At 35.9% G+C, this 72089-nt stretch overlaps 2 pseudogenes; both read left to right on the forward strand.

The window, feature by feature from the left end:
• Window positions 1–19869: 19869 nt before the first annotated feature.
• Window positions 19870–23105, forward strand: LOC112665015 (mortality factor 4-like protein 1; annotated as a pseudogene).
• A 21753-nt stretch (window positions 23106–44858) lies between these two features.
• Window positions 44859–45988, forward strand: LOC112665104 (glutamate dehydrogenase 1, mitochondrial-like; annotated as a pseudogene).
• Window positions 45989–72089: the final 26101 nt, after the last annotated feature.

Genomic DNA, 72089 nt, shown 5'->3' on the forward strand with positions numbered 1-72089 from the left:
TCCAAAATAAAACCCAGAAAATGAGGTCAAAAAGCAAATATAACTACAAATGCAGTTTGGATTGCATACTATACTGATAATGTAAGGCTTTTTATTCTATCTTATATCATTTTGTATCTTCCATTTGACCCGCATTATGTGCTTATAGAAAAATTCCACAATATATTAAATTGAATAAAATTGGTGAGAGGGGGATTTTACTCTATATCTGGCCTTTGCTTTGTCACTGAACCCTTACATTCCACATTTTCTCATTTAATTTTTCAGCAAAAAAGGTATTGAACAAATACTCATATAAAGGACTGCTATATGGTTTTGGGGGAAAAGGGAATATGAACAAGGCATGGGGTCTACTCTCTTACATTTCACCTTCTCGGGGCCTAGCTATGATTTATAAAGTCTAAGAATTCCCCTTTCTTTTCTAATTGCCTTAAAGTCAATTTATAAATATGTTTTGAACATTGAATAGTTCAAAATAAAAATAAAAACTCCAAGCATCACAGTCTATCAAAGCTGAATGTTGTCGTGTTTTGTTTTATTTTGTTTTGTTATTACCAGTTCCCATTTCTTGTTCTCACCCATAATTTTATCTCACAAAAGAAGGATACCCATAGAAAGGTGGAATCTTCTGAGATTTATAAAGAATGAGTAGAAAAAAAAAGGATATCTAAGGAATTCTACCTAACAAGGTTGGATGTCAAGTTGAGAAGATTTATATAATACACAAATATTATATATATTGTTCTTTGGCTAAGCAAAAATCTCAAATTCACATTATGTAAAAGTGATGTTTTATTAAGGAAAAAGGCAAGACATGGAGTCATATATAACAGAATATAAATCTCAGCTGGACTCCTAATTAGCTCTATATTTGGACAAGTTTTAAAACTTTTATGGTCTTATTTTCTTTACTAAGTCATTGAGCATAATAGTACTATATGTGCAACCAGCTTTTGAGTTCTAAATGAAAAATGTGATTTGATGCAAATATTAAATACTCAAAGAATATGAGGTTCCACCAACTAGGGACTTCTAAAAATGATACAGTGATACAGAAATATTTTCAGTACATTATTCATTATTTAATGTTAAGACATTGCTGCTCAAGCAAAGTGGACTACTGGCAAGTCTCTCAAGGATTTACAGCTTCAGATTTTGCCAATTATATTTCTACATGGCTCCTCAAAATTATTACCTCTTCTTTTATCACGGCAAAAAAATAATCCCTTATTTGAGGAGTTGTAAGAACTCTTTTCATTCCATAGTTTCTAAAAATACTAATGAGAATTCATTCATTCAGTTATTCATTTGTTCAAGAGATACTGATATAGTGCTTACTGTTTGCCAATTACTGGACCACATACAGAAGAGAGAATGTTAAAAAAGACAAATTCTCTGCCCTCATGGTATAATGTTAATAACTGTAGTTTAAACAAGTCCCAAATGTTTTCACATACCCTATTCACCTGAATTCTGATAATGACCATGTAAGGTAAGTATTAGGAGTATTGAGACAATTTCACTGATTGGAACACTAATGATTGAAGGTACAAAAAGAGTTTCTTGACTTGCCTCATAATACCAAATCTGGAATCCTCTTAACAGAAGATTTCAACTATCACTGCACAGTGCACCCAATTTGTGGATCTCCATGACAAAACTGTCAGCAAACATTGACTCTTTATTGTTTATAGGGCTCACATCAGAATATGCATTGTCCATTACCAAATTATATGTAATTTTTTTATGGATGTCATTTCAAATAGCCCGCATCATGCTTCCTCTTCCATCAGTGCATGTAATTGAGAGCTGGCTTGGAGTTAGAGAAAGCTTATAGTGAGCAATTTCCTCAATCTGAAAGAGTTTCTTTCACTATTATAATTTTCTGCTTATTGTTTGAGCTAGAGAATAATAAATGCTTGATTACTTGTTCTTTTATAGCTGCATGTATTGTCTGTTTCTAGAAAACAGGGCTGTTTGTATATTACATTTTACAAAAGATTAGATCTATCACCTCATTACCTGGGGAGTATGCCTCCATACATAATGTTTATCCCACAGTCTTTCTTCCATCCTACCTAGTTCAATTATCTTTCTCTCCTTCTTATTGCTTGGCATGCATTGCCTGAATTACTAGGCCATGAAATGTTCTTTTTCCTATAACTCAGTCTCTGACATTTCCAAATCTTCCTTGCGAGAGATATCAAAAAGAAGCACTTCATTTCTTTACAGAATTAATAAGATGAATGGTCTTAATTGCAACCTTTTAAGCTAATTAAAATGAAAGTAGAATGCATATGGTAGAGGTAAATGTCTCACTTTACTTCTGGAAATATTCATGACTTTTACATTTTATACTTTTAAAATTGTACTACTATTTGTTTATTCAAATATATACAAATATATTGAATCTTGTTGCACAAAACAATGAGAGTGGAAAAAATAATTTTATTGTTCATTGCTGTTTATGGCACTCTACCATAGTGATTTTAATTTGTGATTATTATTCATGAGGAACAAGAAAGATTTCTGATTTTTTTCTAAATTTGTTTTCATTTCATTTTACTTGAACAAAGGAAACTGCACCCTTAAAGCAGTAGCTCATGATTTCTGAGCATTAAAAACTAAGCTCAAATGCATAGGAACATCATACGAAGATATTTATCTATTTTTATTTTTATTTTTTATGTATTTATTTTTTTTTAATTTATCTATTTTTAAACAGCAACTTAAACTCTGTCTATATACAAAAATCAACTATGCATATTAAAAAGCATTTAGTTCAAAATAAGACTTAAATTACACATAATGTGAATTAATCCTGAATGTTTTCTTAGTATTACAAAGTTTGGAAATGTGAATATCTCTCATGGATACTCTCTACTATGCAATCATTCTTTCTGCTAATATTGACAGTTATGTTTATAAGCTTTTCTCCAAAATGTGTTTGAATGGTTATAAACAAGTATATAAACTCTATGAAACAACAGTATGCATTGCATAGGCAGATACCTGGTCTATCTACTCTCATTAGGCTTTCAAATTTCTGAAATTTTACTATCATCCTCACAGGTACTTTTTAGTGAATCTACTCTTTCCTTTTCTTCTTTTTCAAATGTAACAATGCGGGTGTTAGAACTTGAGAAAAGAAGAGCATGCCTTTTCAGGCAAAGGTGAGTACCCTATCTGCAAATATGTGCATTTAAGAAATATTTTCTTAGGAAGGAAACTAAGTCGGGAAAAATTAGAGAGGAAGACAAGCCATAAGACACTCCTAACTGGGAAACAAACAAAGGGTTGCAGAATGGGAGGGGTGGAGGAATGGGGTAGCTGTGTGACAGGCACTAAGGAAGGCACATGATGGGATGAGTACTGGGTGTTGTTATACTATATGTTGGCAAACTGAGTTTAAATATATTTTTTAAAAAGGGAAAATATTTTTTAAAGGCTAAGCATAGGAGTTAGTTCCAAATATATTCTAGAATTGAGACAAATTAAAGGACTATATTGAGATAGAATATCTTAATCACTCAATAAAACATAAGAATTGGAACCTAAATTAGATACATTTAACTAAGAGGGAAAAGTAAGAAAATGACCCCTAAATGATCCTGTATTTACGGATACTGAAAAGTCCTTTATACTAAATCATTATTAATTTATTCTATATATTTTAATAAACCTTATTATATGTTCAACTCATGGTGGACTCATGGATCAAAAATTGAAAGAAAAAATATGTTTGCTTCCAAAGGGCTCCCTAGTACATATTCTTATTAAGGGTGAAACAAACAAACAAGTACTATTCAACACAGAATCAACAAAAAAACAAGGTATTGTACTTATCACATTTTGAGTGAAGAGAAAAGTAACATGTTCTTCAAATAATATGTGTTAAAGCAACAGTGCGCGTAGCAATGATTTATGTTTAAATCTAGACAGATGCTTTTATGGCATGTGTTTGTATCATTTCCTGAAATAAGGTAGAAGTAAGTAAAACAATTTTTTCCCTTTACTATAGGAAAGAATAAAGAAGAAAAATTAGTTGGGTGCTTGGATAGCTCTGTTGATTAAGCATCCAATTCTTGGGTTCTGCTCTAGTCATGATCTCATGGGTCATGAGATAGAGCCCTGCATAGAGACCCAAGTCCAGATTCAGGTTCAGTAGAGAGTCTTCTTAAGATTTCCTTCCCTCTGCCTGCTCCTTCATGTGTGTGTGCACATGCAAACACACTCACTCACCCAAATAAATAAATCTTTTTTTTTTTTTTTTTTTTTTTTTTTAAAGAAGCAAGGTTAGAAATGTGGCTTTCAAAACTGTCCCTAACTTCCAGTTTCAGCCCTAGAGTGTAAAGTCAGCATTGGAAGTCAGCATTCCCATACCTACAACTAGAAAAATCTAGACAAACAGAAAATCAACACGTTTTCTGAATCATAAAACTGAGGAAACAGATGAAATCACAACCAAAACATGGTGTAGCTCAGCATACTTAAAGGAGAATCTGATCAATGAAATGGTAGACATACTTTAAATGCTAATTTTGGTGATTTGGTGGAGGCTCTATGTGGATTACCTTGAAAGTAAAATTCCTGGGCACCTGAGTGGCTCAGTCAGTTAAGCATCTGCCTTAGGCTCAGTTCATGATCCCTGAGTTCTGGGATCGAGCCTAAGGTCAGGCTCCACACTCTGTGGGGAGTCTGCTTCTCCCTTTCCCTGCTTCTCTCTCTCCCTCTGCCTCCCCCCACTGATGTCCTATTGAGCTTGTTCTCTCTCTCTCTCTGTCTCAAATAAATAAATAAAATCTTCAAAAAAAAAATAAGAAATTCTTGGGAACAGCAGCCTTAGGTCCTCAAACTTTTGAAGGTTATACCACCAGGAAACCCACCATATTCTCACTGTGAAGATTTGAAGAAGATTCACTGGTGGGTCTGGCAGGAAGAGAGGCAGCATAATCTTTGTGAAATACATCTGCAGCCTTCTGCATAATAAATGCCTTCTCTCCAAGAGAACAGGCTTCCCCAGAGCCTTCTTATCCCAGTTTTAGAAAAGAGATGTTTCTCTCACTCCAGGCTGCTCTGCTATTACTGTCTCATCCCAGGTGGAAATAACAGGGGTTGAAAGAGGGAATAGGGATACAGGGAGAAAAAACAATACCACTGGAGAAAGACTGTGAAGGTCAGAGCCCTAAAGTACAGTGCCACTAAAACACTGATATTTAATCAAACAAGTATAGAACACTCTCAATTCCCCACTCCTTACCACCACACCAACAAAGATCCAATGTAACAACAATGGATTACATCTGAAGGATGTGAAAGATACTGATTCTCTCCAAGGAAGAATACTTAGGGAAGCCCAAAATCAAGAAAGGAGATAAAAACAGAGACCATAGAGGAATTGGAAGCCTCTAGATACAATAACCATTAGCTATGACAACCTAGAGCTGTAACAAACATTAAATAGAATCTAATTCATAGCCAAATTAACATAATTCCCTACACTGAAGTCCTACTTAATTCAGTTCTTATGACTTGCTATAAAATATCTGATTTTTTAGGGTAAAAAGGGCATACTAGAAGTCATATCAAAAAGTGAAAGCGTACAGATTATGACAAGAAAAGGCAATAATCAGAATTGGACTGTGATGTGTAGAAATTAACTGAGCACGAATTTAAAATAACTATGATTAATACATTAAGGGCTTTAATCAAAAGAGCAGACAACATGCAAGAGTAGATGGGCAATATAAACAGAAGGATGGAAGTTCCATAAGAAGGAAATGCTAGAATCAAAACCATTGCAACAGAAATGAGTAATGCCTTTAATGGGCTCATACAACATAGCTAAGAAAAAAAAAAATCAATGGGCTTGATAATGAAGTGATATAAACATCATAAAATAAAATGAAAAGAGATAAACTAAAAAAAAAAAAAAGACAAAACAGAACATCTAAGAACTGTGGGGCAATTTCCAAAGATGCAGCATAGGTATAATTGGAATGTCAAAATGAAGCAGAAGAAATAATTGTGGAAATAATAGGTGAATTTTCCAAAATGGATGTTATGTAACAAGCCACAGTTCTAAGGTGCCCAGGAAACATCAGATAGAATAATCACCAAAACAACGAAACAAAAAATCCTGAGTAAAGCATATTCAACTTGCAGAATACCAAAGAGAAAGTCTTGAAACCCAAGGGGTTAGATTTGGGGAACATCTTACCTATAGTGGAACAAGAAGCAATCACAAGGGGATCCCTGGGTGGCTCAGCAGTTTAGCGCCTGCCTTTGGCCCGGGGCGCGATCCTGGAGTCCCGAGATTGAGTCCCGCGTCGGACTCCCGGCATGGAGCCTGCTTCTCCCTCTGCCTGTGTCTCTGCCTCTCTCTCTCTCTCTCTCTCTCTATGTCTATCATGAATAAATAAATAAAATCTTTAAAAAATAAAAAAGGAAGCAATTACAAAAAACTTCTCAGAAACCATACAAGTAATAAGGGAGTGTAGGTAAATAATTAAAATGTTGAAAGAAAAAGAAAAACAATCTAGAATTCTATACACAGCAAATTATTACTCTTCAAAAGTGAAGAAAAAGTAAATATTTTCCCAATTATCAAAAGCTGTGGTAATTCACTGCAACTAAATCTACCCTGCAGGAAAAAAGAAGTTTTTCAGACAGATGGGAAAATATACAGGTCAAACATTTAGATCTGCACAAAGAACAGAAGAGTATCTAAGAATAAATTAATGTAACATCAAATTTTTTTTTAAATTAACTGATCTAAAACTTATTTTAAATGATTACATTAAAAATGTATTGGGCATTTATAGCATTTATAGTGATGACAGCAATATCACAAGGGGTTGTAGGTAGAAATTGGAAAGAGTTATAATTTCCTACTACACGTGAAATGGTATAGTATTTGAAAGTAAACTTACATAAGATAAAAATGCATATTACAAATTCTAGGGCAAGCACTATTTCTTTAATATAATGGATATTCTAATACAAGAGATAACATCAAATTATCTAAAATGCTTAACTAAAACCAGAAAAGGTAAAAAAAAAAAAATAGTGATAAAAAACTAAAAAAAATCAATAAATATTAAATACTGACTAAAATTAGGAAACTGATCTCAATCCAGCCATATCAATAATCATTTTAAATGTGAATGTCCTGAATATACCAAATAAAAGAGAGATTGTCAGAAAGTATGAAAAATCAGGAATAAACTATCTGTTGTCTAAACAAAGCCCACTTTACATATAAAGACACTTTTAGGTTAAATGTAATGAAAAAAAAAAAAACTCAAAAACAAGAAAAACAGACCCTTAAAGACAGAAAACAAAGTGGTGGTTGCCAGAGGAAGGTGGGTGGAGTATGGGTGAAATAGATGGATTAAAAAGTATAAACTTCCAGCTATAGAAAAAATGAGTCACAAAGATGAAAAGCACAGCATAGGGAATACTGTCAACAATACTATAATAATATTGTATGGTGACTACACTTCTATGATGAGCACTGAGTAAGGAATGGAATTGTTGAATCAATATGTCCTATAACTGAAACTAATATAACATTGTATGTTAATTATACTTCAATAAAATAAATATCTTTAGGGAAAAAATTACTTCATCTCTAAGTCCCCATCCAACTCAAACATCATAGAACCTATTCTAAACTCTTACTTGGCAAAGGAGTCTTATTTTCTAAGACTATCTGGTAGCCACCCTGAGACCCAGGCCCAAACTTACAAATTAGCTTAAATCCCATTTTTAAAAAGATTTATTTATTTATTTGAAAAGGAGATGGGGGACAAGGGGGGCATGAGCTGGAGGTAGAGACAAAGGGATAAGGAGAGAGATCTCAAGCAGACTCTCTGCTAAGGGCAGAGCCTGACACCAGGCTTGATTCCAGGACCCTGAGATCATGACCTGAACTGAAATCAAGAGTCAGCCAGTTAATTGACTGAGTCACCCAGATGCTTCCCTATTTTTTTAAAACCTCTTTTGAAACATTAAAGCCCATATATATGTTTAAATAATCTTGTTATATTTGCTTTCCTTGCAGGGAGCTTTTTATTGTTTTCATTAAAATAAAAATCCCTCTGGTTCACTTTCTAAATGCGTTTTCACTAGGCCTCCAAAAAAATAAAGAAGAATGAAGAAAGATATACCATGCTAACACTTAACAGAGAAAAGCTGGAATAACTCTATTATCTTCAGAAGAAGCGTTTTTTTCAAAAAAATGATAATGGAAAGGGATAAAGAGGTGCAGTACATAATGATAAAGGTACCAATTCTCAAAGAAAATGCAACATTCTTATACATGGATGTAGGTAACAACCAGAAGGTCAAATAAAATATATCAGACAAAAACTGAGAACATCAAAGATAGATAACTCCACTATTCTTGTCAGAGACTTCAACAACCTCCATTAGTAATCCAGCAGGCAGAAAGTCAGTAAAGACAGAGCTGACTTGATTAACACTGTCAATCAACTTCATTGAACTGACATTTTTGGAACATGCCATGGAACAGCAGTAGAATATACATTCAGTTCAAGCTCACATGGACATTCAAGAGAGGCCATAGAACAAAGTTTAAAAACATGAAGAATAGAAATTATATAAAGTATGATTTCAGATCAAATGGAATTAAAATAGAATTCAATAACAGAAAAATAGCAGAAAAATCCCTAAGTACTTGTAAATTAAACATCACACACCCAAATTATAATAGGTCAATAAAGTTTTTTTAAAAAGTTAAAATGTTTTCAACTAAAATCCAGAATATATAAAGAACTTCCAAAATTCAACACCCCCAAAATAAATAATATAATTAAAAATGGGTAGAGACATTAATAGACATTTTCCCAGACATACAGATGGCCAACAGACACATGAAAAGATGCTCAATATAATTTGTCATCAGGGAAATGCAGATCAAAACTTCAATTGGATATCACCTTGGACCTGTCGGCAAGGCTAAAGTCAACAACACAAGAAACAATAGGTGTTGGTGGATGTGGAGAAAGGGGAACTCTTAGACTGTTCACAGGAATGCAAACTAATACAGCCATTGTGGAAAAACAGTATGGATGTTCCTCAAAAAGTTAAAACTAGAACGACCCTATGATCCAGCAATTGCATTACTAGGTATTTACTCAAAAAATGCAAAAATAGTAACTCAAAGGAATACAAGCAACCCAATATTGATAGTATTATCAGTAATAGCCAAATTTTGAAAACAGCCCAAGTGTCCAATGATAGATGAATGGATAAATTAGATGTGGTATACATATACAATGGAATATTATTTAGACATAAACAAGAATGAAATCTTGCCATTTGCAAGGACATGGATAGAGCTAGAGAATATTATTTTAAGGGAAATAAGTCAGAGAAAGACAAATAGCATGATTTCACTCATATGTAGAATTTAAGAAATAAACAAAGGAACAAAAAGAGAGACGAAGGCAAGAAACAGACTTTTTTTTTTAAGATTATTCATTTATTTATTCATGAGAGAGGCAGAGACATAGGCAGAGAGAGAAGCAGGCTCTCTATAGGAAGCCCAATGAGGGACTTGATCCTGGACCCTGGGATCATGATCTGAGCCCAAGGCAGAAGTTTAACCACTGAGCCACCCAGGCATCCCAAGAAACATACTTTTAACTATAGAGAACAAACCAATGATTACCAGAAGGGTGGCGGGTGGGGGGATGGGTGAAATGTGATAAGGAAGAAGGAGGGCTCTTGTGATGAGCACCACATGAGGTATAGAAGTGCTGAACCACTAAATTGTACATCGGAAACTAATATTACAGTGTATGTTAACTAACTGGAATTTAAATAAAAAGTTGAAAAATTTTTTTCAACTAAAAAAATTAAAACACAAAAATCAAAATCTATGGCATTCAGCAGAAGTAGAGCTTAGGATAAGAATTTAACTCATATGTTAGAAAAAATATCTAAAAGTTAAACACGTTTCCCCTTTAGTAAACTAAAGGGAAAAAAAGAAATTTGGGGGGCATTTGGTTGGCTCAGTGGTTGAGCGTCTGCCTTTGGCTTAGGTCATGATCCTGGGGTCCTGGGATTGAGTCCCCCATCACATTCCCCACAGGGAGCCTGCTTCTCTCTCTGCCTATATCTCTGCTTCTCTCTGTGTGTCTCTCATGAATAAATAGAATCTTAAAAGAGAGAGAGAGAAATTTAAGCTAAAAAACAAACAAACAAACAACAGTGGAAGAACTTTTAAAATAAATACAACTTAGAAAAGATACCAGTGAAATTGAAGACATAAAAATCATACAAGAGAATCAACAAAACCCAAAGTAGGTTATTTGAAAAGATTAATAAAATTGATAAAACTATACCCAGTCTCAACAAGAAAAAAAAAAAAGACAGAAGACACAAATTACCAATATTAGTTATGCAAGAGAGGTTATCTTGACTTATGGATATTAAGTGGATATTAAAAGGGTAGTAATGGATACTATGAACAATTTCATGCTTATCCATTTGATTACTCAAAAACACTCATTCCTTGAAAGACATAAACTACAAAGCTCTATATTAAACAAACTGAATCAATAATAAATAAGGAAAGGAGGAAGAAAGTAGATGGAAGGAACGACAGATGAAGGAAAGAAGGAAGAAAGGAAGGATTCAATTGCGAAGAATTCTCATTCATTTTTGAGAGGAATGCAAAATCATATAGCAATTTTGGAAAAGAGTTTGGCAGTTTCTTATAAAGTTAAACATAGTCTTATATGATCTAGCAATGAATTCTTAGATATTTGCCCAATTGTTTTGAGTAGTTAAGGCCACTCAAAAATCTGGAATTCGTGTTTATTACAACTTTATTAATAATCACCAAAACTAGAGCAACCAAAATGTTCTCAATAGATGAATAGCTAAACACACTGTAGCACAACTATAAACTGCAATCATATTCATTGATAAAAAGGAATAAGGAATGTGCTGCTAATCCATGCAAAGTCACAGTGAGACTTAAAAGAACATTACTGAGTGATATTAGCCAGTAAATCGGCTCCATGCTATATGACCTCATTTATTTGACAATCTGGAAAGGGAAACTATAGCAACATTAAACATACCAGTGGTTGTCATGAGTTTAGATTTGGGGGAATTAATCCCTGGGTGGCGCAGCGGTTTGGCGCCTGCCTTTGGCCCAGGGCGCGATCCTGGAGACCCGGGATTGAATCCCACGTCGGGCTCCCGGTGCATGGAGCCTGCTTCCCCCTCTGCCTGTGTCTCTGCCTCTCTGTCTCTCTCTCTCTGTGACTATCATAAATAAATAAAAATTAAAAGAAAAAAAAGTTTTAGATTTGGGGGAATTAGGGCATCTGAGTGGCTCAGTAGTTTAGCATCTACCTTTGGCTCAATTTGTGATTCCAGAATCCTGGGATCCAGTCAATATTGGGCTCCCTGCAGGGAGCCTGCTTATCCCTCTACTTCTCTCTCTCTCTCTCTCTCTCTCTCTGTGTGTGTGTGTGTGTGTGTCTCATGAATAAATAAATAAAAACTTAATAAAAGGTTTTGGGGAATTGAACAGGTGGAGCATAAGGGATGGTTAAGGCAGTGAAACTTTCTTTAGGATACTGTAATGGTTGCCACATGACACTAAATTTGACAAATCTCATAGAACTTTACAGTATAAAGGGTGAAAACTAATATATGAAAATTAAATATAGACACAGAAATATACTTTATGTGATGTTTGGGGAATTCCTGAATGGGATGTGAGAAAAGAAACTGATTGAATTCAAAAATATGAATCAACCTCACTTAAGGGAGTGGGGGAAAGAGATGCTCACTTGTGAACTGCTGGAACGCAATGGAGTCTGTATAACTAAAGGTCAAAGAAAGAGTACATCAGCACTGTACTCTCATAGTGTGCCAGTGTGCACTGGGTCAGGCTAACAATTTCGAAACCACTACACATGTATACCAGAATTAAACAATTAAGAGCTGAGCGGTGGAAGATATGTTTCTCAGTCTTGGATTAGGAGACTACAAATAATTGAAGAGTTGAATGAGCCCTGGGGTAATGATGGTACTTGGTTAAAGTTCAAGACATCAGTAAGATGATGTGAAGTGAAAATATTTAAAACGTTGAAAGAAAAAAATTAAAATTCTGTATTCAACAACAACCCTGTAAATTAGGTACTGTTATCATCCACATTTTACAGATGAAGAAATTGAGGCATGATGAGAGTAAGTAACTTTTCCTAAAGTTACATAATTCGTGATAGAACTGGAGTCTGAACCCAGGCCTATGTCTGGAGTCCGTATTCTTCTCCATTATGCTACACTGGTTACCTTTCCACTTATTTTTTATCACAACATCTTTATATTTTTACAGCACCTGGTTGTTTCTGTGGCTGTCTTGATGACTAGGAGTTGAGCAAAAGATCAGATAATCTTTATTAATTAATGAAAGAATGGATGAATACAGATACAATTTTGACATAATGATAGCTGTCCTTGGTTGCTTGGGAGCTGAAGTTACCACATGAGTTGTTAGAAACTAATTCAAATCCGCCTAAAAAAATGATAGGATGATTTTTATGTCATCTAGCCTGTAGTTACTTAACAGTATACTAAAGGATTTTTTCAATCAAACCAGTAAGGTTTTGCTGAGCATTTGTTATGTAGCTCACATTGTACTCGGCACAGAGGGAAACATTTGATGATGACTCCATTGTAGTCCAACCATGAAGCTGTAGAAACAAGCTCTACTACTGGGAATCTGTGAGGTAAGAGGACAAGATAAAATTTGCTCTAAGTTGTACATCACTGACTGTAAATATGTGAAAAGGCAGGGAAACATTTACACATGATGAGTTTGTCTGGGGGAAATTCTCATACAGTATTCTTTGAGGGACAGACTTTCACCTATGATATATTCATCAGCTAGCCTACCCTTTCTAGGAGAACACATATGTCATTGTTGATTGATTTCATAAATGAGTGGAGTTGTTTTATGATTGAAAGTATTTCGGTCTGAAAAGCATTTCAGCAAATGGAAATGAGGAGGTCTTACCCTGGCCAGGAATTTAGGAGGTGATGGAAAAACAGAGATGAGCAAAGGTGGATTCCTTAGATTCAGAATGCTGATGGCCAACCCATGAATACAGACCCAAAGAAGGAAAAGAGAGTGTTCAAATTATTTACCATACTGTATTAGAGATGGGTAGGAGGTGTGGATTGAAAAGCAGATTTCCCTTGAAGGCTAAGCTTGAGGGTCTCTCATTTGAAAGTGTCACTTCTAAAGTTCAGCAGATTCTCCTCTAGGAACATGGGATAAAGCACTGCATTGTCCACTCACTAATAGCTTAGGGCTCCCTGAGCCCAGTTTTTACACTCTAGGCCAGTTGTTCTCAACTAAGCAAAGCCTGGAGACAGTTTTTAATAGAGTGACTGGGGCCAGAGGGTGGTCCTGGCATCTGGTGGTAGAGGCCAGTGATCCGCCACAAGATCCACAATACAAAGGACAGCCTCCTGGCCCAGGGCACAATCCTGGAGACCCGGGATCGAATCCCATGTCGGGCTCCCGGTGCATGGAGCCTGCTTCTCCCTCTGCCTGTGTCTCTGCCTTTCTCTCTCTCTGTGTGACTATCATAAATAAGTAAAAAAATTAAAAAAAAAAAAAAGGACAGCCTCCTGCAACAAAGAATTGTTGGATTCACAATGTCAGTAGTGCTCTGGTACAGGGATTGTGGGTGAGGGCAGCAGGCTGTCAACATACCCTCATTACCCAGAACCTAACTTTGATCCTGATAATAAGAATGTGAACAAACTCTGCTCAGCTCCTCAGAGGGGGAGAAGAAGGTAGGGTAATTTAGCAACTGTCAATGAAGAGAACCTGGCCACAGACCAGCTACTTGATGCAGCTGTCCTACCCCACCCCAAAAGAATGTGAGTCTATATTTATTTTCTACCCAACTTTTTCCTTAATTCGATCTCTCTGATTTCACCTGTCCCTATTTACTTGATCCTCCATTCAATTCCACTACTCTATACCCTTCCTTCATTCCTTGTATTGACTCTGATATTCCAAATCCAATAAAATATATTCCAAAAATTTACATTGTTTTAGAAAAGGTAATTATTTTAGAGAAGGTAATTAATTTCTAGATAAATTCTCCTAATTCTCATTTGAAACATTCATCACTTTTACATATTTATTCGATTTAATAATCCATTTCATTGAAAATACAATTTTGTTAAACCAGAAATTCCTCTCTTGCTTTGGGTTAATGTCAAAGTATCAACCAACATTTGAACCTCCAAAGCAGATGAAAGCTATCTGTTGTTGAATAATTACTACTGCTTCAGCTGTATTAGCAAACCTTTCTTTTTATTTCTATGTTCACTTTTGAAACGTATTAGGTGTTTGAATTTTTAAAGAATTGAGTAGGCCTATAACCCAAGATTTTATGAGGATTTATAACTCTACATTTCATTAAATATATGTCTGGAACTAGTGCTTTAATAGGAAAAAATAGTCTTTAGAATTGTGAAAGGTAGCAATACATTTGATGGTCAAAATAAAGTACGAAAGAAAAATGAATGAAAATTCTATTAACATATCAAAAATGTTTTTGAAAGCATAAAATAATAGAAGTACATTTTTTTTTAGCACCAAGGAATTGCTGTGTTAGTTTCATCTCCTTGAGAAATTTATCTTTAGGAGATAAATTACATCACTTCTAATAAGAAGAAGGACATATAACATGAATGAAATTGAAAAAAGAGGGAGAAGGTAAAAGAAGTAGTGATGAAAATGAGAAATGGGACAAATTAAGAGGGTTGAGAAGGTGGGGGAGGTGCAGGAGCAGCAGAGTGACCCCTGGGAACCCAACTGGCCTGCTGTTTTCAAAATCGACCAAAGCAGGCTTAGCGTACTATCTGAGATTTGTTAAATCTTGTTGAGAATAAGTTTTGTCTCTTCCTACTGAGTTAAGGCCTTCAAACCTATAATATAGTACAGATTAAGAATTAATGTTAGACATTTTCTTGTCTAGGAGCATTATTACACTTAATAGCTCTCATTAAGAAGCCAGAGCTGAGTCATTTGAGTACAGATCAGAATAACATTTATGCTTTTGCATCTAGACCTATTTCAGATTAAGTACTACTGACCAGCCCTCTAGGATATCATTTGGGCCTCATTTTTTTTTTTCCTCAAGATGTACATTTATTTAGAGAGAAATTTTCCCATTGACATGTGAGAGTTGTATGTTTTTGTCTGTCTGTACTTACATTCTTTTTTTTTTTTAAGATTTATTTATTTATGAGAGACAGAGAGTTGAGGGAGAGGCAGAGAAAGGAGGAGACAAAGAGTCAGAAGCTTTAACCAACTGAGCTACTCAGGCACTGTTGTGCTTATATTCTTATTGGAAACCTTTCTATTGTCATGGTAAAGAGTTTTGAAATCTATAAACCCATATTGTCAAAACATTACTTTGAAGTTATTAATAAACTCAATGTAATTCTTAGAAATGATTGCCCTCAAAAGTTATCTTCCATATTAAGTATTTTCTTTGGAAAAATATTGTAAAATTCAATTTATTTTGAAATATAGACCACTATGTTAAAATAACTGTTTATCAAATAATCATCAAATAACTAACCAAAAAACAAACTAACAAACAAAACCCCAAATATGAGACTTTTAAAGTAAGCATTATCTCAGGAAAACCTTCCCAGATTAAATTTGCTGTTGCTGTTGCTTTTTTGGTTTTAAGTAATTCTCATAGGTTTAATTAAATATTTACTGCATGTTTATTTAACTAATGTCTGTATGCCCCTACCAGATAATACTTCCAGAAGGCAAAGTATGTGTCACTTTTATGTCTAGTGATTGACGTATCACAATGGCCTGATATATTTGTGAATATATTGTGAATGACAGGCAGGTCTAGCATGAACTCTGAGAAGGTGGACAGCTTGTGTTGTGTCACACAGCCTGCTATCCTGGCCATGGTGACCCAAGTATTAAATTCTGTACTGAAACATCTTCAAAGTTCTCACTCTCTATTTCACTTGATGATACCACAATAAATTTAGGACAGACATATTTATCACCCATATCCTCAGTCTCTCTCTTTCTACTAATGAGGAAGCATTACATGTAAATATAAAGTGATGATGTGTTTACAGTCAAACCTCCTTTGATTAAAATTAATAAAGAGAGAAGGCTGGCTATGAGGTAGGATTCTCACTAGCTTTTGTATTCCTTTTCTAAATGTATCTCCCCAGTGTTCAGCAGGCTTTATCTTGCTAAATGTTAGAAGATTATGCTAATTAATAAACAAGTGAAGACAGCAGAAGGGATGAACAGAACATTAATTTATCCTGCTTAAGGCTTTAAATAAAATCTTCTCAGACCATGAGGGGAAAAAATAACTTGGACAGCTTTTTAATAACACACAGCTATTAATTAATATTTTCTTATGAATTATCTTTCCCCAACTCCATGAGAAGAGCCATTTGAAATTTAATATTTTTCCAAAAAAGCCACAAGAAATTGCCATGCCCAGTTCTCCAGAACAAGAGCATTTTATGTTTTATTTTATTTCATCTTGTTTTAAGCTCGGTGGGTTAGAATTTGTTAGCTCATTGGATTGTAAAATATACCTCTGTAGCAAACTATTATTGAAGTGCTTTGTCATTGAAGCATAGAAGTTGGCATCCTGTAGGATTATCCTGCTAGTGATTTCATATGCAGGGCCCACTGGAGCTGTGTCTATTTGTTCTGCTGACAAGCCACAGAGTCTAAACTTTTAAAAGAATTGAGTTATGTTTAACAACATCCCTGCATTTTTCCTAAAAAGAAATGAAATATTTAGAGAAGGTCGACAGTTTTAGGAAGAAGAAAAGAACTGTCACTGGCGGCCACTGTTTTCCCAGCATGAGGTGCCCAGCTGAAGTGATACACTGTTTATCTAAGGGACTGTCAGCAGACATGTTGTGGATTCGATAAAATTTATAAAATCTATAGTGTTGACTTGCCAGAGAAAGAAGTCCTTTTACTTCCTTACAGAAACCTGCACAAGAATACAGATTGTTGCACAGCTGATTGCTATCTGTGCCACAGATGAACAAAAAGGATAGGGCCGACCGTGGGGAGCTTCTGGATACTCAGACACCCTGACAACAAGGTGGTTATGGGGGTCTGAGCCAGAGGCCACAGAGGAAAAACCAAGTGTTGAAAAGTCAGGGAATTATCCCCATTGAGAGAAAGAGAGAAAAACAGAATTCATTATAGCTTGAAAGAAAGAAGGTAGAATGGACACCTCATCTTCAAGGAGAAGCAATATTGCTTAGGGAAAAATGAGCAGTGGCCTTTTCTGTCAACTGAGAACGTTAGAGGTTTACCAAGAAGGATTTAGGTTAAGCCTTGAAAGGCCACTTATGCTGCCCAGTAGGAACTCGTGTCATCAAATACAACTTCAGATTTTCCTTGTCAAGATATTTATTATTCTGAAATATGTGCATTCATGAGCTCTACCCAAAACTACAAATTTGTTTTCAAGTGACTTTCAAGTCTTGAACTCTGTGTCCTAGATTCCCCGAGGAGAGGGCTTATGAATGGGGTCAAGCCAACAGCCTGTAATTTTCTATGCTTCCAAACACTTGCCTAAATTACAACTTCATGGAGTCAAAAATCCCAATAAAAAGTCATGACATTGGAGTCACTTGATGGGTGATACCCAGAGTTCTCAGAATAAAATAGGCACCTATGTATTTTAATACTTTCAGGACAAATCTCAAATTAATTTAATTACATTCAGTGTCTGTTTATAAAGAGCTCATTTCAAATTCTTGGTAAAGCTTTCCTTCAACAGTATACCACTAGTGGCTAAGTTTTGAAGGAGTCAAAAATTATCTGTGGACTTTCAACTGCGCAGGGCACCCCTCACCCTTGCATTGTTTGAAGGTCAACTGTACTCAAAATACCCAAAGATGTGTTTTTTGAAATGCTTAATCAAATAGAAAAATCAGACTATGAATTCAAAATAAGAGAATTCATAACTTAATAATACTTCAATAGAAACAAGAGATTTCCAAGTGTAGTGATTTTAAAAATAAAGAAAAATGTGATCAATTGAAACTCACACTTAAATAACTTATATACTTAACATATCCAGTTGACTACACTGACACCTTCCCTGGTAATAACCAAAAAATAAAACCAACTAATACACATATTTCTTTCATCCGTGCATGACATAGTAGGGAAAGAAACAATTACTCTGGAAAGAAAACTAGCAATAACTGTATCATCGCCTTGATGCGAGAAATCCTTTCAGACACTTTGGCCCTGAGCAGTGAAGAAAAACAGAAGTTGATTTTCTTCTGGGATTTTTGCAACCACGCCCCAGCCCTGAAGGAAGTTTATAGCTCAACAGAAACTACTTCAACCCAAAGAGCTGCAAGACACTAGTTTAAAATTCTAAGTCATGGTTCTATTGTGATTGTGGAAACCTCTTGAAGAAGCAAAAAGAAACTTTTTTTAGGAGGAGTTTTTACCTGAGGTCAAATAATTCAAGTAATTTCCATATATAAATGCCCACAAAAATGCACATTTCACATTAAAATAGAAAATACACAAAGTGATGCTATCATTAGTAATTACAAAAGTTAATGCGGGGGGCACCTTGGTGGCTCAGTGGGTTCAGGGCTCAACTCTTGATTTTGGTGCAGGTCATGATCTCAGAGTCCTGACATGGAGCCCCACATAGGACTCCCTACTCAGCAGCCGGAGGGGGGGGGGCGGTCAGCTTCTCTCCTCCCTCTGCCCCTCCCCCTGGCTCAGGAGCTCATGCTCACTCTCTCTCTCTCTCAAATAAATAAATCTTTAAAAATTAATACAAGAATAAGCCTCAAAATCATTAAATTATGGTATGATAAAAATAGCACTTCAGATATTTTAATAGGTTCCTAGAAATACAGCAAAGGCATACAAATTTGAACAAGGAAAATTTCAAATTCTTTCAAATAGAAAAAGGCTGGGGCGGGGGGGGGGGGCGAGTGTTTCTGTGTGCCACTACTGGCTCCTTGTTTGGGGAAAGAAAAGGGACAGAGAAATGGGGACTGATGAATTGCTGTGATGGTTAATTTTATGTGTTCACTTGGCCAGTCCACGGTACCCACATATTTGATCAAATACCAGTCTAGATGTTGCTGTGAAGGTATTTTTACATGAGATTCACATGTAATCTGATTATCCTCCATATGTGCCTGGACCTCGTCCAACCATTTGAAGTCTATAGAGAAAAAGACTGAGGGACCCCAAGGAAGAGCCGGTCATGTCTCCACAGGACTTCTGACCTCCAGCTGTGGCATCAACTCTTCCCTGAGTTTCTGGCCTGTCTGACCCGTAAGTTTGGACTTGCCAATCCCCAAAATCATAAAAACCAATTTCTTAATATAAATCTCTCCCTCCTCCCTGGCTCCACATCTCCTTGTCCACTCCCGTCTCTCCCCCTGCATGCCTACAGAGTGACCACCCTGACAGCTCAAACGCTACCTCTAATACGACTGTTTATGTAAGGGACTGTCCTATTCACCTTACCCTGAAAAACTAAGAATTCAGAGAAGCTCAGCTTATCAGCCTACTTTCTACTCATTTAGAAAACATCAAAAGTTAAAGGTAAATCAGCATCTTAAAGGCGGAAAGGACCCAACAAAAATTGACTCCCTGAACTTAACTTGAAGAAAACAGGAGAGCAGGCAAGATCATAAAACAAATAATAACCATACAACTGTAACAATGATGACAACACAACTGTCTGGTATAACTGTACACTTAGAACCCAGGTGATGTTGTAAAGAGACATGACGGTTCCTAAAGAGAAGTGCTGCTACGTAAATGACTTAATGAGGATTGGCTGAATGAATGGCTCTGTGTGCAAGGGGGTTGTGTGTGTGGGGGGTGTATGACTGTGTATGGGGGGTTGTGTGTGTGTGTGTGTGACTGTGGGGCATGTGCCTGGTTGTGTGTGGGTGTGGGTGTGTGGCTGTGGGGGGTGTGGCGATGTGTTGGAGTGTGAAGGGGGGCATGGGTGTGAAAGACAGACACACAGAGAAAAATAGGGCAGAGAAAGAGACAGTGAACGTGAGACAGAGACAGGGGAGATGTGCTGACAAATCACATGGAAGATCCTGAAAGCACTGATACCCTGGAGCATCAGCTGAATTAATGATTATGCCACAACCCAAAGTAAAAAGGAAATGAGGTAAGGATTTTAGTAAAATACTAATACTTTGAGAAACCTTAACTAGTGATTTGACGTTGCAACTGCTTCACAGCTAAAATTCTTACTGAATTTGAAATGTTCTTTGTTATTGTTGTCCTGATTCCAGTGTGATTCAGGGACTAGAGCAGGATTAAATGGCTTTACTCTGCCATCACTTGATTAGAAATTACGGACTGAAGATTCCATTCCCCTAATATATTAACATTATACAAATATTGATCTTACTCTATTCCATCAGTCTTTCTTTGTGTATCAGTATCACCATTTTGAAACCTATGATGCATTGTTTCACTTTTGCAGTTTGTCTTATTCTTTTTTTATTTTTTTAATTTTAATTTTAATTTAGTTCTTTTTTTTTTTTTTTAGTTTGTCTTAATCTTATTTTTTTTTTTTGCAAAAAGTCTCTGATTATGCTCATACTGTACCCGAAGATGAATTTTAGGATTCTTTTCACTACTCCACAAAACAGCCCTGCCTGCTGGGACATGGATGCAGAGTGACCGAATTGTTGCCATATCTATTTTTCTTTGAGGGGATGCCTAATAATTTCCATCTCTGGCTCAATTTAAGTGAAGATAATTCTGAATTTTTTCTTATACTTTTCAGGTTCACTTGAAGTAATTGGCCTTTGTCCTTTAAGTGTGTTTTTTAAAAGGCCACCCATTAGTTCATGAGTTAGTAAGTGTCACATGTTTGGCCTCTGTCTGGCCCTGTAGCTTTTCTGTCTTGCTTCTTTACAAATTAAGTACTCTGCTCTCTAACTTGGTAATTCTGTGTTTGCCTCTCTGTTTTGTATTCTGCGGCAGGCTTGTGTTGGGAAAGTGTTACTATAATTTGCTCCTTTTGATAAAACTAACTTTCTTGTTGATGTTTAAGCTGAAAAAGCTTTCCTTTGCCGTGCCGAAGCAGAAATGCTTTTATCTTCATGTATGGCATCACTGAGCATCTCCTCTGACTGCAAGAGTTCAGAGATGTGCTTTATCATTTATCATTTCATACTCACCACTGAGAATCAGATTTATTTCCAATGACATTGACAGTAAACGAAAGGTAGCAAGGCCATGCAGTTTTAGGGTCATACTCCTCTGAACATTGATTTGGACAATTTCCTCTTGAGGCATACAGTTGGGTATTAGTGTTATGTTCATGTTACGTTTACCGTTCTTTTTTTTTTTTAATTGAAGTTCGATTTGAACTTGTTCTTTCATTCCTACAAGCGTTCATTAATTAGCTATAACCTTCCAGGTGTTAGATCATTGCAAAAGATGGAAACATTTAGAAACTGTGGTTCTTATTCTGAAACAGCTCAGTCTATTATGATAATAGACAAATAAACCAGAATTTTAGAGCGTTGGGTAAACATTATGATATGTACTATGAAAGCAGGTAACATGGGAAGAGGTTGCATGGGGGAAAGGACCAAACTCTGATTAGTGTGTGTTCGGGGGAAGCATGCTTTCGAATACTGTGACTGAACCAAATCTTGCAGGATGAGAAATTAGTCAGCCAGTGCATGGGTAAAAGGCATTCCTACAGTGAAGATCACATGCATTTGGAAACAAATGGGAGGAAGCAGAATCCATTCAGATTTTCAGTGCATTTCTCTAAGACTTAAGTACATGGTATAAGGTAAATGAAGTAAGAACTGTGGCCGGTGAAGAAAATAGATCATAGAGTTACAAGCAAAACAGTTTACAAAATAAACTATATAACCTTTATGTAAAGGTTGCCATAAAGGACAAACGAGTGAAATACTTTTTACATTACAGTGGTTGGAATAAAAATTGGGATTGAGTGGGTTCTAGAAAGCAGGGTATTCAAATATATGGACACCAATCTATGGAAACAGTGTGAACTTCAAACAGCCAGTCAGGAAGTGCCCAGGTGGCTCAGTAGGCTAAGCATCTGCCTTCAGCTCAGGTCATGACCCTGGGGTCCTGCGATCAAACCCCACATGCGGTTCCCTACTCAGTGGGAGACCTGCTTCTCCCTCTCCCTCTGCACTCCCCCTGCTTGTGCTCTCTCACACTCTCTGTCTCTCAAATAAATAAATAAAATCTTTTTTTTTTTTTTTTTTTTTTTTTAGCAAAACAAAAAACAAACAGCCAGTCAGGAGCAGTATGCAAAAATTACAACGAGGCAGGCTGCCCCAAGAAAGAAGACTTCTGGTCTGCCAATAGACAAACGCTCAAGTAAAAGCCAAAAAGAGGGAACTGAAAAAGCTGGATAAGATAGTGGCAGACCAGGGAAACACCTCAGCCCCCTCACAAGTAAAAGGCCTCAATGGATCCCACTGCCCTTTAATTCATGAATAAAATTAAAATAAAAATTCCTAAGAACTAAAACCATGGCTTGTTGATGATTGGGACTTAACTACCAGGCAGCAACAGATCTTTTATCTTCCTGCCAAGAAGAATATGGATCCCATGCCCTGCAAATTACCAGAAATCTCAAGAAACACAGATAATAAGGAGTAATGCAGTTAATGAGGTTGTGGCACATATAAAGAAATATTTCAGAGAACTTTTGGGCACTCAAATACTCTACAACCTTGAGAGACCACAGGACACGGAGATCCTTGCAGATCATCCAGATGTACCCCTGACCCAGGTGTATGGAGCACCACATCTACTGAGATTATTTTTACGAATTGGAGCAATGTTGGCCTACACAACTCTGGATGAGAAAAGCGTTGTGTTATTACTGAATTACCCTCATGATTTCCTAAAATACCTGGCACAGAATTCTGCAACCCAGTTTAGTGCCAGAGATTATGAAGTGGCTCTTCTTGTGTACCATCGGGAGGCTGTGTGAGGTGACGCCCTGACACTTCCTTTGTTTGGATCTCTGAATACACATTTTTGTTCTTAGTCCTTCTCTTGGACAAATGATGTACTTTCAAAATGTTAGTGTATAACAACTGATGTTTGTTTTCTGCTTGATTTTAAACAGAGAAAATAAGAAGGATTATAGCTCCAAAAACAAAACAAAACAAAACAAAATAAACTATACACATGATTTCTTGATTCCAGAAAAACTAAAAGCACTTCAATGGCCATTTATGACGTATTGACACTTAAATAATCTTGGGAAGATTATGTATAAAAAGAGGTTACAAAACCTGCCTAAGAGTAGAAAGTAGAAAAATATTTACTTCATTAACAGATTTAAGGAAAGTGATCTCTGGAGTCAACTGTTTACACCGATCCTTCTGACTTCCTTCTCATGGGAATTTTAAATCTGTCACTCTCCCATTTCAGTCAAGCAAGACTATCGGTGATGTCATTCCTCAGGCTATCACTCTCTGCCTTCATAACCCGAAATTCAAGCTGCCTTTTAAGGACCAGTCCAGGACTTACTTGACACAAATCCTTCACTGAGTCTCAGAGCCATCTGTTTCTGTTCAGATCTGAAGTCTTATATCAGCCACTTCCTGTGACAGGGTTTTATTCATTTCTAGAAATCTTAACTTAAGCTTTGTTATAACTTGTTTGTTTTAAGGATTTATTTATTCAATTATTTATTTGAGAGAGAGAGAGAGAGAGAGAGCAAACAGAGGGAGAGGGTGAAGCAGACTCTCCGCTGAGCAGGGAGCCCAATGTGGAACTCAATCACAGGTCTCTGGGATCATAACCTGAGCCAAAGGCAGATGCTTAACCAAGTCACTCAGGCAACTCTGTTACAGCTTCTTTTGATTTCTTAAAAATGTTTTATCTATCTAACTTATCTTTGAACACCTTCAAGCTGCCTTCAGGATATGCCTTGTTCTGCTAGCACATCTGACTATGCAGGGAACCTAAGATTGATTTTGTAGTATTAGAGGTTATGATACCAAGTGATATTGTGAAGGAAGACCACAAACAAGACTGCAACACTTGCCCTGTCGTACCACCTTCATCCAGGAAATGAAGTGATGTACACACTCGGTACTTTCAAACTTGGAAATATGTAACGGGTTGCCACTAGTCTTTTTTTTTTTTAACCACTTTATTGATGTATGATTGACATAAACAGTTGTACACATTTAATGTATACAACTTGATGAGTTTGCACATAAGTATACAACCGTAAAACCCACACCACAGTCTATGCCATAAACATATCCACCACCTCCAAAAGTTTCCTCCTGCTGTATGCTTTATTACTTTTTTGTGATAAGAACACTTGAGATCTGTCTCTGAACAAATTTTCAAGTATACAATGCAGTAGCATTGCCTACAGGCTCTATGCTGCCCAGCAGACCTCTAGGGCTTACACATCTTACATAACTGGCACTTTTATAAACTTTGATTGATACCTCTTCACTTCCTTCTCCCTCAAGCCCCTGGAAACCATGATTCGTACTCTCTGCCTCTATAGATTTAACTATTATAGATAACTCCTATTAATGATATCATGTCGTATTTTTCCTCCTATGTGCGACTCGTTTCCCTTAATGTACTGTTCTCCAGGTTTATCTATGTTGTAACAAGGGGCTGGATTTCCTTCTTTTTTAAGGCTGAATCATATTCCATTGTAAATGTATACCAGATTTTCTTTATCCACCTAATCACTGATGGATATTTAGGTTGCTTCCATGCATGGGCTGTTATAAATATTGCAGCAACCAACATGACAGCACATATATCTTGATGGGAAAATTCAATATTGCAGTTTTCTAAGTTTTCCAAAATGAATTTGACACAACTGCTGTTAGAAGTTCAATCGTTTCCTTCCAAAATTTATGTTGAAGTTCTCACTACCCTGCCCCTCCCAGACCTCGGAATGTGATTTCATTTGGAGGTAGGGTATTTAAAGAGGTATTAAGGTAAAGTGAGGCCATAGGGGCTGGCTCTCATCCAATATGACTGGTTTTCTGAGGAAATTAGGACACAGACACATACAGTGAGAAGACCATAAGAAGATAGAGAGAGATGATGGCCACCTATAAGCCAAGTAGAAAGACCTCAGAAGAAACCAACCCTGCCAACACCTTGATCCTAGACTTCTAGCTCCCAGGACTGTGAGAAAATAAATTTCTGTTAGTTAAACCAGCAGTCTCTGGTCCTTTGTTATGGCAACTCTAGAAAACTAATACAACTGCCTTCAAAACTCCAAAATTCTAAAACTTATTTCTAATATTTGTCAGGAAAAATAATATGGTAATCATCTGTTTAGTATATTATTGGTAGAATGCATTATACAAACTGCTTCACATGTAGCATATCCTAAAATTCTCAAAGTGACTGTATGAAATAGATTATTATTGTTATTATTATTATTATTAACATTTCTAGGCTCCAGGTAGATTAGGGAATAGCTGTAGATCACAAAGTAAAATTACAGAATTTAATGCCATCAGGCCTCTGCTTCAACTAATCACACTTTATACCAGAACTACCTAATTTCTGGAGAAGTGGAGGAAATTGATAATTTTGAATGAAGTCAATAGTCAAAATTGTTTTTTCAACAAGATGATTGAGGATGAGCATATCCTTCCAGATCAAGAAATACTATCAAGCTACATTATATGAAGTAGTTTTGTAACATGTTTTAGAAGTGGACAAATACCCAAATGAAATAGGCTATGATGTAGTGGTAAGTGATGTCTCCATATACAGAAATTTAAAATCTAAAATGCATTTAAAATACACAAGGAGAAATTAGGCATTCAAACAACTCTGGGGAAACTCCTAGGTCTGTAGGAAAAAATCCAAAAAGTTAAGCAGATATCAAAAATAAACTTAATTTTGTGTGGTTAGAACTAAATCCAAAGTGCAATTATCCCTCATCCAAACAGATGTATCAGGCATTCTTGAAAGCTACAAAACCCCTTGTCCCCTTTCTTTGATATAATTTCAGTTCCTCTCACCCCTTGGTCACTCCACTAATAACACATTCTGTTCTCTTAATTTTGCTTGCAACACATCTTACTCAGAAGAGAATACACCACCCGTTATGACTTTGCCAGTTCTGAATAGAGCAGAATATTATTGCAGTTGTTCCAGACAGTTTAGTTCTTGTAATGAACTTATGATAACATTAAATTTTTGTTGACAGCCATATCACACCAGTGAATCATACTGATTAACCCACAATTTGAAGTCTGCTCCATGTGAATTACCTGTAATCAAGTTTCCTCCAGCCATGCTTTACTGAGCCAGTGACCTCATCAAAGGAGAGAAAGAACATTGTCTCATAGGAATGTAAACTATTGAAATAATGTTACTACTTAGAAATCAGCTATTCTTTTCCTAAGTAATTTAATAAACTGTCTCTCAACAATTTAATATTTGTCTTACATCAATTTGAAGCTACAAAGTCTAGTAGCTTTGTAAAAAAAGTCTAGAGGTTTGTAAAATTTAATTTGCTCATATATTTTTCAAAATAAGAGGACATTTCCTTTTCTCATTGTCTTAGTACTTTATCCATTACTCACTATTCTTTAAAGATCTTTAATTGTGATTTGATAAAAATATTTTGCAACTGTCTCTATCAATAACATCTGAGGCATTTCAGTTATGTTTATTAATACTATACATATATAAATCTTGAATACTAAACATATACATGTACATATACATATAATGCATATATAGAGAAATGATGAATTTTCTTTGTGACGTTTATAATTCATTTTATACACCATCTTATATATCATTCATCACCAAAACTAAAATCAGCTTCACTGAGAGGCTTATAAAAGACATAAAATTGTGAACATGAAATAAACCAACTTATGGGATTTTAGAGGTGAAAATGGATGAATTGTCCAGAGTTATCCTTGTACACATGAACTCCTCGGGGTTTCCATCTTTTACCTTTCAGGAAAAAAAAAAAAAAAAAGAAAACACATCTGAACAGTTTTGGAGAATTCCTCAAAGGTTTTTGAGGACAAAGGGATTTCAATAGAGATCAATAGCTACAAGTTAGATATTTAAGTAATTGGGCATACACTGTCAGAAAAGAATAAATGTAATTCCTAAGTCACATTCTTTAAATTGCCCATGAAGATAAGAAAGTTTAGAGTAGAGGCTGTAATGGGAATTGCCTTATTTTCTGAGAGCAGCTGGCGATTTGTTCTGACATATAATATGGCAGATCAATTCATGAGGTGTTTGTGTTAGAGAAGAGTGCACTCAAAATACTTCTGTAGAAACAGAAGCTATGAATCATAATGAATTCTAAAGTCTTAGTAGAAATTTTTTTCTTAGAAAAATAGGAGAAATGATTCTATTCATAGGACATAAGTAAATATCTTAAAAGACATGCCGTTTAAGTATCATAGCAATAAATAGCCAATACGGTACTATTCACTTAAATGTTGCTTAATATTCTATAAAGATTAGACTATTTTCTCAAAAACTATATATACTATAATCCTTACTTAAAGACTCATAGGTGTAAAGTACAGAAGTATTTCGGAACGGAGGCAGCAGTAAATTCATCGAGCCAAATGGTTTAGAGAACTTAAATTATTTGACACCTAAAAATTTAAATAAATAAATAAATAAATAAATAAATAAATATTTGACAACTATATATACATGTGTATATATGTGTATTTATTTACATATGCATACAGTTCTGTCTGTGTATGTATATGCATGTAATTGGGTTGCCATTGTTTTAATTTGCCTTTTGGAAAATTATAAATTAATTTTAAAAACCCAAAACCAAAAAAAATAAAAAATAAAAAAAATAAAAACCCAAAACCTACTATTATAGTATCTTCATAAAAAGAAAAAGTATATTCAACACTACAGTTGGGAATAACAGACTCTCAGATAAAAAAAGGAGGGTTATACCAAATCGAATAAAAATGTATTTTTCCTAATTTAGCTGAATATAATTCTTTAAGAACACTCATTTGGTTCAAGCCAACATTTATTTATTAATTACTGCAGTGTAAAATTATTAATATATTTTCACAAAGACACACAGTTGGATGGTGACAGACACTAACCTGATCCCAAATAACATACCCTATTCAATGCATCAAATTTCTGGAAAATCTATACCCTAGATTCCCCACTTCTATTGTAATATACATATTATTCTTTGTCTAGTATACAGATTAAAGCCCAAATATCAATTATGTAAACATAAGAAAAAAATGTAATATATAAAAAATTAGCATCCTGAGTCTCTCTCTCTCTCTCTCTCTCTTTTTTTTTTTTTTAAAGATTTTACTTATTTATTCATGAGAGACACAGAGAGAGAGAGAGAGGCAGAGACACAGGCAGAGGGAGAAGCAGGCTCCATGCAGGGAGCCGGACATGGGACTCCATCCTGGGTCTCCCGGATCATGCCCAGGGCTGAAGGCGGTGCTAAACCGCTGAGCCACCCGGGCTGCCCCTGAGTCTCTTTAATAGAGTTTAGCAAACATTTCTCTAACAGGCCAAAGAGTAAATATCTCAGGTCTTATGGTACATATGATCTTATTACAACTACTCAACTCTGCTGTCATAGTGTGAAAACAACCATAGATAATATGTAAACAAATTAGCATAGTTGTGTTTCAATAAAATCTTATGGGAACTGAAATTTGAATGTCATAGAATTTTCATGTCATAAAATATTATTCTTCTTTTGATTTTTTCCAACTATTTAAAAATATAAAATGATCTTAGCCTATAGGCTGTACAAAAACAGGTAGCAGACTGGATTAGCTCAAGGGCATGGTTTTGCTGACCTCACAATATGCAATTATATGACTTAACTAGAATGACTTCTGCAAGAGCTTAATCTGCATAGAAGTGGATTAAAAAAGATGGCAATAGCACCAATACCAATTCTCCCCTTGACTTAACTTGAATATGCTAGAGATCCACTTTTCAGAAATTTATTTATGTGGAACATGTAAGTGAACAGTTGGTTCTCAAAGTGTGATATAAAAAATGGAGGTGTGCAACTGTGTGCACCTAGGAGCCCCTACAAACCAAATATTAGATCAGTTACCCTCTCTTCTTTGTGCCCAAGATTCAATTAACCTAAGCAGAATATATGGAGTGGACTTTATAAAAATTCAAATTATTCCATATAAACCCCTGCTTGAATGATCCTTCAGTGTGCTCTGGCCAGAGGAATATCTCTTATTGAGGCTCTATTAGAGCAGGGACACACTGTGCTCTGTACCAGTCCCTGCAGTACTCCCACATGGCCAGTTAAGGAGCTTAATGGAAAAGGCTACTTATCTGTACAAGCTCTGAGGGCAATCAATAGAACAGTGCTCCCTAGATTCCAGGGAGTTTCTACCTGCTAAACAAACACATTACAATGGCAGATTCATTTGCCATCTTCTTTAGACACCAGTAGGTAAAGATAGTATTTGTTTGCTTTATTGGTGGGACAAACAGCAGTATACCTGGTTAATTATGCCTCAGGTATATATGAAAACTCTTTCCTATTTCCCTCACTGTCTAAACGATAATCTTAAAGATTTGATTTTTGCTTAAGGATCCACTCTGAAATGACCTGTAGATGATTTAGTGCCATGTTCTGAACAGGATTACCTATATTTTTTTAAGATCAGCTGAAGAGCTGCACAGAGCATCAAGAGAAAACTTTTATTTTTTTATTTATTTTAAAAAGATTTTGCTTATTTATTCATGAGAGACAGAGAGAGAGAGAGAGAGAGGCAGAGACACAGGCAGAGGGAGAAGCCGGCTCCATGCAAGGAGCCCAATGTGGGACTCGAACCCAGGAATCCGGTATCATGCCCTGAGTCAAAGTCAGATGCTCAACCGCTGACCCCCTCAGGCGTCCCAAGAGAAAACTTTTAAATCTATAAAGAATCTGTGCAATATTTGGGTCACAGAAGAATCTGTGCAATATTTGGATCTCAGAAGATGGATGTTTTCTGTACTCAATGAAATAAAGGTTCTCCAATTATATCTGTCTCCAAACTAAAGGTTTTTGTTTGGTGGGTTTGGGGTGTTTTGTTTGTTTGTACACTTGCTTGCTTTTAGGATTGACTGGTTTTTGTAGACAATAATTATGATTTGTGCTAATATAGTTCAGCCTTTACATGAACTTCCTAAAACTGGTATCTTCCATGGATCCAAATGTTGAGAAACCTCCTCATTAAAGGCCTGTCTGCAACCTGCAACTTTGAGTATCCCTAACTATACAAAAAGACATCTGTCTTGTGATTTACGAGAGAGAAGGCTGACTGCATTAGAACACAATGACACGGTTCGTACAAGAGTCTGCTGCCATTTGTGTAACCTTCCATTCAGGAGCAAAGCATACATTTCCTGCTTGTATGAACTATCAGCAGCTGCCAAATTGCTCGAAGCTTCTGCCGATATGGTACTTGCTTTTTCCACGAACTCCATAAAAGAACACAGAGGGATCCACATGCCAAGAACTCTTGTTAATTCTTATTTGATCATGTCAAAGTTTATGAAAACCTTTCATTTTTTTATTTTTTTTTTTCTTGTGAAAACCTTTTATTGTCAACTTTGTTTGCTGATATTAAAGTTTACTCAAATCTTAATCCTGCAATTTTACTCCTTCTATATGAAGGAGAATACATTACTATTTGGCTATAATTCAGGAATTAAATATACCCAGGTCTGATTTTACTGACCTCTCTTGTTGGGTCCTAAATTAATATAGTTTGATGTGGCTCTTATCTTAAAAATGGCAAAGGCATTCTCTGCATGGGATACAGTGTAACCACTGAACTTCTAGTCACTGATGAAGTTTCTTTCCTAATGTTTAATCTGCTCAGATAACTAAACTGAGGACCTATGATTTGAGCTGGAACCCTGGAAAAAGTTCAAAGAGTAAAAACATTAATACAAACAGTAGATGTGCTTTGGGAGTTGTGCATGACTTGATGGTATTATGACCTCAATAGAGAAGACAGTTGAGAATGGTGAAAAAAATCAATGAAAAGTTTCTCAGAAACTTTTCAATATCCCAAAGAATTATCTGTAATTTAACTATGATACCATATAAGAGACCACTCCAGAGGCTAAGGACATGCTTCACCTAACTTGCTTGGAAAACAAGTGGCTTTTACCACTCAGGTATATTAAATGCTAATAAATTTAGAAAGATTTTGATCAATCATAAATTCTAATGATTTTTTCATGGCTTCTCAGGAGAGCCACAATTAATCCAATGGATCAAATTATTCTTTTATTGTCCTTAAGATAATGAAAGAGATCGTTTCTACATGTCTCACATGTAACCACAAAATCCTAGCATATACACAGGTAAAAAAAAAAATGATTCAGAGCTTCTTCCTCAAAGTTTTCTGAAGCAAATTAATCTCACACAACTACACATCTTTAAACTATGAATATGCATTAGTTTGCTTGTAAAGTTTCTGGTTGGATAGATTTTCACTGATAGAGGAGTATAGTTGGCAAAGTATAGTCTGTGTTCCCGACACAGAAATAGCTTACTAAGTTATTCTCCTAACCCAGAAATTTTTTTCGTGTTCCTATCACCATGAGTCATTAAGAAATTCAGAATCAGTAAACATAGTGCTCAATTTCATCAAAAACATAAGAAATCTTTGCTCTACCTTGACCTAAAATGCTGCCTCTAGCATTAAGGGCCAGGAAATAGTCTCAGAGTGCAAACTCACTTTCCCTCTATGAGATCATAGAATATGTAAGATTTAAAGAATTCCAACAATAACTGACTCTACAATGTTACACATAGATCTAGCTAAATATTTTCAAGGACTCACTTGGTAGACTCATAATTAGGTCTAGCAAATACAAGCGACCTTTCCAAAGGAGATACCTTCCCAGGTTCGCATGATCTCCAACATGGTAACTGGATCTACCAGAAGAGACAGTAATGTACAAATGCTTTATCTTTGCCTGAAGGCAAGTTTTCAAATTCTTCTGATCACAGCTACAACAGTCAAGATTAAAGACATAGTAGAGGCATGCCACCAGTCTCCATACCAGCGGAGTTCCACACATGAATGGCCTCAAACTAAGACTAATTTAAAAGCCTCTAGAAACCTATGACTCTAGACTCAAATAGTGTTCCCAAAAAGATAACTACTGAAACGACAGCTTCTGTCCAATACTAGGGAACAAGGCATACTGGAAGAATTTTCTTAATTCTTTTCTCTTCATAATTATTTTTTTCTGTATTCCTTTGCTGGTTTAGCTGAAATACCTTGAGGTCATTGTTTTTATTTATGATAGTTTTGTTGTAGTCAAAGTATATATTTGGAATTAGCCTTAGAATTTGCAATTGCACTTAATGTATAAAACGTGGGGTATATGGGCACTTCCAATTTCATTCTTAGGACCTCCACTAAGAAACTAGTACCATGTAATTCCAGTTATTATTCACAGGCATCTGAGAGTTTCCTGGTTCCCAGCTGAACTGACTCTGCTACATGTGGGATTCATGAATCCCTTCCAGTGATATCTTGTATAGGCACAAATTAATTGTTCAGAAATCATACAGGTAATGGAGTCTGAATGGGATACAGAATTGCCAACAATCAGTTCTGGAGGTGAAAATGAGAACACAAAAAAATGGACATCACAACATATCATTTTCAATAACACCCAAGAGATTTTAAAAAGTAAGGGAGCAAACACAATGGGTCGTTTTGCATACAGATTTCCCCAGATTTGGTATTGGGTTAACCCTTATAACTCTAAAATTATGAGATGTACATCTGGAGACTAGTAGATGTTACCAGCTGATTTGGTAGGTTCATATTATTTGGCCTATTTTATGATATTCTTGTAGAATCTGTTGGCTATTTTTTTGAGAGGAAGTGAGAATGTGCATGTACATGCAAGCTGGGGAAAGGGGGTAGAGGGGAGAGAGAGAGAATCTTAAGCCTAATGCAGAGCCTGATGCAAGGCTCAATCTCACAACCCTAAGATCACAATCTGAGCCAAAGTCAAGAGTTGGATTCTTAACCAAATGAGCCACCCAGGCGCCAAGAATCTGTTGGTTGTTTTTTTTTTTTTTTTAAAGATTTAACTTATTTATTCATGAGAGAAACAGAGAGAGCCAAAGACATAGGCAGAAGGAGAAGCAGGTTCCCAACAGGGAGCTCGATGCAGGACTTGATCCCAGGACCCCAGAATCACAACCTGAGCAAAAGACAGATGCTCAACCACTGAGCCACCCAGTCATCCCTGTTGGCTATTTTAAAGCAAATAGTAATATTTGTATAAAAGCTGACACATAGATACAAACATGTCACTGTAAATGCAGAGCTCTGGAGGGCTATCCTTTTTTCTTCAAGCAACTTCTCATCATACTTTTCTTTTTAGAAAACCACAAAGGAAATTTCCCCAAATCTCTTTATTGCTGTCTTAATGAGACTGGATAATACTACTGATTTCTTAGAATAGGAGATACCAGAAACAAGATACCTAGTTCTCCAAAATAGGGTAATCTTAGACAAGATCTTTGTTTCAAAGGGAGTATTTTTATTGCTTTGAATATGCCAGAGCTATGTGTATTTTCTGGTCTGGTTACTTTCATTCAGTAGAGTCACTCTGAGAATCATCCATGTTATATCCTGTATCAATGGTTCTTTCATCAGGAAGACATGCTCCACGGTATAGATACATGACATTTGCTTATCCATTCACCTCTTGATGACATGTGAGTTGTTTTCAGTTTGGGGCTATTACAAATAAAACTGCCACAAGCATTCATGTTCAAGTGCCTTGTATGGATATATGTTTTCCATTTCACTTGGACAAATACCTAGGAGTAAAAGGACCACAGCATATGGCGGGTATATATATTTCTTGTTAGAAAACTGCTAAACTATTTTCCAAAGTGGTTGCACCATTTTATATGTATGAGACTTTCAATTTCCCCATATCCTTGTCAATATGAGATATTGTCAATCATTTTTATTCTAGCCATTCTAAAAGGCACATAGTGATATGTCACTGGAGCCTCAATCTGGATTTCCCTATGACTGATATTGAGAGTTTTGTTATGCGCTTGTCACTAACATCTTTTCTTGATGATACAGCTATCAAAATCTTTTGCCCATCATTTAAAGTCATTTGTTTGTTTTCTTATTATTTATCAGATATTTGACTTGAAAGTATTTTATCCCAGCTTGTGGCCTCTTTTCATTTTCATGTTCTTGAGAAACAGAAAATTTCTAATTTTAATTAGTTTGAATTATCATTTTTTAAAAATTGTATGAATTGTGTTTTTGCTATAGTATTTAAGAAATATTGTCCTAACTCAAGGTCACAAAAGTTTTCTCCTATATTCTATTCTACAAGTTTTAATTTTAGGTTTTACATTTGTATCTATGATCTGTTCTAGATCAAAGTTCAGTTTTTTCCTGAATTTAGATATCAAATTATCATAATCATTTGCTGAAAAGACTATCCTTTACTCACTGAATTGCCACTAATATGGGAGATATTCCGTTGCAGAACTTTGTCTTAAGAAATTTACCTCAATTTTCTTCCCCAGAATCCAATCTCTGAAAACTTTGTAAGAATTTTCAGAGTGCAACTTATAATTTACAATTTCATTTTAGGAATATCTTTTGGTAATTAAATATTTGTGTTATTATCTTTCAATTTTTAATGGTTTCACTTAGAATTTATTTTAATCCCTTCTTTAATGTTTTCTATTACAAGTAGAAATTATTTTTATATATTACTGGAATATGTGACCTTGTCCCAAGATATCTTTTCATAATATTAATAACCTAGGCACAGGTATAATATATACATAATAGAACAGGATAGGATAGAAGAGAAGAGAAACCACTGAAAAGTAACCCTATCATAGATAACCAATTTACAGTTTATTTTCATGGTCATTCACTATTATTTAAAATACATAAATAAAGTGTTAAGTAAAACTCAGAATTAAATATGATTTAGAGAATCTATTAGAATTCCTGGAAATTCTGATGTCATTCCCAAAGCCTGAAGATTGATACGGGTTGGAAATTGGAAGACAATTTCATGGAAATAAAGAAAAGAAGTTCACTCCTGATAAAGGGGACTGAGTAACAAACCAAAGCTCGAAGTGTCAAAGCAAAAACTGTACCTGAAGAAGATCAAGAAGCGGGGAAAGACTTTGAGGGCACATAATAGGGGAGAGTGGTCAAAACCCAGTCTAAACTGAATTCTACTAAAACTAGTGGCTGATGAGTTTTTAAGAGCTGGAATGAGGAACGCTTGGGTGGCTCAGTGGTTGAGCATCTGCATTTGGCTCAGAGAGTGATCCTGGGGTCCTGGGATTGAGTCCTACATCAGCCTCCCTGCATGGAGCTCTTTCTCTTCTGCTTATGTCTCTGCCTTTCTGTGTCTTTCATGAATAAATAAATAAAATCTTAAAACAAAAACAAAAACAGCAGGGATGAGAGAATCTTAGGTCATCTGTTTTTGCTAATTGGCCTCATCCAAAGAAAAAGTAAACTTTCTCAAATCTCCATGACAGGAGGTAATTTTAGGCAAGGAACAACGCACCCACCAAAGTTAGGCTCTCACCCCCACTCCCAACAGAAAGTAGGAGATAAAGGCAAGATCTTCCTTGATGACATTTCAAAGAAATGGCCTCCAGGTCCTTGAGAAAGAAAGCCCCAGTTTATAAAACTGGCAAGAGGCTTTTAACAGGATTTTACACATCAAAGACAAAAAGACATAATTTGCAATCACAAATTTTCTAGAGTAAATGCTCTAAGCAAAAGAAAGTCAGGGATCTGCAGACAGAAGCATGCCTTCTTGGTCAGTCCACACACCGTATCTATATACACAACATGCAAGTCAGGAGTGCAGACACCCTACATAGCTCGCTTTCTATTCTTACTTTGCAAAGGAAGAAAAAAGAATACAAAATGAATGTGCACATTGGTCCTTGGAAGATTTATTGTCTAACAGGGTTAGAGTTGGAGAGTCACTGGGGTCTTTAACAGTCCAAATAGCCATGAGTTGGAATCCTACATCTGTCCCCACTTATGACATGATTTTGCAGAAATTAGTAAATCTCTGTCATTCTCAATTTACTCTTGTATGAATGGTCATATTAAGAAATGCCTACTCCAGATATTAGGCAGAGAAAAGACCATGAGTATAAAGTGCAGCATGAATGTACTGTCCATTGAAAGGATTTAAAGTATTAGCAAAAATTCTCAGAAACAGTCATAAGGCAATGTAAAGAAAAGTGATGGACATAAAAGATGTATAGATACTGCTCTGGAAACTTGGCAACCAGAAACAATTAGTTTTGCACGGATGTTTCAGGAAAAGCTTTACTAAGAAGAGGAACTGGATCATGTAGGAGAGACAGAGGTTCATCACTTAGGAAGAGAAGCCCAGTCAGAAGAAATCCATTCCAGAAGAATGTAAACTCCAGAACAGATATTGCCTCTGAGCTTGTTAAACATTCAGACCTTATTTACTGAATTGAATTGAACTGACAGTGCTAGCAGAATTCCTTTTTTTCCCCTGAAAGTGCATATATCTATTCCCAACTAAAGACTGTCCAAAATAAATAATTTTAAGAAACTTTCTAAAAAGCCATGGGAAGATTTTTCAAAAAGATTTTACTTATTTATTCATGAGAGACAGAGAGAGAGAGAGAAAGAGAGAGAGAGAGAGAGAGAGAGGCAGAGACATAGGCAGAGGGAGAAGTAGGCTCCTCGCAGGGAGCCTGATGTGGAACTCTATCCCAGGACCCCAGGATCATACCTGAGCCGAAGGCAGATGCTCAACCACTGAGCCATCCAGGTGCCCTCATGGGAAGATTTTGAGTGGAATACAAACATAATCAGACTCCTAATCTTTTTTTAAAGATTCTATTTATTTGAGAGAGAGAGAGAGAGAGAGAGAGAGAGAGAGAGAGACCATGAGTGGAGAGGGACAGAAGAAGATAGAGAAGCAAGTCTGACCTGGGGCTCAATTCCTGGACTCCAGGACCATGACCGGAGACAAAGGCAGAGCCTTTACCCACTGAGCCACCCAACACCTCATCACACTTGTATTTTTAACCATAAACACCGTTTCATGATATCCACATATTGAGAAAACCTAAAAGATGCATAGCTTTTTCTTTTACTAATTTCATTTGGTGCATATGAACTATTTCTTTTATAACAAAGAAATAATCTAATTCTCTTTTAAATATAGTAGGGACAGTCACATAACTTGTAATAAAAATCGCTAAATTATATTTTAAACTTAGCTTCTGTTTTTTGGATCTAATTTATTTGATTTAAAAGTCTCTACTCGTTGGTTTTGTGAAAATAAACAAAGACCACCCAGATGAAAAGAAACAGAAGCTATTTATTCAGAGCTTGCTATGGCAAGTCAGCCACCATTTGCTTTTGATAGAGGCTCAAAGGGAGGCAGGAGAGTGGAACAACTTCCTAGTGAAAAAAAGCAGAAGGTTTTAGCTGTGCTTTGACTGGACATTCTTGGCATGGAGAGGCTGGAGGTGGGTGGCAGGACATCTTGGGTGATTGGTTTGGGAAACATATTTGATTCTCTTTGATTAGTCCTATCTTGAAAACGGGAAAGTTTAAGAATGTGGCAGTCACTGACCAGTCTTAATGTTTCTGGGCTGATTGCTGTGCTTGTGGTTTGGATTCCTAGACTGGTTGCAGCAGAAGTCCTGGGTCAGAATTCTACTGTCATACATTATTTAAAATTATATTTTTATAAGGTGATATTGAAATAAAAAAGAAATTATGATTAAATAATTTGAAAAATTGCTCTTGATCATTGAGCTAGATAGCTGATACATGCCTGACCTCCTAAATTTGGGGCATCTTTCAATGTATATAAAACACATGAAAAAAATATGTGCTTATTTTTATTTACTTGTTTTTGTATGGTTTAATATCACAAAAATTTGATTTTGCCCAATAAAAGTTGCTTTTGTGCATTAGTATTAAACTGACAAATATTTCTCCTAGCCTCATATTTTGAGTTTTACAATTACCTTAGCAATAAACTATTATTCTAATACCTGGTATCTTACAGAGGTGTGTATGTATTTAACATCTCCAAAATGGAAAAAAAATAATATTAAAATGAAATTATACCCTATTTCAAAGCTCTTCACTGGTCACAAAGCTCTTCACTGGTCACAAAGTCATTCCTCTTCCTTGAATTTGTAGGAAGGGGTTAGACATAGGGCATTATTTCATGTGTTGATAGACTGTGTTCTGGTCATAATTAACAAATAAGAGAATCTTAGGATCATCTTCTCATTCCAATTGCATTTTAATTTGACAATTATTTAATCGGTGCTATACCACATGACTCCGTCTTTGGCCTTCTCATTCTCATGATCCAGTCTTACAAACAAGTCAGGGTGACAATCAGTGTCCAATAACACAAGTATCCACAATAATCAAATCTTTACAAGAAATAAAGAAGACAGAGGCTATTGTTTTTTTGTAGCCAAGGTTACCAAAAAATATGTTTAAGCTGTACTTTTATGATCTTAAATCTGTTTGTAATCACACACTAAAACTTCTAAGCCAGGGAAGATGGGGAAGGTGTCTTCACAACAGGAAGAATGGCATATGCATAACCTTATACTTGTGAAACAAACAGGGCTCATATCCATCAGGGCCTAGTCAGCATTAGAAGAATTGGAAGCAACAGTGACTTCAATTCATATTTGTCATGTACAAAAATTTGTGTTTTGGCTCCCATTTTTGTCAATGACTAGATGTGTAAACTTGCACAAATTACTTATTCTCACTCCAATTATGTACTAGTAAATGAGGATAATGTAACAGAGTTGTTCTTCAGATTTAGAGATAATCTACATAGGTTTCATGCACAAGACCTGATGCCTTCTTCATCACTACCAATACAGTTATGAAAGCAGCTATTTTCATGATTTGCAGTTAACAATACAAACAAAACTAATGAAATAGCTAACAAAATATCCTCCTTAATACAGTTTCTAATATGTTACAACACTGGGGCTCCTGGGTGGCTTATTCAGTTAAGCAGCTAACTCTTGATTTCACTCGGGTCATGATCTCAGGGTGCTAGGATCAAACCTCACATCAGGCTTTGCTCTCAGTGGAGAGTCTGCTTGAGATTCTCTTTCTGCTTCTCCCCTGCTTACTTGTACTCTCTTTCTAAAATAAACAAATATATATATTTTTTTAATTTTGAAAGATATGCATCAATATTAACAATATTTACTGAGGACTTATAGAGTGGTAAAGCACCTGTTTTCAAGTGCTGTTTTGACTTCTCACTGCACCCCATCACTGAGTGCTCGTCTTCTGGGGCTCACTCCATTTGTCTTCCATTCTTTCCCACACCTCTCCATCCTGATTCCTTGCATTTCTACTCTAGGAAGAGCAATTTTTTTCTACTTACCAACCAAGAATAATGTATCTTTCTCATTTCTGGTTGAAACTCCAGACCCACTTTACAAGTACAAATACACAGAGGACTCAGTTGAATAAAAGAGCAACTCTATTTTTCTTCGATTGCTAACATCTCTTTCATTTAAGAATAATTGCCATTCTTAAAAGGCAATTATGTTTTTTGAATTCCATCTAAATCAATAGCATCCAAAATATGGGGAAAAATGAAAGCAATATGTCCTTAAGAGCTCCTGATTCTAAAGCAAGCCTACACTTTAGGTTTCTGAGAGCCAAGGCTGTGACAGATCTTTGAATTTCCCTGAGAGCCGGATGTAACATGAAATATGCTAAAAATTATTAAGTATATTCTAACTAATAAAGCTGTGGATTTTCATAGACATTTTAGCTATGTTATAATAATATCTGGTATATATTTGCAAATCATATGTATATTGGGTTCTATAATATTTTATGAAAGCATACTGATGTTCATTGTTAAATCTCACTGATGTAATAGTTAATTTGTGCTCTCATTAGAAAAAAATTCTTTTTCATATGCTCAGGATATAATTTCATACAGTTCCATAAGACTCACTTAAATTAATGTTAGCATTCATTAGTAAATAATAGAGATATAATTTGTAGGCTATTGCCCCCCCAAAAAAGTTCACAAGTAAAATTATTTCTAGATATAAAATGTTTAACCTTGTATAGCCAACTCTATAATATGTTAAATCAAAATATAAGCACCTCTTCCGGGGAGCCAATATAACACTTTCACTGAATCAAGAAATACTAATTAAAAACCTCGGTCTCAACACCATTCTAGATGCTCTAACTTAATAATTAAGAGGAAAGGCTGGAGCCAGACTGACTGGGTTTGAATTCTTTCTCAGCAATTTATTAGCTTTTATGATTTTGAGGAATTTAATCTCTCTGTGCAGTTTCTCATCCATAAAATAGTAATGATAGCAATAATGATATGTACTTATATTGTTGTTATGACAATTAGTCAGCTCATATTAGTGTTTATATATAACTAATATCACTCCAAATATGTTTGTTTTTATGAATCTATATTTATATATTCAAATATATGAAGTGATATTAGTTATATATAAATATGTAACAATATATTAGTGTACCTATGTATAAATACGTATATATTATATATATTATATATATATAATATATATATATACCTATCAGATCATTTAGAACAGTGACTAAAAAACATTAGAACTTAAAAGTGTTTTCTGTCATTATTAATGATGGCTCGGTAGTGAACAAAAAAAGAAAGACACCTGTTTTCAGGGAATATACATGCTATGGAGAAGAAAGAGTAAATAAACGAATACTATAGAAAATCCCCAATAGTAACAAATACTAGGCTAAGAACTAAAACACAGCCATGTGGTAGGGAGGGAACAGTCATATACCCCTGGCTGAGTTATGAGAGCAGGCTTCTCCTGGAAGGTGACATCTTAGTAATAAGGCCAGTAGAAAGATTTTAAATACTATTCTGTGTCAATGAAAAGCTTTTGGAGAGTTTAGGGTTGAAGAAGGAGAGAGAAAAACTGGGATATGTACAGATTTTGCATATTAAAATTAGTTGAGTTTTTATATGCAAATTTTAGGGAGGCATTTTGGAAGCAGGCATGTAATAGACTTAAATAAAACAGATTATCTTCAAATATTTTATTTTGACCTATTCAGTTAAATGTTAACCTTTCATAAATACGTCAATTACATATGACACATGTAATAAATATGTAACAAAAATCCAAAGGAGAAAAGCAGAGTATTTCATGTACCTAAACTATATAGAAGGACAATGACAAAGACTTGCCAAGATAATTCTTGAAAAAAAGAATAATATGAGTTCTTACATAATCTTTATCTAATTTCTTCCAATGGTTGCCTCTTGCATAATTATGATACACTGTCAAAACCAAGAATTTAACATTAGAACAATCTATGTGTATGTGTTTCCATCTTAATCGTGTGTGTAGATTCATAATATCACCACATCAATCAAAATGCAGAAATACTCTATCACACGAAGAACCCCATCTGCTAGATATACCTCCATACACACCCCTAGCAGCACTGCTTTGGCTGTGTCCCACAGTTTTTGATATGTTGTATTTTAATTTTCATTAAACTTAATGCATTTTTAAAAATTTTTCTTAAGTCTTCTTCTGAGACACATAGATTTTTTTAAGAAGTGGTTGTTGAGTTCCAAGTGTTCATAGACTTTGTGCTACCTTCTCCTCATTGATTTCTAAATGGATTCCATTGTGCTTAGGTCAGGAACACCCTTTGTATAATTTCATTTTTTTAATCTGTTGAGATTTTATGACTTAGGGTATCACCTGCCCTCCTGGTACCTATCTGGAGATGCTTAGAAAATGTGTATTCTGCTACTGTTTAATGTCATCATATCACATTCAAATAAACAAGAAAAACAATCTAGCTTATTGAAGGATCTCCTTTATTTTATCTCAGCAATGTCTCCTCTTAAGCTGAAAATAATATCGCTCACAAGATGACAAAACTAAAACAAAACAAACAAAAACCTACCACTTCTCCATCTGCTCACCTTTATCTCTTGTTTCCCCAATTCTGTTTCTTCTTTTTCACATTTAACCTACTCAAAGCCATGATCAGCCCAACAGAAAAGTGCTCAGCTTGTTTCTGTGGAATATGGTCCCCTTTCCTCTTTCCCTTCTCCTTATAAGGCTCGTGTTTTACTTTACTTTCAGTTGTTATCCATCAACAATTATACACAAACAATTCTGAACTTCCTCTTCACTCTTAGCTGCTCAACTGGCAAAGCCGATGTTTACAGAGTTGCAAACCAGAAAGTGCTAAATTGATGCAGCACATTTGCATACATTCCACTTGAAAAAATTAAAACAACATAAAACAAGGCAGGTGAGGCATCCCGGGGAAGTGATGTGAAGGCAATTATTCTGTTTAAAATGTTTTGTCTATATATGGTATGCATGCCATCATTCACAGCCTGTCTTCCTGAATGTGATTTCTGACATCCTGTTGTTTGCTGCACTACTTAATTACAGTGAGTAATGAAGAGATTTTAAAACCACACTGTCACAGTTAATAGGGTGAATAATTAAAGTAATAGTAGAGTTGGTTTCCCTTCTGTACAAACCATTTGGTCTTCTAACACATTGTTTAGATTTGCCCACAGAGTGATTCTCTGCCTCAGAATTTACTGCTGCATTGTTTCAGAAGCCTGACTTGACCACTGTGCTCATCACAAGAAGAATGTGAGAGTTAACCTATGTGAACTCCCTGAAATAACATACTAAGGCAGATAGTTACAGCTTTACATTTCTTTCTCTCTCCCTACCCTTTTCTGGGATTAGGGTGGGCAATTTGTTCTCCTGAAGCAACACACAGTTGATAATCCATTAGGTGAAAAATTATGAATTCTCAGATTTTCTTTAGTTTCTCAGAGATAAAATAGACAGGTGGAGAAGAGGCATAAACAAAAATAATCTTCACAGTCATTTTTAATTAGAGAGAACAAAAGTATAGAAACCAAAAGTAGCTGACACCAAGGGGTGGGAACAAGCAAACATTACTATGATGAAGAAAGGTTCCCGGGAGGGGCACCTGCCTGACCCAGTCTGTTAAGCATTCAACTCTTGATTTCAACTCAGGTCATGATCTCAGGGTTCTGAGATCTAGCCTCATGTCATCTCCTTGTCATCTCAGGCTCTGTGCTCAGTGGGGAGTCTGCTTGAGATTCTCTGGCTCTCTCACCTCCCTTTTATCCCCTCCCCATGCTCAAGCACTCTCTCTCTCTCAAATAAATAAATAAATCTTAAATTGGAAGGAAGGAAGGAAGGAAGGAAGGAAGGAAGGAAGGAAGGAAGGAAGGAAGGAAAGTTGGTTCATGGGAGACAGAAATGGAAAATAAGCCAAAGGGAGACGTTTGGGATCAGATTAGGAAGAGTCTTTAATGTTAAGTTAATTATGTGTAATTTACTCTGCAGGAAACTCAGGACCATAGAGCTATGAGCATGAATGTAACATCATGCAAGTGATAGAAAGATTAAAAAAGGTTAAAGAGTATTGGCTTGTGAGGCATGTGCTTAGTGCTTTAGGATGGATACTAGTTAACTTCAGGTCTTCCAGTGGCTAGAATTCTTCATACATAACTTAAGATGTTATTGTTTAGGAAGTAGATCCTCATATTGGCAACATCTCTGGATTAAAGTAAAAAAAACAAAAGTCGTGTCATCTTCCTAGTCTTAGTTTTCTCATCCTGTAAAACATGTTTGTCCTGTCTTCCTCATGGGGTGGCTGCTAGGAGCAAAGTGAGCTGTTTATTGCTGATCCCATGAAAGGAAATCAAATAAGCTGTTGACCAAGTACATCAGGGTTTGTGCTGGCTACAGGGACAGAGACAGCCACGTTGACAGAGTGCTAAGTATTATCTTGTAAGAGGGAGGTCTGAGGTCGAGTATTTACAAAGTTCTGGGTGTCCGGGGTAAGACAAGACTTCTTTTTATTTTATTTATTTTATTTTATTTTATTTTATTTTATTTTATTTTATTTTATTTATTTTATTTTATTTTATTTTATTTTATTTTTTATTTTATTTTATTTTATTTTATTTTATTTTATTTATTTGTTTATTTTTAAGACAAGACTTTCAATATGGAGGCTAGACTGGGCTGGGCCATGTTTTTAATATCATAGTTTGGAATTAGTACATATGAGGCATTGTTTAAAATGAATTTTGTGAAGTAAACAGTTATTTGATAAATTCCATTTGGTAACTGATTTTTCTGGGAAGGAAGCTTCTGAAAGAAACAATAAAGTTACCTCCAGTCTCATCTTCCTGAGAAAGAATTCTCTAGAATAGTAAAGTCATATGCATGCAAATGACTGTAAACTAAAGTCATTTACTTTTCTTTGTAGGCAAGCTTTATTTTCAACCCTACTAAGCTGTGTGGCTTAATTTCATAGTAGATACCATGAGAAATGGGTGCACTATAGAAATGAAGGTTGAACACTTTAAGAGACATGAATCTGGTTCCAAACCACCCAAGGGAGCGTTAGACATTGCTGTAGTTTCTAAATTGCATGGAGTTAATAAATTCATCAAACTACAGACTCAAAATGACTAAATTCTATTATATGTAAATAATGCCTTCATTTAAAAAATATGTAAGCCTGCGCCCGCGGCCCCCACCAGTACCCCGGTATCCGTTACGGCACTGATGTGAGTGTGGACCAAACTCTGGCTTCTCTGATGACCTACAAGTGTGCAGTGGTTGATGTGCTATTTGGGGGTGCCAAGGCTGGTGTTAAGATCAATCCCCAAAACTACACTGATAATGAATTGGAAAAGATCACAAGGAGGTAGGTTTACCATGGAGCTGGCAAAGAAGGGCTTTATTGGTCCTGGCATTGATGTGCCTGCCCCAGACATGAGCACAGGTGAGCGGGAGATGTCCTGGATTGCTGACACCTATGCCAGCACCATAGTGGACTATGATATTAATGTCCTTACCTGTGTTACTGGTAAGCCCATCAGTCAGGGTGGGATCCATGGGCGGATCTCTGCAACTGGCCGGGAGTCTTCCATGGGATTGAAAATTTCATCAATGAAGCTTCTTACATGAGTATTTTAGGAATGACACCAGGGTTTGGAGATAAAACGTTTGTTGTTCAGGGATTTGGTAACGTGGGCCTGCACTCTTTGAGATACTCACATCGTTTTGGTGCTAAATGTGTTGGTGTTGGTGAATCTGATGGGAGCGTATGGAATCCAGATGGTATTGACCCAAAGGAACTGGAAGACTTCAAATTGCAACATGGATCAATCCTGGGCTTCCCCAAGGCAAAGCCCTTATGAAGGGAGCATCTTGGAAGCTGATTGTGACATCCTGATCCCTGCTGCCAGTGAGAAGCAGCTGACCAAGTCCAACACACCCAGAGTCAAAGCCAAGATCATTGCTGAGGGTGCCAATGGACCAACAACCCCAGAGGCCGATAAGATCTTCCTGGAGAGGAACATCATGGTGATTCCAGACTTCTACTTGAATGCTGGAGGAGTGACAGTATCTTACTTTGAGTGGCTGAAGAATCTGAATCATGTCAGCTATGGCCGTTTGACCTTCAAATATGAAAGGGATTCTAACTACCACTTGCTCATGTCTGTTCAAGAGAGCTTGGAAAGGAAATTTGGAAGGCATGGTGGAACTATTCCGTTGTGCTCACAGCAGAATTCCAAGACAGGATATCGGGCGCCTCCGAGAAGGACATCGTGCACTCTGGCCTAGCTTACACCATGGAACTAGAAACGACCTGTGCCACAGAGCCATTTGGGTATTTTTGCCTTTAAATGGAAGGTCTCTTCCCTCCAGCTGTGCTGCCTTGCTCCCTGGCTGCTCCGGGAAGGTGGGACCCCCAGGGTGGATCCTGGGGCTGGAAATGCACCTGTTGCCCAGCAGCAGCCAGTGGCTCACTGCCTTGGCTCTGGACGAGTCTGAGACCTGCGGTAGCTCTGATGCCTCTGAGCAGCAGGTGTGGAGCATTTTCAGGGGGTGGCATGGTCCGCAAGTGACTTACTGGTATTTTACATCAGCAAAATAACTCAGTTTTACAGATTGCAACAAAGATAAAAGCTGTTTCTCTTTATGGATTTTATTCTCTTAGAATAAAATAAGTACATGCTGCTGTAATAAAATTGCCTTTAATCACTTAAAAAAATAAAAAAATAAAAAATATGTAAATGAAAAATTGAGTCTCCATACTCCCTCCCAAATTTGTATTATTTCCCTAAATTCTTCCATTCACTTTCCAATGCAAGACATTCTGGTTCTACATTCTAATATCCCAGTGTTTTAAGAACCAAATCTTTCCAAAAAGAAAAAGCGTTTACATAAAACTTCCTAATATGTCACATGTCCCCATGTAAATTATTCTTAATTTTTCCAAACATCCACACTTACTTAATGTTCTGTCTTTGTTCAATTTTTCCAGTAACCTGAATAGAACAGCCCCTATCTCTGTGTATTAAACTTGTATACACATCCTCATGAACTAACCTAAATAGGATCTTTTCTGAAAAATCTTGCCACGTTCCTCTTACAACATTTTCATACCAGGCTTATGGCATTTATTACTTTTATTCTGGATTGTAGACACTTGCTTATAGGTGTGTCAAATCATTAAAACGAGGATTCAAATCTGTTCCATCTCTCCAAGTCTTCTATTATTTAAAAATAGACCTTTCTTGGCTCAGTGGTTGAGCGACGGCCTTCAGCTCAGGTCGTGATCCTGGGGTCCTGGGATCGAGTCTCGCATTGGGCTCCCCACAGGGAGCCTGCTTCTCCCTCTGCCTATGGTCCTTCCTCTCTCTCTGTGTCTCTCATGAATAAATAAATAAATAACATAATTAAAAAAGAAACATCCGATTCTTGGTTTCAGCTCAGGGTTAGGAAATCAGGCTCCCCATCAGGCCATCAGGCATGAGTGGGGAGCCTGCTTAAGGCTTTCTCTCTCCCTCTTCTCTGGCCCTCTCCCCACCCATCTTCTCTCTCTCTCTCTCTCTCTCTCTCTCTCTCTCTCTCAAATAAATATATAAATAATAAAATAAAATATGAAAATAGATCTTGCATATAGAAAGTGTTTGGCAAATATTTTACAAATGGATGATTGGTTGATTAGATTGTGTCTATTCAAGTTTCTACAGATACCTCCAGAGGATGGTACACAGGCCAGGTAAATGTTCTAGTGTGCTCTAGAGCTGCCAGATGATGGTCCCTGAGCCTTCAGAGAAAGGAACTCAGAAGGAGAACACAGTACACAAAGAATAACAGAAGGGAACCATAGACAACAGAGAGTGATGAAGCCTGGATTCTATTTGCAAGTCAGCAAGAAAATATATTGTAAAACTATTTAATGTTCTCTCTGGTAACATTCCCTGTATCTCCTTTGAATCTAACCAGTAACAATTCTAATTTGGGACCTCCCCACCATTATGCTGTGTGTTTATGTGCCTACATATCCACTACTTAAAAGTATGCATTGTCTCATAATTCTCTTTCTGCCATGCCTCAACTTTGCACAGTTCTCTGTGTAGACAAAAGACATGGCTACAATAGATTTTCCTCCAGTGATGGCATTTAATTAATCACCCCAGACCCCAGCACCTGAATTCTGTTTCTCTTGTCATTTCTTCCCTGCCCCACTGCTTTATACTATTTTGCATTTCAAACACCGTGGTATACTTGTTATAACACCTATTAGGTTCCCTTCTCAAGCTTTGAACTCACTCAGGCTGCAGAATGGATCATCTTATTATCTCAGGCTCTCAGGTAAACTGTAGCAGGGCTGTGATTTGCATGAAGCACATCTTTCAGGGTGTGGGAAGGACCAAGATGACAGGATGGAAGCACCAGGCTTTCAACTTAATTAGTTCCACCCCCATGTCTGGAATTTTTTACTTCCTACTTTCAGCCACAATTATGCAGAAAACAAGTGGAGGGGTAATATTTTACTTGTGAATTAAGGGTTTATTTAATAAAGCTGTGCCACCTTGTTACCTATTTCTCGGAGTCTAAGGCACATCTATGTAAAGATAAATAGAAATTCCTATTTATGTGCTATTTCTTTTAAAACTTTGCTCTCTCCTGAATTAATATTAATAATTTGAAAAGGGAGGAAGAGAGTAAAAGTAATGCATAAATTGCCAATTATCCTAAGACCCAAAAGCACAGTGTCTGGGTATTAGATTTAAAATAAATAACTTGGGTAATTCCATCGTCCATTTTCTTTTGAAAACTTTATATGGAGGGATGCCTGGATGGCTCAGTGGTTGAGCAACTGCCTTTGGCTCAGAGCTTCATCCTGGGATCCTGGGATCAAGTTTTGCATTAGGCTCCTTGCAGGGAGCCTGCTTCTCCCTCTACCTGTGTCTCTGCCTCTCCTTCTGTGTCTCTCATGGATAAATTTAAAAAAAAGAAAGAAAGAAAGAAAGAAAGAAAGAAAGAAAGAAAGAAAGAAAGAAAGAAAGAAAGAAAGAAAGAAAGAAAGAAAATTTTAGAAGAGAACAAATCAGCTTCGATTTTGTACCTCACAAACTAGGAGGGAAATTTCTGGGTGGAGCTGTGACGTTTTAAACAGGGCCATTCAGAATTGTGTTTTCTTTTGAAATTGCAGCTACTCTGTCTCTCATCCTTTACCCTGAAATTCAAATGGTGGTTGCCTTCCCCTGAGGCTTAGGAGAGCATTTTACTAAATGAATAAACATACAAAATCTTCAAAAATCGTGGGAAAAGTCTCCCTTTTTTTTTGTTTTTTTGGGGGGCATTTTTTTGGGTTTTGGGGTTTCAAAACGCATCCAGTGACTGTGAGAGAAAAGTCATACAGAGAGATGGTCTATGATATTTCTTCTCCCTAAAATGTACTTTCCCTCACCCACGTTTTTTAAAGAATTTTTTAAAAGATTTTATTTATTTATTTATTCATGAAAGACACAGAGAGAGAGAGAGACAGACAGAGACAGAGACAGAGACACAGGCAGAGGGAGAAGCCAGCTCCATGCAGGGAGCCTGACGTGGGACTTGATCCCAGGTCTCCAGGATCATGCCCTGGGTTGAAGGCGGTTCTAAACCACTGAGCCACCCGAGCTGCCCAACACCCACGTTTTTTAAAGCTAGCTTCTACAGTTGGCTGTTTTTATTTATTTTTTTAAAGCTTTTATTTATTTATTCATGAGAGACACAGAGAGAAGTAGAGACACAGGCAGAGGGAGAAGCAGGGTCCTCTTGGGGAGCCTGATGCGGGACTCGATCCCAGGACCCCGAGATCACTTCCCGAGCTGCAGGCAGATGCCCTCAACTGCTGAGACATGCAGGCATCCCCTGTTGGCTATCATTAAATATTATTTCTTTCAAAAAGCCTTTCCTGAAACTTGAGTTAAACTAGTTGTCTCAGGGAGTTCTCAGAGCACCCTGAAACTTCTCCAGTTTGCTGTGTTTCATGCTCTATTCTAATGCTAGCTTAACTGCTTGGACCCTCATATAAACTTCAAGCTCACTAAGAACAGTATGATGTAATATTTTACTGTTCTACTCCCAGTTGAGACACTATATTATGTACTACTAAAAAGCTCATTCCCACTCCGTGAGGCTCACAACAGAACAGGGCCTTGTGGTGAAATGAACTCCACCTTTGGTTTACTGGCTCTGCGGTCTTTTCTCGAAATTGTTAATAATTTCATCTTTGAACTTGTATTTTATGTGTGAAGTCAATGGGACGATGGAGCCTGTGAACAAGCAGAGATAATCTGCACAGTGGGTGAGTCTGCATGGTTCCTGGCTAGCTTGTTTGCACTCAGCTTCGAATGCCCCATGAGCAGAATCCTGGGAAGCCCGTGACACATGAAAGCAAGTACTGGGGCATCAGGTAAGGAGAGGCACTGATAACGTGGAGATGTAACACCTCCCAAAAAAGAAGACTCTGGTGTTATGAGAAAGACCAAGGAAGCCTTCCCTGTTCTTTATTTGTGCTGCACGACTGTGTTAGCCAACAACTTACACTGAAAAGAAGGACATCAAGGAAAAGGAGAGTGTGGGACAAAAAAACAGACACAAACAGTTTTCTCTTTCAGCCCTTTGTACTCATCTATAAACCAAAGGTAGAGAATGTTGGTAGTAGGTGTGCATATTGGGAAGTGAAATATAAACAGCTGAGTTAATTTTGTGTGTGGTTTCCACCATTGTGGCCAGAGCTGCATACATATGCTCTTATGAGGGAAGAAATACAGATTGTGCAATTCCAGTTATTCAATATATGAGTTAAAGGCTCCTATTTGCATTTAAAACTGGTATTACACAGCATAAAGATAAATAGTAAAAGTATTCCTAATAGGTGAGAATTTTAATTCTTCTTTAACTAGAATATTACACAGCAAATATAAAATACCATGGCTCTCTGAAAGAGCTAATAGAAGACAGGAAAATTCTTTCTATTTAGCTCCTTTAATGACTCTATTTACCTTCTTTTTCATCAAAGAAAGCCACATTTTCATTTTGCACTGAGTCCTGCAAAGTACACAGTCAGCTATGCAGTCAAATTTTGATGCAGTAAATGTGGTTTCAAACCCCCATGCATTCCAAAGAAAGAACCTGCCCTTGACTAGTTTCTGGGAGATAAACTCTGAGCCCTTGCATTATCCTGCTTGATAAAAGTGCTTTCATGTACAGGAGAACTTTAGCCACACTGTATAGTTTGTGTTAATGATAGAATTAGTGGCAAATATCTATTTTTATTCATCTGGTTCTCTGGGCCATGTTATATCAGTTTAACCTCTGGGAGATGGCTGGGCTGAACAGCTAAGGTCAGGTACACAGGGGCTCTGTGCCCATGTGATCTGACCTCTAATAAAAACCCTAAACGTCAAGGCTTGGGTGAGATTCCCTGATTGGTAATATTTCATACATTTTGCCATACATCATTCTTGGGTTCTTAAGTGCTGTCTATAGGACTAAACTGAGGTCAGCTGAGATCTTCTGCTTTGATTTGCCTAGACTTCAGGACACATGTCTGTTAAAGTTTGCTAATTTTAATCTATAGCCTTTCTCTGTAGTAAACCTTTTTTAAGTGAATATAACAGCTTTACTGAGTTCTGTGTCTTTCTAAAAAATCATCCAACCTGAGAGTGGTTATGGAGACCCCTGGAACACTGGCTCTAACTCTCGGTTACAAATTGGGACACCATGTTTAATAGTCCCAAAAGACCACAATAGGGTATTTCCCCCAGCGTGAAATATGAGTATTGTTCTTAAAGCAGAGGATTGGTGTAAGATAGAAAGATTTAACTTTGCAAACATATATGTTTTTTTCTCCTTTTTAAGTCTGAATAATATTCTGTTGCATACATCCACCAAATTTTGTTGATCTAATCATCTGTCAATGTATACTGTTGGTGTTTTGGGGTGTCTAGCTTCTTTAGCTTTAAGTTTGGGATATATGAAGTAAGAAGAAAATCCAGAGAACTCACTACAGTGAGTCAAATGCAAGATACACTAGTAGAAATACCCAACCTAAAAAATAGCATGAAAATTGGGGGGTAAATTATGAATAATCCTCAGTGACCTGTGGGACTATTAAAAATTTCTAAATTTTGTGATATTGGAGTCCTAGAAAAAGATGAAAAGACAGCAGAACTAAATAAGTACTAGAAAAATAATTTTGAATACTCTGTAAAGGTGGAAAAAAATTACAAAATCTTGTAGCTTCAAGAAGCTGAGAAAACCTCTACTAGAATCCCCAAGAGATCCAGACCAAGACACAGTAGTCAAATCTCTGAATATTAAAGGCAAGAAAAATATCTTGAATGTAGTGAAAGAATAACTATCCTTACCTTTAGGGGAAAATGCTTTGAATGACAGTGGATTTGTCATCAAAAACCATGGAAGCCAAATGATGCTGGCACAACATTTTTCAAAGGATGAGAGAAAAGAACTGTCAACTGGAATCTTAGATTCACAGGATACATCCTTCAGAAATGAAAAGGAAATAAAAAAATACTCTGATAAAGGAAAACCAAGAGAATTTGCCACCAGCAGACCTACCCTAAAAGAATGACTAAATCAATTTTACCAAAGAAAGAAGACAACAGAATAAAGAACCTTAGAAGATTAGGAAAAAAGAGCACAGGAAGGAAATATAAGGGTATATATAATAGACTTTCCGAATCTTCTCTTGAGCTTTTCAAATTATGATTTGTAAGTGAAGCAAAATTATAATACTATCAGATACGGTTCTAAATGTATGTAGAAAAACTTTTAATTATTAATATTAATAACATAAAAATTATTGAGGGCAATTATAAATGGAAAATAATAATAGTATGTGCAGGGAGGCAAGGTTTCTATACCACTAACACTGGTAAAATAATGGCATAAGTAGACTATGACATGTTATGTGTATATAATGTCATACCCAGAAAGACCCCTGACAAAGCTATAAAAAGGAGATATACCCAGAAACACTGTTCATAAATCAAAACAGAATTGTAAAAACTGTTCAAGTAAACCACAGGAAGGCACGAAAAATAAAATATAAGAAAATAAAGGAAACCCTAGTAAAATGGCAGACTGAAGCACTAACATATCAGTAATGACACAAAATGTAACTTGTCAAAAGACATCAATGAGAAGACAGAGATTGGCAAAGTGGATTAAAAAGTGTGACCAAACTATAGATTCTACAATGAATTCACCTTAAATATAGTGACAAAGGTAATAGAAATGTAAAAGAATGCAAAAGATATATCATGCAAACTTTACTCAAAGGAAAGCAGTAGTGGCTTTATCAATATCAGTTAAAGTACACATTAGTTCAAAGAAGAGTACAGAGGGACTTTTTTTTTTAGGAAGGGACATTATATGAGAAAAGGTCAATCCAGCAAGGAGACACAACAATGATGAATCTGTATGCCTGAATACAACATAACTCAAAATATCTGAGGCAGAAACTGACAGAACTGAAAAAGAAATAAACAATTTTACAAATAACTGATAGAGCAACTAGAATGAAAATCAGAGCAGGTATAGAAGAATTCAACACCAATAAGATCTAATAGGCAGGCATCTGTAGCACACTCTACCTAATAGCAGCTGAGTATGCATTAATTTCGAGTGCCCTCTGATATGTACCAAGATAGACCATTTGCTGGAACATAAAAAAACAAATCATCAAATTAAGATCATTGAAATTATATACAGTGTTTTCTCTGGGGAAAGAAAAAAGAAGTTAACTATAAGTTAATACCAGAAAAAAAATCTCCAAACACTTAAAAAGTAAACATCACATGTAAATGATCCATGGGTCAAGGAGGAAGTCTCAAGTGAAATAAAAAATGCATTGAACTGAATGAAAATGAAAATGCAACAGAAACCACTTTGGGAGTTTCCTATATAACTACATATGCAATTATCCCATAAAAAGGAAAACTCAAGAATCTATACACTAATATTCACAGCAGCTTTATTTATAATAACACCAATCTGGAAACCCTTTGGATAGCCTCCAGTGGGTGAAGAGTTAAACAAACTGTGGTACGTACATACCACGAAATGCTAGTCTAACTAAAATGGGAAGAACTATTGATAAAACAGATAGATGAATCTTTTTTTTTTTTGGATGAATCTTGAGATAAGTATAATTTATGGAAAAAATAAAATAGTTAAGCACATTATAATTGTACTTACGTTACACTGTTGAAATGCCAAAATTATAAAAGTGGAAAGATTAAGTTGCCAGGGGTGAAGGATGGATGAAGGTTTGATGAGAAATGTGTGTGGATATAAAAGGGTAACATAAGGGTTCCTTTTGGTGATGGAAATATTAAGGACCTTAACTATTCCAATGCCAATATTCTATTTGTGATATTATACTCTAGTTTTGCAAGTTGTTATCTTTGGGAAACTGGGTAAAGGGTAAAAGGGATTATTGTATTATTTGTTTCTACTATATTTAAATGTACAATTATCTCAAAACTTACAGAGTGTAAAAAAATGACACAGCCAATTAAACAATAATGAAGAAAAAAATTAAAAACAGTAGACTCGATTTTTGTAGCATTTAGATTTTTTTTTTTAAGAGAAGGAATGAATTCAGAGCTCTTTTTTGCAGGGTTGCACTCAGATTGATGGGCGCACAAACAGATGCTGGGGAAGGGCATCTGTTAAAGACTCTCTTGCAACTTTTTTTTTTTTTAAGATTTTATTTATTCATTCATGAGAGAGAGAGAGGCAGAGGGAGAAGCAGGCTCCATGCCGGGACACTGATGAGGGATTCGATCCCGGGACTCCAGGATTATGCCCTGGGCCAAAGGCAAGCACTAAACTGCTGAGCCACCCAGGGATCCCCTGCATTTAGCATTTGATACACATTCAAAACCTACTTTTGGAGAAAGACTCATATTCAAGCCTTTATGCCTTACTTAGATTTATAAATATGTCAGGGTAATCATCTGTCCTTCAGTCTATTTTAAAACAATATTCTTCTGTACTGATTATGCTTCTTTCTCATATCAAATGCATCATCATCAATAGTAGCCCTTCTTTCTACTCTATATGTCCTTGGAATGTATGGAAACTTAGTCTCGAACTAACCTGATTTCCTGAATTACATACTTTGTGTAAGTGATATGTGGCAAATTCTTTTAAATTCTTTCTTAGTTTTTGCAAACATAAAATATGGACAACTATATGTATGTTGCAGTAGCATCCTAAAAAGAGAATCCAGTTAGTGAGGGATGGTAATATTAAACAAATACATAATCACCACTATATTTGTTCAGGACCCTCCACAGAATACGATTCGACGTTTATATTCTTAGATGTATAGATTTTGTTGTAGACTAATCCATTATATGTGGGCATGTAATGAAAGAGCGAGTTTGCATTTTAACTCTGCCACCCGCTGCTTAAAAATTCATATTTTATGTCATGGTTGTTCAGAGAAGAGGTTCTATTAAGTCCAGGTCACTTATGTTTGCATGGTTCCAGTTAAACCATTGAACATAATCTTCAGGTCATTGTCCATTACCAATACTTACAGGTTAATATTAACAAAATGAGAAAGCAGGCATCAGGAATTTGTGTATAAGGCAAAGTTGTAAAATAGAAGAACTTGACTGAACAACTGTAGTCAGTGATATCAGAGGCAGATTTTCAGAACACAGAGATCCATATTTAACTCCCAGCTCTGACATTTTTCATAAGTGGCCTTAGACAAATCTTAAAATAATTTCCATTTTCTTCATCTATCAAATTGGGTGGTAATTTCTAATTCACAAGACTGCTGTGAGTATGATATTGTAGTTGAAAATAACTTGTAATATATTGAGTATATAGCAGTAATATATTGAGTATATCTTTTGCTTGAGATTATTTTCAATCTCCTTATCCCAGCAGTATGAATGAAAGACAAGATCCCATATAATAAAATGTATATTTTATACTAACCAGGAGGTAAAACCTAGGACGGTGACTCATCTGTATAGGGGCTGGGAAGACTGGAAGACAGAGTCAAGAAAATAGAAGAAAAAATAAATAAATAAAAGGGATCACTCAAAATAAATGAGATATTATAGATTTAATGATTTGCTTAATCAGAGCAAGCCTTGTGTATATTTGGAAATTTTTCAAGAATGTTTTCTGCCTTTAATTTCCACAATGGCAAAGAAATAGCAGTATCTTATTATTAGGCCATTGAATATTTGCAAGCAGTTGAGAGTTTTCTACTCTGCATTATAAGGGCCTATAAAAGTGTCTCAGAGGAATTTCTGAATTTGTTAGCCAAATGAATAAATGGATGAATGAATAAATGATAATTGAGGAAACAATGACTCAATTAATATGATCATTTAAAACCTCTAGATTTCAACAAGAACTACAAAAATACTCAAACACCTGTGACACCTTGCCATTAAGGGAAACCTTCCTGATAATTTCCTTCCATGCAAGAAGACAGCTAGCCCACGAATAACCTGAACTTTTCAGAAAACTTTATTTCTGCCCAGGATATGTGAGTTTCAGCCACAGCCGACTGTCATGAAGCTGAGCAAGACACACTAACTCCTTAAAATATATGAGCCACCCATAATTTTTTTCTTAAAGGCTTCTCAATCTGGCCTGCAGAATATATAGATTATAATGACATACCTTTTCGTGTAGGGTCTCTCTATGCTCAATGTTAGTTGTTATTGATGAACAAATTGGACCAGTAGAGTCACAGTGCCATTCTCCATGAATGGGAGACACAAAGGGGACATTCATCATTATGTAACAAATCAAAGGAGACCATATGGCCACTGTAGTTCTTAATAATTTTTCATTTGGGCATAGGTCAATTTATAGAATTAACATATTTTATAACCATAGTGCTTGAATGAGACAGATTTTCTTAACTTTTATTTTTTCTTTTTTTTAAGATTTTATTTATTCATGAGAGAGAGAGAGAGAGAGAGAGGCAGAGACACAGGCAGAGGGATAAGCAGGCTCCATGCAGGCAGCCCGATGTGGGACTCGATCCCTGGTCTCCAGGATCACGCCTTGGGCCGAAGGTAGGCACTCAACCGCTGGCCAACCAGGGATCCCCGACAGAAAGTAGGATTCTCTTAACTTTTAATCTTTGTCCCCAGCTGCTTCCTCTCGGAACTACCTTTTGTGAGGGTGATGATCTTCCTAACATACTCTGTATTTGATTTCTTCCATGCTCTCTCGTTACCTTTGAGTTAAAGTCCAAACTATTATAAGGCATGCAGTGCTCCCATTGCCTGGCTTCCTCCTTTCTATACAGTTTCATTCATCAAGATTCTGCATCTTAAACTTTATACTCCAGTAAATCAAAACGTTCAGCAGTTCCTCTCAGTGCTATGGGATTTCATGCTTCGGTTCCTTCATTTGTTTGGTTCCCTTTGTCTGAAATGCTCTACTTTCCCAGTCTCTTTTTGGAGAAAGCCTAGTCATTCCTCAAAATTTAACCAAGTATCTTCTTCCCAAATTTTTCCCTAAGTGCCTAATTTGGTGAAGCAACCCCTCCTTATAGTTTACTCATTGGGCATATATTTATCATGACACTTGACATATTATATTGAAATTTTCTAATTACATTTTTGTCTCCCTCATTAGACTTGGGTATCATCAAGGGAAAAGTACACTCAAATTCATCTTTGAATCTCCTGGGTGTGGTGAGCATTTAGAAATGTGCTCAATGATATTTACTGAAATTAATGCAGATAAGTGCTAAGAAATTATTTTAATGGAATACCATCTGGTGGCCTGAGGGCTATCTTTTCTGAGCCAAAACCAAAACAAATAAACAAACAATACCATTAAGTGTTTAAGATGAGGATTATAGCCAGTGATTTTTCTGGAAAACAAATTGGTTAATTTAGGTTGTCCTGTAAAAGGTTACATCTTAGGCCTTCCAATTATCAACTGCAATAGAATGTTTATTCTGGATGCCATGTAAGAGTCTTGATTTATTTTTCTGTAGTGAATGTGCCTGCTTTGTTTTATTTCATTTCTTTGGAAAAGCTATTATATAGTCTGCAACGCTCAAGAGATTATTTCTTTTTAAACTGAGCTTCTTTAATTTCAGATACATAAATTGGCTATAATTCAGAGTGAAATGTGTCATTATAGTCTAACAGCATTTATAAATGTTCATAGATGTTAAATTATAAGCCATTCAGACACTTAAAAGAATCCATGCACATGTACATTGGGCAGCATATAATGAGAAAATTTATCTTTATGTTTGGCTGCACAATCTATTTTCATTCCCTGGACTATTTCAATTCATCATTTAAACCCGGTTCTAAATCTTTTACTGAAGATATTGCTAATGGGGCCAATCTGGGCTGGCAAACAGAAGTGTGTAGGTGCTTATCTGTCTGGGAGGGTATAAGGTTAAAATACTGCAGGTATCTCTTAATATTTTAACCTTGCCCAATGTCCCTAGGATAAACCACACCCTTTAAAACAGTGATTACTATTACTCATATTTTGTCTGTGGGAGTTCCTTTAGTAATCCTAGGTCCACCACCAAATTATGAGTTTACTGAATGTATACTCTCTTGTTTATGCTATGGCTCTTTGTTGTTGTTGTTATTGCATAAATTGCATAATGCATTGAATTGGGAAGTAAGTTCGCCTAGTAAGTGCACACAGTAAATTCTCAATTAATTAAGCAATATAATTTCCCAACAGAATGATTTGTTGATATTCCTTATATTTTCCTTGAATAAGCACTTCTTATACTCATATTCATTTTGGGATATAGGTTGGTCAAAATCCATCCTGTTTTAATAGTAGAACAGGAAATGATGAGTAGTTCAATTCTTTATTCATACAGAAAAAGAAAATGTATGCAAGATCCCAATAGGCGGAATAGATAGAGAAAAATTGCCACTGGAGTGAAGAAAAGGGACTTCAATCAGACAAATTGGCTCTTGCCCCTGTGATGGGTCTTGGGATGGTAAAGAGCACAATTTAGAAAACTAAGGTATCAGATCACTTTTAGTTCTAACATTAACCAAGAGAAGCACATTTCTGAGACTTTTCTACATTTAGAAATGTGTTCATACTTCCCAGGCTCTGAATACTAAGAAAAGTCTGGAAAACAATCAGGGAAACAAAAGACTTTAGGCATAATGTTATCTTCCCATTAAAATTGCCACTGTCTCATTAGTCTTCATTGATTTCTTTTAGATTTTTGTCTTTGAGGTATTAACCTTATTTTTATAAGCAATTATGCTTATAAACATCTTTATAAAGATAATATTATAGATACTATGATCTCTCATTTGTGAACTAAAGTGTAGTGACAATGACCTAGTGTATACTTCTTCCTGGATATCTGACAGATCTGTATGATTCAGGATTTCCAAAGCTTACTTTAACAACTTTGTCTTAAATATTTATTAATTTGTATGCCCATGTGAATGTTTATGCCTACTTACATACTGATACTATCCTTGATTAGAGATAATCAATTTAAAAATTGGGCGGGGGGTCATCACATCTTCAAATACCACTTTATCCCATTCAAATTGCACATATTCAACTTATTACTGAAAAGTTTATAGATTGTCATTGTGATCATCTTTACACCATTATTTTCCATTCTAATTTATAACATTTGAATTCAGTACCTCGTTATCTCTTGCCCTTGCAAAGGTTGCAATAAATCATCTAACCTAGAATTTATTTTTATTTTTATTTTATTTTATTTTTTTATTATTTTTTTTCTAACCTATAATTTTATTCTACTTAAATATTTTCCTATTACTGGGTATCTATGTAGTTAACAATTTTTTCACCATTATGAATAATATTTGTACACATATATCTGCATTTCATATTGGTTCCTTGCCAAAGCCCATTGGGGGGGTGCCTGGGTGGCTCAGTCGGTTAAGCATCTGTCTTTGGCTTGGGTCATGATCCCAGGATCTGGGATTGAACCCGTGTCAGGATGATCCTGGAAGTCTGCTTCTCTCTCTCCTCCCTGCTCTTGTCACTATCTCTGTCTCTGTCTCTCTCCTTCGAATAAATAAATAAAAGCTTTTATAAAATGGCCCATTAGGATTTATGTAATTATGTAATAGTTTGGTATTAACTTAATTGGTCTTTTCTTTTTTTCTTTTTTTTTAAGATTTTATTTATTTATTCATGAGAGACACACGGAGAGAGGCAGAGAGATAGGCAGAGAGAGAAGCAGGCTCCTTACAGGAAGCTTGATGTGAGACTCGATCCTGGACCCCCGGATCACACCCTGAACCAAAGGCAGATGCTCAACTGCTGAGCCACCCCAGCATCCCTTCATTTTTTTGAAGATTTCATTAATTTATTTGAGACACAGAGTGAACGAAAGAGAGAGCGCTAGCGGGAGGAGGAGCAAAGGGAGAGGCTGAGCAGGGAACCTGATGCGAGGCTCGATTCCAGAACTCTAGGATCATGACCTGAGCAAAAGTCAGATACTTACCTAACTGAGACACCCAGGGGCCCCTTAATCTGTCTTTTTAAAGAACAAAATACAGTTCCAAAAATGATGGTTATTTATCAATTTGTTTTGGATCATAAAGCAAAGTGACATCAGTTAGAAGATGAATAATGTACAAGCTCCAAAGATAAATCAAAGATTTAAAAGTATGACTACAGGTTTGAATTAACCTGGGATGATGTGATTATTGTCAGGATTTTTTTTTTTTTTAATGATAGTCACAGAGAGAGAGAGAGAGAGAGACAGAGAGAGGCAGAGACACAGGCACAGGGAGAAGCAGGCTCCATGCACCGGGAGGCCGATGTGGGATTCCATCCCAGGTCTCCAGGATCACGCCCTGGGCCAAAGGCAGGCTCCAAACCGCTGTACCACCCAGGGATCCCTGTCAGGATGTTTGGATAAATGCTGGTATTCTATCAACTTTCAAATAAAGCTCTATGCTAATATAAATAGTGAAGCGTTGAATTTGCCTATTACAACTACATGTGTGTTTTGTTATTGTTAAGTTCAAATAGTGTAATTAAAATGTTATAAAGTATAGTAGGAAGAAAAGTTTGTAAAGATTATTTCAAAATTTGTGGCTCCTATAACTGAGTGAATGATCATATCAACTATAGAAAACATAGAAAGCTTGAATATAACTAAATTTGGAATAGAAGATTATAAAATAGAGTTTTAGAAGATTAGAATTTTTACTTATTGAGTTTGATAAACCTTGGAGAATCAAAAAATATTTTGAATAGGCAGTTTGATATATAGATGTGGAGACCGAATGAGATGGAGGTATGCATTTCTGGATGATCTGCATAGGTTATTCTCAAAACTATAATTGTAAAAACAAATAAACAAATAAATAAAAGCAAATCAAAAAAGTCATGACTGTGAATGAGATCATTTAGGAAAAGAATATATTTTGAAACAATGTGTAAAGACACAATTAAATGGTCATGATATAATGAGATAAAATTCAATAAGCAAATATTTAGATTCTATTGGGAACAAATTCATAAATGTTTACATATGTATGATAAGAGAGCACACAAGAGAAAGAAAAACACTTCAGTAAATTCATTAATACAAAAATAAAATCTACATATATATTTATGGAGACAATATATTTTAAAAATCTCCTTTGTTTACTTTTGAAATTCTCCCAGATTATGTTATAAATGTATATCATTTTAATAATTTATTTATCATTACAAGTTAGGAAAAGTAAATATCTCTCACTTCATACAAGAAAGGGATAAAGAATGATGAAATATAAGACAGTGCAAAATACTGTGATAATCTCTATGATCCAAGGTTTCATACATAAAAGTAACATTAAACATATGATACATATTTTAAACAAATCAAATGCAGTCCTTAAATACTATTGATGGGACAGTTGCAGAAAGGTATTCAGAGGGAGATTCAGATGGCAAACCCATGGACACAGAAGAATAATTTTTATAAGTGCAAAAAGAGGAGTATGGCATTTCAAGAAAGTAGCCAAAGAAGAACTAAATACAAAGGGATATTCCATATTCAGCAATGGAATGAATAACACTGTTGGTTTCATCAAGATGTCAATTCTTCCCAATTTGACCTACAAATTCAATATATTATCAATCAAAGTTCCAGCAAATTATTTCATGGTTATCAACAAACTAACTGCAAACTTCATATGGAGAGGCAAAAGACCCAGAGTTGTCAATATAATACTGAAGGAAAAAGACAATGTGGGTAGACTGGTAACACCTGACTTCAAGACTGACTGTAAAGCTATCATAAACAAGAGACTGTAATATGGGTGAAAGAACAAATATATTACTGAACAGAGCCCAGAAATGGATCCACATTAATACAGGTAAGTAATCACTGATGATGCAAGGAGGGCAATACAGTAAGTATTAAAAGTAAATAAGTAAATATTAATAAGTAAAGACCACTGCTTCAACAAACGTTGCTGAAACTGGACATCCATGGACAAAAAAAATTGAATATAGATACAGACCATATATCCCTAAAAAAAATAAAATAAAATAACTCGAAATGGAGCATAGACCTTAATGTAAAATGTGAAACTATAAAGCTCCTGAAAGGTAACTTAGGAGAATATCTAGTTGACATTATGAATGGTGATAACTTTTTAGATACACCAAAGGCATGGCCCATAAAAGATGTAATTAATAAGCTGGACTTCATTAAAATGTAAAACTTTTGCTCTGTGAAAGACACTGTCAAGAGAATAAGACAAGCCACTGACTAGGAGAAGATATTTACAAAAGACGTATATGATAAAGGACTATTATCTAAAATATACAATGAACTATTAAAACCAAATGTCAGGAAAATTAAAAATCCAATTAAAAGGTAAACAAAAGACCTAGTAGACACTAGAGCAAAGAAGATATCCAGATGACAAATATCAAAAGATATTCAACATTTTCAACATCATATGTCATTAGGGAGAGAGGTAAATTAAAATAATGAGACACCGCTATTAAGCCATTAGAATGACCAAAATCCAAAATATGTACAAGATCAAATGTTGGGAGGATGTAAAGCAACAGGGTTTCTTTGAATAAAGAGAATTATTTCTCAGTGAATACTGCTGGCAGGAAAGCCAAATTGTACACCCACTCTGGAAAACAGTTTAGTAGCTTATTACAAAACTAAATAGACTCTCACCATACAATCCAGCCATCACACTCTTTGGTATTTAATCAAATGAATTAAAAAACCTATGTGCCCATTAAAATATACACCCCAATGTTTACCACAGGTTTCTTTATATTCCTTTTTTCATAAAAGATGTTCCTATGTTTATACAGCTTTATTTTTCTTTTGTTATTCCCAAACACGGAAGCAACCAAGATATTCTTCAGTAGGTGAATGGATAAATAAACCATGGTATACCAGAGAATGGAATATTACTCAGTGCCAAAAAGAAATAAGCTATCAAGCCATGAAAAGACATGAGGGACAGTTCAATGCATTTTTCTAAGGGAAATAAGCCAATCTGAAAGGCTTCAGAGTATAGGATTCCAACCTAGTAACATTCTGGAAAGGGCAAAACTATGGAGAGGCTCAAAAGATCAGTAGTTGCCAGGGTTTAGGGGCAATGAAGGAATGAACAAGCAGAGCCTAGAGGATTTTTAGGTTAGTGAACTTATTCTGTATGACAATATAATGGTAAAAACACATTATTATACATTGTCCAAAACTACAGGATGTCCAACACTGAGAGAACCCTAAGTATATTGTGAACTATGGGTGATAACTACGTGCTAACGTAAGCATCATGGTTGTAACACATATACCACTGTGGAGTGGAATATCAATAGTGCAGGAGATCATCCTTTGTATAGGGGAAAGCGTATATGGGAACTTTTGCTGCTTTCCATTGACTTTTGCTGTGATGTTAAAACTACTCTAAACAAAAAGGTCAGAGATCCCTGTGTGGCTCAGAGGTTTAGTGCCTGCCTTCGGTCCAGGGCCTGATCCTGGAGACCCGGGATTGAGTCCCATGTTGGGCTCCCTTCATGGAGCCTGCTTCTCCCTCCTCCTGTGTCTCTGCCTCTCTCTCTGTGTCTCTCATGAATGAATAAATAAATAAATAAATAAATAAATAAATAAATAAATAAATACAAAAAGGTCTACTAAAGGTTAAAGAAAGAAAAGGAAGGAAGGCAGGAAAGAAGGAAGGAAAAGCAAGAAAAGAAAAAAAAGGAAGAAAGAAAGAAAGAAAGAAAGAAAGAAAGAAAGAAAGAAGAAAGAAAGAGAAAGAAAGAAAGAAAGAAAGAAAGAAAGAAAGAAAGAAAGAGGGAAGAAAGAAGGAAGGAAGGAAAAGCAAGAAAAGCAAGAAAGCAAGAAAGAAAAAAGAAAGGAAGGAAGGAAGGAAGGAAGGAAGGAAGGAAGGAAGGAAGGAAGGAAGGAAGGAAGGAAACAAGCAAGCAGAGCACTAATGAAAATAGGCAGCATAAAACATTAACATCTTTGGGGACCCCATGAGTGGCACAGTCAGTTAAGTGTCTGCCTTCAACTCAGGTCATGATCTCGGGGTCCTGGGATCCAGCCTCACCCCACATCAGGTTTCATGCTCAGCAGGGAGTCTGCTTCTCCCTCAGCCGTTGTCCTCCGACTCATACTCTCTCTGTAAAATAAATAAATAAAATCTTTAGAAGAACATTCACAGGGGATCCCTGGGTGGCTCAGCGGTTTCGCGCCTGCCTTTGGCCCAGGGCGCAATCCTAGAGTCCCGGGATCGAGTCCCGTGTCGGGCTCCTGGCATGGAGCCTGCTTCTCCCTCTGCCTGTGTCTCTGCCTCTCTCTCTCTCTGTCTATCATAAATAAATAAAAATAAAAAAAAGAACATTCACACCTTTGATCTCACAGAAGATGCAGAGGACGGAGCTCCAGGAATCCATGACTCTAGCAGGCACAGTATTTAGCTCAAGAATTGAGTTTAGAGTAGCTAAAGAATTGAGCTAATCAACTATTTAAACTATTGAAACTGAAGTCTGGGATCCCTGGGTGGCGCAGCGGTTTAGCGCCTGCCTTTGGCCCGGGGCGCGATCCTGGAGACCCGGGATCGAATCCCACGTCGGGCTCCCGGTGCATGGAGCCTGCTTCTCTCTCTGCCTCTCTCTCTCTCTCTCTGTGTGACTATCATAAATAAATAAAAAACAAAAAAACTTTAAAAAAAAAAAAAAAAGAAACTGAAGTCTAGTTGAACATGCACAGCATCCAAAAAAGTGCCTCATGCAGGAAAAAGCTTGTAAATGTTGGCCAACTTTGGCACTTTGAGTAGTAGGTACAATTTCCCAACCCCTAACCCTGCATTGGTAGCTGTAGAGATGGTGGCCCAGATTCTCAGTGAGATTTACACCAAATTACACAATAGAGACATTATCCTATAAAAAAAAAAAAAAATGGGGCTGTGGGTTTTGATGTAGGTGATGCTTCACTGAGGGCATGACCCAGAAGCTGACCATTGTTTCCATTCTCACCTTTGAGAGTGGCTTCCTTAACAGTGTTGATGAAGAGGATTTAAAGAGACAGAGTGCCTTTTATTTTTCCTCATTTAGATCAGACATTTCAATAAATCTTTTTCAGGTCACTTGCTGATTATAGAGAAAAGAAAACAAAACTTCATTAACCATATGTGATAAGAAATATAGTCCTTGCAAAAATATATAGTTAAGTCATTAAATAGATTACAGTTCTCCTCAAGAAACAACAGCAATCCCTAGGGAAAGAAGAGAATCTGATTTCCACTTACCACATTGTAATATTTGAACTGTATAGTTCTCAACAAAAAAATGACAAAGCAAACTGAAATAGGAAGTAACAGTTAATTAAGAGGAAAACAAACAAAATTCAACAGAAACCATTTCCAAGAAAGCATAGTCATTGGACCTACTAGGCAAAGACTTTAAATTATCTGTCATAAATATTCTCAAAGAAAGAGACAGAAGCCAGGAAACAGACTCTTAACTATAGAGAACAAACTAGCTGATGATTACAGAGGGCAGGTAGGTGGGAGCATGGGTGAAGTAAATGATGAGCACTGGGTGACACAGAAAACTGTTGAATCCCTATACTGTACACTTGAAACTAATAAAACACTGCATGTTATTTGTACTGGAATTAATTTTTTAATTAAAAAATTTTAATTTTAAATGCTCAAATACATAAAGGAAGTCATGAATAAAAAACTAAAGCAAATCAGGAGAACAGTATTGAGCAAGTAGGAAATATCAAAAAACATACAGAAATTATAAAAATGAACCAAGTAGAAATTCAGAAGTTGAGAGTAGAGGAGCTGAAAAAAAAAATCAATAGAGATATTCAACAGAATACTTGAGGAAGCAAAATAAATAAATAAATCAAGAATCAGCACACTTGAAATTAGGGCAATAAAAGTTTCCCAGTCAGTGAAGAAAGAGAGAGAGAGAAAAAAAGAAAAAGAAAGAAAAGAAAGATTGAATAAGAGAGTATAAAGAATCTGTGAAACATTATCAAGCAGAGTAATATTAGTGGAATCTAAGAAGAGAGAGAAAAGGGCAGAAAAAATAATTGGAATAAAAAATGATGAAAATATCGCTTGACACAAAACATGAATCTATACATGCTAGAAGCTCAATGTATACCAAGCAGGATATATTTAAAATATCCACACTGAGATATGTTATAATCAAATTGTCAAAAGCCAAAAATAAAGAGAAAATCTTAAAAGCATCAAGAGAAAAATGATTTGTCACATTAAGTGATCCTCAATAGGATTAACAGCCAATTTCTCATCTAAAACCATGTATATTAGCAGGTAGTGATATTTTTAAGTGCTAAGAAAAAAAATAAAACTGTTAGCCAAGAATTCTCTATCTGGAAAGCTTATCTTTTAAGAATAAAGGAGATAGTAAGACATTCCCAGATAAATGCTAAGGGTGTATGTTGCTAGTATAAGAAATATTGAAGGGAGTCTTTTGAGCTGAAAAAAAGACAGTGTAGAATGACTTAAAACCATACAACCATACAAAGAAAGATCACTGTAAGGGAAACGATCTAGATAACTATAAATACTATTATTGTAGTTTTGGTTTACAAAATTACATTTAGTTCTTAAGTTTCTTCATTTAGTTTTCTATATATGATTTAAAAGATAAATACATAAAATAATCATTATAAACCTATGTTGATAAGCATAGAATGAATAAACATGCTATTTGTTATAAGAACATAAAAGGTGTGGAAGACTTTGTAAAAGCAGAGTTCAATTATTCTATGGAAACTGAGTTGTTAACAATTTATACCCCATTGCTATAAATTTATTAGCTATAATCCTCAGGGTAACCACGAAAAAAATAACTGAAAAAATATACAGAAAAGGGAATGATGAGGGAATCAAAATGGTGCAGTACAAGAAAAAAATTAAGAAAACACAAAATAAAATAGTACTAAAGGAAGTGAGGAAGACAGTATCTGAGAATAAAGAAAAGTAATCCACTGAAGCACCTGGGTGGCTCAGTTAAGCAGCTGACTCTTGATTTCAGCTCAGGCCATGATCTCAGGGTTCTGGGATTGAGCCTGGTGTCAGGCTCCACGCTCAGCTGGGAGTCGGCTTGAGGATTTTCTCTCTCCCTCACCATCTGCCTCTCCTCCGACTTGTATGCACTGCTCTCTCCAAAATAAATAAATCTTTAACAAAAAGAAAAGTAATCCACAATGTCAGAAGTCCTTGAACATCAGTTCATTTTACATGTAAATGGATTAAGATCACCAAATAAATTATGGAGATTGACAGATTGAAGAAAACAACAAAACCCAGTTATGTATCATCCTAAGCCTCTAATAGGATTAAAAGTGAAAGGATGGAAAAATATATTTCATACAAATAATAACGATAAAAGAGTTGAAGAGTTTACACTAACAAGAATAGATTTTTTTCTTTTTTTTAAAGATTTTTACTTATTCATGAGAGACAGAGAGAGGCAGAGACACAGGCAGAGGGAGAAGCAGGCTCCACACAGGGAGCCCAACGTGGGACTCAATCCAGGGATTCCAGGATCACATCCTGGGCCGAAGGCAGGCGGTAAACCACTGAGCCACCCAGGGATCCCCACAAGAATAGATTTTTAAGGCAGAAGTTACTATAAGAGAAAGATAAGGCATTTCATATTGATAAAAGTGCTGATTCATAGAAAAGATATAATTATAACTAAATATCAAACAACTGAGTCCCAAATGTATGAATAAAATATTGACAAAATAAAAGAGAGTAATAGTACTATAATGATATTTGGAGGCTTCAATATTTCACTTTCAATAATGTATAGAATGTCTCATAAATGACTGATAAGGAAATTACAATTTGTGGTATTTACATGCAATTGAATACTATTCAGCGATATATATTAAATACTGATACACAGCAGAAAAATGATGAACCATAAAAAACTTATGCTGAGTCAAAGAAGCCAAACACAAAAGGTCACATATTTTATGTTTCTTTTTATAAGCTCTATCCAGCTTCAACAAATACATAGGAGACAGATTATTGGTTAGCAGGGCATCAGGGATGGGGAAATGAAGAATAATTACTTATTAGATATGAGTTGTTGTTCTGGGGTGATAATAGTATTTTGAAACTAGAGCAAAGTATGGCTGTACAACATGGTGAATACATTAAATGTCATTTGAGTGTATAATTTAAAATACTTAATTTATGTTATATGAATTGCACCTCTACTTTAAAAATCAGATCTCAAATAACTACTTCATGAAGTCAGTAATACTGAGGCATAAAATGGTGTTTTTCAACATCCTTTACAGAGGGAGCTGTATTTCATGTGGAAAAGACACTCCCACGGCTTACCTCAATCTGTGTGTGCTTCCTTACCATTGTGGAACTAGAGCAAATGCTGGAATGTGGTCTAATTTATAATACAAACCGATTCTTACATGTATTCATATTCATCTCTGTATTCTTATTAAAACAATTTCATCTTCAATTTTTGAGCAAATAGCTGAGAAACTTCATTATAGTCTTATAATCTTAAATTAAGGAAAAAAAATGTCGAGCTAATAATTCACCTCTAAAGTAAGTACAGATGTATGAAAGTCTCTTTACTTCAAGAAATGTATAGACTAATGTGAGAGTCAGTCTTAAAATTGTCACACACACACACAATAACACAGATGCACACAAAAATGTGATGAGAAACTATAGGTAAAAATTGAAAGACGTATTATAATACTTTATGTATGCATTTCTAGGAAAACTTAGGGGGAAAATTACTTCCTCAGCCTGAATGATTAACATCCATTAAACTCTTTAAGAGTTCCTTTTAAGCTGAGCCTTGAAGTTCAATGAGGATGTTAATGGCTAAAATAACATTATACATGGTTATATGGAAACAAAAGCTCTAATTTAACTGAGTGATGACAGCAAAGTTTGAGTTTCAAGAATTGTGGTGGTATTATTACTGGAGCCAAAGGTTTGTAAAAATGTGTTGGATGGGAAAAGGCTGTATGCCACTTAAAAGTGCCACAGCAGAGTCTCACCTGCTGAAGGACGTGGTCTCTTTTACGGAAATTCTTCTTTTTTTTTTTTTGAAATTCTTATTACAGTTCAATGTATATAAAGAGCAATGATCAGCACAATGAAGGAATGGTGTTGGTCCCACGCAAAAACACCAGTTTCCCACTCTTCCTACTAAAAGGTCGTTTCTCATGAACAAACAATTCTCATTTTGCTACACGTCTTGGTCAATTTTCAGAGCACTGAAATGGCTGTTTTTGATAGTGTTGTCTAGTTTTCTTTTGGGGAGAGAGGATTTGCAAACTTCCTTAGTTCTTCCTGTTGGAAGAAGCCACTCAAAGCCACTCACTTTGACTTAGGTAAAAAACAAAACAAAACAAAACAAACAAACAAACAAAACCCTACATCAATTATCTAAATTTCAGCAGTTTCTTTTATTTAAAAATGAAAATCACCAATGAATATTAAATAAATAAAAAAATTAGAAGTGTTACTGAAGAGTGATTCAGAACCAAAACTGAATTGTAAATTGCAGGGTGAAAGTAGAGGGTCATTACTGCAATTCAAATTTTAAAGCCCTTATATAGGTCCCGTTATTCCCTGATGTGGGAAAACTCTAATGTTTCTCTCCAGCTATTAGCAGAGTACTTGAATGATTTTAAAAGCTTTCAATCTTTCGGTACATAATAGACAATAATATTGCAGCATTTGCATGTGCTTTGAAGCTACCATGTCCTGACACTTTTTAAATGGATTCTCTTACTACTATTGTTAATTCTTGGGTTTAGTGCGTATTTATCAACTGAGAAAATTTAAAAGAAGTTTACATTTAAGGGGAAAATGTGCCTCAAATCACTGATGTATGTTAATAGTGGATTGATACAATTCTCTTTCCATCTGATGCTTTCAAAATATCTTAATTTTTACTCAACCCAGGGAGAGGGGTGGATCCTGCAAATAGGCTCATTTGGTTGATGAAATCAGGTGTTATCCTAGAAACCATAATGTTCCTGACACTATGACAAATAATCTGGCAGATTAATGACTAGAATCCAATCATCCTTTCTTCTTGTTCCCTCTCTGAGCTCTGAAAAGTCTTCAGTGTGTCCTTTACATGATTCATTTTATGCACTTCATATTTCACTGAGCCATACTTCTGTCCATTTATCCTGTCAGACCACAGTGACAATTTTAAGCTCTTACCTTCACTTTTCTTTTTCCAGCTTTGGAGTACACCCTAGTCCTGGTTAGACATTTCTTTATAGAAATGAGAGCATAGATGTTCAATGGAAAACTGTAGATAATTTAAACTTGCTGACTAGGACCAAAGTCACCAAACACCTCTACCTTCAATTATGTGACCTAATCTCCCATTCTCCCTAAATTTCCACTGCAAACTCTACCTCTTTCCCCTAGTTTTATGCAATATGTGCTCAACTATAGGCCCTTTTCAAAACATACCACATCTTCACAAACCATATGCATTGTCCATGCAGTTTCTTTGGAATTCTTTAAATGTAAATATTAATGCAAATACTGTCTCACTCTCATACATATGAAAAAAAAACACTAAGAGAAGTCTGGGATGGGAACCAGAATTCTCAGGGATTATAGAGATTTCTGAGAGAAAAATGCTACTTAAAATAGGCTTTGCTAGACAGAGGAGAGGGGGTGTGCCTGGGTGGCTTAGCGGCATAATCCTGGGATCCTAAGATCTAGTCCTGCATCAGGCTCCCTGCAGGGAGTCTGCTTCTCCCTCTGCCTATGTCTCTGCCTCACTCTCACTATTTATTTTAATAAGTAAAATCTTAAAAAAGAAAGATAGATGAGAATCTTTATTCATTCACTCCTTTTTAATTTATAAGAAATTGTCTCCAATAGTCATAAGAAGCCAACAGTCATAGGAAACCAATCTACCATTATCGGGACATTGTGCTCAACACTTTTTCAATATTACATCTACTTCTCACTACTTGGTACATACCATTGTCCTTCTTTGTCCTCAGACTACTTATACATTATACATTAACAGCTTGGTACAGGTGATAGTGAAAATTTGAACCATCTTTCATTTCTACAAAAGAAACTTTAGTACTTTTGGGGCATCTAGCTGCCTCAGTCAGTAGAGCATGCAACTCTCAATCACAGGGCTGTGAGTTCAAGCCCCACAATGGGCATGAAACCTACTTAAAAAATTTTAAGTTAATTTTCTTAAAAAATAAATTGTAGTACTTTTAATTAAATGACAATTGTGAAAATAGGAAGTTCATAAATCACATGCACCAGATGATAGGTTATTGACGTCTCCAAGCCATGGTTGTTGGGTCACACCAAACTCTTCCACTTGGATTGAGGCAGAGGTATCAGAGGCCCCTGTCTGTTATTTCTATATGTTCTGATAGTGAGACAAAACCCAGAGCCATAGTCATGACAACTCCAATGGCTTCTTTGTTTGAATCAACTTCATTGTTCCTTTGGGATAGAAAGACTGCCTTTTGATTACTCACTTATCTAAACCTATGTAAAAATTGTTCTTCCAGTTACTAGCAAGAAAGACGGGGAGGATGGAATCAGATACTACCTCAAAGTCAGACAGCAGGAAGCACCTGAGATGTGCTGCCACCAAATGAGCATCTGAGAAATGAGAATTGAGTTTATGAAAGAATGTAATTTTTAGGGGAGTAATTCACTTTTAAAATCATTTCTTTAGTATCTTCTTAATATTTATTTAGATTAAGGAACATACTGAGACCCCTGGGTGGCTCAGTTCGTGATCCCAGGATCCCGGGATCGAGTGCTGCATTGGGCTCCATGCACAGAGTCTGCTTCTCCCTCTGCCTCTGTCTCTGCCTCTCTCTCTGTGTCTCTCATGAATAAATAAGTAAAA

This window comes from Canis lupus, chromosome 17, assembly GCF_003254725.2.
Source record: "Canis lupus dingo isolate Sandy chromosome 17, ASM325472v2, whole genome shotgun sequence".
Classification (NCBI taxonomy): domain Eukaryota; kingdom Metazoa; phylum Chordata; class Mammalia; order Carnivora; family Canidae; genus Canis; species Canis lupus.